Source organism: Tiliqua scincoides, chromosome 5 (genome assembly GCF_035046505.1).
Source record: "Tiliqua scincoides isolate rTilSci1 chromosome 5, rTilSci1.hap2, whole genome shotgun sequence".
NCBI classification, from domain to species: Eukaryota; Metazoa; Chordata; class Lepidosauria; order Squamata; family Scincidae; genus Tiliqua; species Tiliqua scincoides.
In genome coordinates, this window is record NC_089825.1 from 106,403,537 (window position 1) to 106,475,625 (window position 72,089).

Here is a 72,089-nt window from a genome sequence, read left to right on the forward strand (position 1 = left end):
GTTTGCCCCATTTATAACTGTATTTGTCAGCACCTACTAACAGAATTTGCATGCTTAAGACTTCAAACATGCACATAATGACCAACAAGTTAGTACTATTAACCTCAAGGTGACAGACTGAGGTTCATACATAGGTTTTGATCTTGTGCCACAGGATGCTTGTTAAGTGAACAGGGGCAATTTTTCCTCAGTACAAATTTTTGAGTGCCAAAAAGACAATTAACAAAGATACCAAAATTTTACTCTGTCATTTCAGATGCAGTTCATTGTATCAAGTGCCTGGAAGATCAATATCCAAACAAGAACCAAGATCAATGTGTTCCCAAGCAAATAAGTTTCCTCTCATACCAAGAATCTTTGGGGATGATTTTGGCTTTCCTAGCTATTTCTTTGGCTTTGATGACAGGGTTGGTGATACAAACTTTCCTGTTGAACTGGGAGACTCCCATTGTCAAAGCCAGCAATAAGAAGGCTCACCTGTAGCCTTCTCATCTCCATCCTGCTCTGCTACCTTTGTTCCCTCCTATTCATCGGCAACCCTGGGAAGCTGACCTGCCTTTTCCTCCAAGCACACTTCGGCACCATTTTCTCTGTAGCACTTTCTGGTGTGTTGGCAAAAACAATCCTTGTGATTGTGGCCTTCATGGCTACAAAACCAGGTCACAAGATGAGGAAATGGGTAGGGCAAAAACTGGCCAACTGCATTGTTTTGTCCTGCTCTCTCATTCAAGTGTGTGTTTGTATGGTTTGGTTGTCAACCTCTCCTCCTTTCCCAGAGGTTCACAGGTACTCCCAATCAGGAATCATCACTCTGGAATGTAATGAAGGTTCTACCACCATGTTCTACTTTGTCCTGGGCTACATGGGCTTCCTGGCCTTCATCAGCTTCACTGTTGCTTTCCTAGCCAGGAAATTGCCATGGACTTTCAATGAGGCCAAGTTCATCACCTTCAGCATGCTGGTCTTCTGCAGTGTTTGAATCTCCTTTATTCCAGGATATTTGAGCACCAAGGGGAAAAACATAGTTATTGTGGAAGTGCTTGCCATCTTGGCCTCCAACACTGGGCTGTTGGCTTGCATCTTTCTCCCCAAATGTTATGTTATTGTTTTAAGAGCTGAAGAGAGTCTGGTCCAACAAGAAGCTGACGGAACATACCAAGATTCAGGTCTACAGAGCTTGCGTCCTGAGTACACTTCTGTACTGCAGCGAGTCATGGACTCTTCGCTCACAACAGGAGAGGAAACTGAGCGCTTTCCACATGTGCTGCCTCCGACGCATCCTCGGCATCACCTGGCAGGACAAAGTTCCAAACAACACAGTCCTGGAACGTGCTGGAATCCCTAGCATGTATTCACTGCTGAAACAGAGATGCCTGCGTTGGCTCGGTCATGTTGTGAGAATGGATGATGGTCGGATCCCAAAGGATCTCCTCTATGGAGAACTCGTGCAAGGAAAGTGCCCTACAGGTAGACCACAGCTGCGATACAAGGACATCTGCAAGAGGGATCTGAAGGCCTTAGGGATGGACCTCAACAAGCGGGAAACCCTGGCCTCTGAGCGGCCCGCTTGGAGGCAGGCTGTGCAGCATGGCCTTTCCCAGTTTGAAGAGACACTTTGCCAACAGTCTGAGGCTAAGAGGCAAAGAAGGAAGGCCCATAGCCAGGGAGACAGACCAGGGACAGACTGCACTTGCTCCCGGTGTGGAAGGGATTGTCACTCCCGGATTGGCCTTTTCAGCCACACTAGACGCTGTGCCAGAACCACCTTTCAGAGTGCGATACCATAGTCTTTCGAGACTGAAGGTTGCCAATACTATATCTATATGTTGGTATACACATAGATGACTGAATGCTTTTCCTAATCCCAATTGAAGATTTGCTCAGTTTAGTGATTGGCATGCTCCTTTGTGGCTGATCTTGAAATAAGTCAATGAAGCAGTATATTGTCTCCCAAATTATCCAAAATAAACATTTTTATTCCCAAAGTCATTACAAAGGTTTCCTTGTGGTATTCCCATTGTTGAAATGTGGAGTGTGATGTGGCCAACGCCTTCCCTTTCCCAAAATGTAACCTGGCAGCAGGAACACGGGAAGACAAAACAAGCAGAAGCACCCTGTGAGCCATAGAAGTAAAGGGATAAATTCCATAAATGATGCACAATACGGGGTTTATTAGAAGAATGCAGCCTGATCTTACGAAGGCATTTGATTAGTTGTATCTTCCTCAGGAACTCTGCAATAAGCAGATCTTATTAAACCAAAAGCAATTATGCAAATTCTCCAGATAATTCTAAACAGCCTGATCCTTTAGGCTGGAGCCACCAGTGGAACATCTGTTCTGCTGGGGGCAACTACTGAAAAAGAACCTTAAACTGCTTTCCAAGAATGTGCTGAATAATGAAAGAATGTGCTGAATAATGAATAATGCTGCCTGGATGCTAGTGGGAAGGCTGGAGCTTTCCTTTGTGTGTTGCTGGCTTTCCTGCTGCCCACTAGGGCAGGTATGTCAGTGGGAGGGATGGGGGGAACAAAACCTGGTGAGGAGTTGGTGTAATGGGGGCAAAGAGGCTGTGGGAGAGGTGGATCTGGTGGTGATGGCGCTCACCTGGAAGTCAGGAAGCCTGGAGCTTTCCCAGGTCTATTGTCAGCTCACTTGCTGTCTGCCAGAGCAGGTAAGCCAGTGGGAGTGGGGGAAGGGTGGGGGTAGGTCTGAACTGGGATGAAACTGGGTGGGGAAGGGGCCTTAATTGGGTTGCAGAGGCTATTGGAAGGGGTGGATCTCTTGGCGATGGTGCTCGCCTGATCCGGTCTCCTTCTCCTTCTGCCTACCTGCCACCTTCTCTACTCAGACTTGCACTTGAGAAATCACTAGCACAGCTCTGATGAGACCAACTGCAAAGCAGGAGGCTTGCATAGGGGTAAGGTGAATTAAAACACCCTTCCCCTGCTGAAGCCGCCCGATCCACCTCCTCGCTCTCTTGGATACAACTTAGCCACTTTTGGCACGTCTGCACCCGTGTAGTGGGGAGTCTAGAATTGGGCTGTTAATGGCAAGAAGGTGGGGGAGCTTCTGCCAGTACTTAGGAAGAAGGGGGGTTCTGAAGCAGGCATGCTTCTTTTCATCTGAGTAGTTGGGATGCCTAGAGGCCTTTTACCTTCCCTGGCTTAAGGACCAAACCTGAGAAGAAGGTGACTGGGAGGCAAAATCCCCAGAAGGACCTGGGCCACAGGAAAAAAAAATGTATACAGTACAAAACAAATTTATTCAGGGTTGCATTTCCATTACAGTTTAAATCCATTTCCAAAGCACTTCTATTACCCCAATGCATTCTGGAGAATTTAGTTTGTTAAGGGTAGTTCTAACAGCGATTTTCAATCTTTTTCATCTCATGGCACACTGGAAAGGCACTAAAATTGTCAAGGCACACCGTGATTTTTTTTTTTTTTAAATACAATTGACAAGGCATGCTGCAATGTTGGTGGGGGACTCAGATCTCCCAATGGCCCTACAAATAAATGACCATTCTAATAAAATAATAACTTCTAATTCGTATACTCATTGTCGTCCAATGCAAATTTTCCCATGACTGCTTCTGTGATAAGCAGAGAATAGAGTTCATGAAGTCTTACAAACATGTTGTGTGTGTGTCTCTGTGTTTTTTCCCAATTGCTCCCAGACAGAAAAACTTTCTTCCCCTGGAGGTCCTTACCTACTCTGTAATAATCAAAATCACTACTAACTTTTTTTTCTTTTTGCAGTCAGTAAAAACATCCCAAAGGAAGTCACAGGTGGTTACATTTGGAAGGCGTTTGTCTGCAGAAGTCAGAATGTGCCACTTAGATTGTTCCCAAGAGAAATAGGACTTCTATAAGGCAATCTTTCTATCTTTAGTCCACCACAGCAGCAGAAGCCTTTTTGTGGCATCTTGGTCTATAAATTCAAATCCTGTGTGAGTCATTGGATAGGCGTGTGAAGTTCTAGCAAAGTGTGCATTTCCTTCTTAGAGCACTTAATGGCTGTTCTTCAGCTAAAAGTCACAGAACCTACTTAAGGAAATAGCTGTATAGATATAGTACATGGGCAATAAAACAGTGGTGAAGGAACAGCAGAAAACCCTGAAGGAGATTCCTAATGTGGGAGCCACAGAAAAAAAGGAGTGCTGTTGAGAATGGAGGCTGGCAGCTGTGGCCTGAGTGGAGGTGCCTTTGCACTCAGGTGTCTGTTATTGCTGTACCTGCTGCTCCAGTTCCCTGGGTTTGTCTGTGAAGGCATCAATAGCAGGTGTAGTTTTCAGAGAAGCAGCCGAGACAACGTGTTCAGGCCAGGGAAAGCTCTGATTGGTGGGATTCTCTCTCTAATCTATCATCAGCCATATCTGCCGACTCTTAGGATTCCTCCAAGTCGGAGTCGTGAAGCATATGTGTAAGTTCTGTGTAGTGTAGTGGTGATAGCAGCAGTGGCTGTGGTACAGATGATGCTCATTTATCATGTGTTCAGAATGGATGCAAACAGTTGCTTTCTCAATGGAGTGACCATGGCAGAACATTTTCAAAGTGTGGATCTGAAGCTTGTTCTATACGGAAATATGTTCATACTGTCTTTTCCCCCCAGTCGTTAAAGAAGGAAAGAGCTGGCACTTGTAAAAATACAGGGCCATGAGCTCTCACAACTGGAACAAACCCTTTGTTTATGAACTGATTGATTGATGAAATGGGTATAAAATGTTCTGGCAGGGAGGCGGTTTCTGGGCCGGAGACTCCCAGAAAGAAGTCACATATGCCTAAGTTTAGTAGTAGTAGTAATACAAGTAAAAGTGGTATTAATAAGGTTGTTGTCCATAGGGTTGTAAACAGCTGCTTTACCAGTGGAGAGAGAAGGGCAGAAGGTTTTCACATTGTGGAGTGTTGTACATTGAAATTTAATAATAAATAATAATAACAGCATTTATATACCTCTTTTCAACAAAAAAAAAAAAAACTTTCACAAAGTGGTTTACAGGAAAAAAAAAATCAAATAACTTAATGACTCCCTGTTTCAAAAGGATTCACTATCTAAAAAGATGCAGAAGAACCCCAATCACTAGAAAAGGCACTGCTGGGGTGAATAGGAAGTCTTATTCTTCCCCTTCTAAATATAAGATGAGTGTAACTTTAAAAAGTGACTGGCTGACCGGACATGCAATGGTGTTGAATTCAAAGAGGTTATTGCTGCCAGTTCTCTCAGCTTCCTAAATTAGGCTATTGAGACAACACATAAGACCCTATGGGGGTGGATTGGCAAGGTTCAAAAATCAGGAGATATGCAGGAAAATAGAGATGTGATCTATTTAGGGGTGTATGTGAAAGTATCCCCATATGCCAATACTTTTAAATTCCATCTTCATGTATCCTTTTGTTGGCAGATTTTGTTTAAAAAAACAACAACATGCAAAATAGAAACAAACAGTTCAGTCCTATCCCTTCCCCCATGCAGCTGCACCAAAAAAAGGATGTGCTGTATCCAGAGCCGCGGGACAGATCAGGAACTTTCAGAAAGGGAATCCCCTTACCCCTCCATAAGCTTCCCACTCTGCAATGGGTCTTCTTGGATCAGGAGCAATTTCTATGCTGTGCTACCTCTCTTTTTTATCTTTGCACCCCAGCTTGAAACCTTGAAAGCTTAAGCGGGCTGAATCCAGTACTACTCTGATGCCCTATCCATTCTAATGTGGGCAAGATGCTCTGTAGCTTTTGTGTCTGTGACTAATGACAGTTATTTCTGATCCGAAGTTTCTAACTCTCATGTCCATCTCATTGTAGGATAGTAGAAAAAAATTACCAACATGCCCTATCCTTGATTTTTGCCATTCATGAGATCAATAAGAATCCCAGTCTCTTGCCCAATATCACCCTGGGCTTTGACATCTATGACAACTTGTTTGATTTAATCTTCACATACGAGTCCATCCTGAGCCTCCTTTTCAAAAAGCAACGAGCCACATCCCAAGACTCCTTGTTGTTTATAACCAGTTACAAGTGTGGTAGAAGCAATGATGTGATCTCTGTCATTGCGGGGCACACTACAGACAATGCCATGCAGATGGCCGCCATCTTGAATCTCTACAGGATTCCACAGGTACTTTGGATTGATTTAGCTCCATTCTTTTCAGAATATACTTGCTATGCACAAGAGGCACAATATAAAGAAGGGACTTGGGTTCTCTAATGCAGCACTGAGTTTTCCTCACTGGCATAGAAAGAAAGAAAAATATGTATAACTTTGCTTGGTGTGGTGGCAACCCACATAGAAGTACTAACATTTCAGGTTAGTCAGCACTAGGGGCATTGTTTTTGATACCTGCTGAATCCAAGCATCAAAAACTCCACTTCAAAAGCTTGCAAATACAGTCAGAAACCAGTCCTGCTCAAACAGGACTGCATTTGACTCAATCACTTAAGTTGCATGCAATGCTGCCAGAACCCTAAACACTGAGGTTCAGGCAGGAGAAGAGTTAGAGGCAACTCTAACCAGCACTTAGGCTGGATCAACAGACCGTAAAGCATGTTCACACCACCTTGGAAGTTGGGTAGGCTGGTGAAAGGACACGTGCTGGCCACCCACAGCAGGATCTGGACCAGCATAGGGTGAGTTTGCAACTGGCTCCCTGGGCTGGCACAGGTGGTTGGGGAAGGTAGCGAGAGGACAGAACAGAGGCATTTGGGGGCAGGGAAAGGCAGAGAAGGGCAGACCAGTAGGTAGACTGGACCTGGAAGGGTGGTGGGACCGTCCTCGGCACCTGAGGCCGGATCCTGGGAACAGTGGATTCTTCTACCAACACCACAGCTTTCCCCCTGGTCCAAGGCTTGCAGACCCTTGATTGTTCATGAACACATCCTTGGTAAGTGCACATACCATCAAGCTGGTGGAAATGTGCACATCTCTAAAGGTAACACACTGAAACATGTGAGCGTATATGCCCTCCTAATTTTAAGAATACTCAGATTCTGCACATCCTTACACTGGAAGTTCATTGAAATAGGGTACAAGCCAAAGTGCAAAGGTGAGCAAGACACTTTTGCAGTGATACAGACAATGAGTTTGGATGATTTATATCTTTAATAGCTTTATCAGGACCATGTGAAAATATGAACCTAATTTATGCATTTAGAAAAAAATAAAACTCTTCATTAAAAAATGGATTGGATGAGGGACAAGCAGCTTAGTTATGGTTTTGTTTTTGCCGTCCTTTTGGGAGTGACTTGATTGTGATTAAATTGTCATTATTGTTCTTTCTTATTTGTAGTTAGCTTATTTGAGCTGCATTGCTAAGAAATGTAGAATGTAATTTTTATCTCAATGTCTGTTTTCTTTTTTTTCTTTTTTTCTTTTTTTTCTTTTTTTTTTGGAGGAGCAAACCCATCAATCAGATAGGACCAATTGCTTTCAGGGATCATTCATCATTCAAAACGGTTTTGATTCACTGTGTGCAAAAAAGTCTTCACTTGGCAGTGTTTAAGTGGTCTGAATGCCCAATCCTAACCCGCACTGATGCAGGGGGTCTATCATGACCATGCTGCATTGTAAGTGCCGATTGAGCAAACTGGAGGTTTCTTCAAGATAAGGGGACACAATCCCCCTACCCTGACCTAAAGCCTCAACCATCTCAATGGGGTAACTCAGATCTGCGCCTGCCAAATGGCCAGCACAAATCCAAGGATATAGTAGAAATGGAAAAGATCTAGAAGAGTGCAACCAAAATGATTACTGGGCTGGGGAACCTCCCTTTTGAGGAAAGGCTACAGCATTTGGGGCTCTTCAATCTAGAAAAGAGGCGCCTGAGGGAGGACATGATTGAGACATACAAAATCAAGCAGGGGGTAGATAGAGAGATGATCTTTTCCCTCTCACATAACACCAGAACCAGGGGACATCTGCTAAAACTGAGTGTTGGGAGAGTTAGGACAGATAAAAGAAAATATTTCTTTACCCAGCATGTAATTAGCCTGTGGAACTCTTTGCCACAGGAGGTAGTGATTGCATCTTGCCTAGATGCCTTTGAGAGGGGATTGGACAAATTTCTGGAGGAAAAGTCCATCACGGGTGTTGCTCTGCCATGCAGGCGCCCTCAGGAGCGAGGGGCTCCTCGGGAGTAAAGTGCTCCTTGGAAGTAGGGGAGAAAGATAAGTACTGTCTAGATTCAGTCCCCAGGCAAGTGGTCACTGTAGGTGAATGGCCTGAAGGCTCTCAAGATCTGAGGAGGATCACATGGCCAGAAGGGATAGAGCCAGTGGGGCTGGCTGCTGGATTCTTAAGGAGCCCAGAAGCCAGAGAGACAGGAGGCTCTTCCCAGGGCTCAGGCTCCTGGAGAGGAGGCATGTCCTTACCCCTCTCCTCAGAGGCTCTGGGCATTGGCCAGGGGAGGGCAGGAGCCTTCCTTCTGATCTTGGAGAGGAGGCACCATCTCACAGCAGGGAGGCTGGACCCGCCTGGGGAAACCCAGGGGTTGCCTCAGAAACCCTCTACCTAGCTGACTGGTGAAGAACAACTGGGCACTGGTGCCTCCAGACAACCATCCACCAGCAACAGGCTGCCACTGCAGACCTTGAACTACCTACAGCGCCCTGGTGGCAGCACAGGAGCTTGTGTTGAGATAGAGACTGGGAACTTTCAGTGCATGGATTTAAATAGAGGAGCCCAGCATGTGCCAAGGGTTAGGACTCTTAGGGTAAAAGGTGGCATGGACTCTGGGGGGGGGAGGGACTAAGCCTTACCCATTAGGCCCTGTGGCATCACAAGGGCCTGATGAAAGTCAAACACCTGTAGAGAACAAACAGTATCAGTCAAAGCAGCCAGCGCTCATTGTGGCCTATACCAAAATTAATTAATTAATTAATTAATTAATTAATTAATTAATTAATTAATTAATTAATTAATTAATTAATTAATTAACAGTGAGGTAAAAATGAGGTAAATCTACTGCTCGGTTCCCATTTAGATCACTTTTAGAGCCCCCGGGGGGGGGAGGAGAGCAGATCCTGCCATGGACATACAACGGGTTACAAGCCATGATAGGTGTTTGCAAGCTCCTGATTTTAGAAGTAGGCTACCTCAGAATGCCACCTGCAGGAGAGGACACCAGGATGCAGGTTGTGTGTTGCTGTCTTGTGTGCTTCCTGAAGCATTTGGTGGGCCACTGTGAGATACAGGAAGCGTTTGGCCTGATCCAGCAGGGCTCTTCTTATGAACGAGTTTGCCTGACTTCAGGTTCCCAGGACAGGGAGAGGGATAGGATTCAACTTCTGCCAGCACTGCTGATCCCCCCCCCATCCTGGGACCCTATATGCCCATACTCCATCCCCTCACCATTCTTGTCTGTGCCATTACACCCCCTCCCCCCACATTCCCCTACTCTTCCCTCTGCCACTGTGCTGCTCAAAGTAGTCCCTATCTACTCCGGCATGCATCTCCTCAGAATGTGGTGGCAGTAGAATGGCATAGGCCTTCCTGCCAGTGCTCCTAACTGCTAGGCTGCCACAAACATGCTTAACAGCACATTTGCGACAGTCTACAATGGCGCAGCTGTTGCTGCACCACATTAAAGAAAACTAGGATTTTGCTGTAGGTGACATGAGGGGATCTGTCAGGTTTTGTGGAGTAAGGACTTCCAGAGGCTTAGTTCCAAACCCAAAAAGAGTCACACATCCCCACCAAGCAGACTTCTGACAATACGGCAATGTGGAGCAAGGTTTCCAATGATGCACATCATGGCTGGTCAAGTTCATGCTGCAAGAGCTGCTTGTACCCAGGGGTAAGCCTGCATTGTGCACAGGAATCTAGTCAGATCTTTGCTAGTGAAAGCTCTTGTGCAGGTCTGTGTGGACTGGGTCCAGGAGGAGGTCTAGATTTTGGCTCTGCCCTGATGCCACTCCATTCCACCCTTCCCCACCTCTGTTACTACCACAGTCTGCCCTCTGCCCTTCCATTCCACCTCCCCTCCATCCCACCTGCCTCAGCATGTCCAGGAGTTTCCTCCAACATGCACGGGAAGGCTCTGGCCTTCCCACTTGTGTTCCTGCAGCGTACAACCCTGCAGACTGCCAAAGGGCATTTTATGACTGCCATAAGGCATTCACAGGCAGTGGAACGAGCGTTCTGCTGTCAGCTGGCCCCAATAGGATTGGCTCAATGGGATTGCTTTGGTCGCCCTCCAAAGAATGGGAATGACTGCGATTGAGAAATAAATGGCTAAATGAGACAGACCTCTTTTCACTTTAGAATGGGATATAGACCATCTTAGATACTTTCCATTGAACCTTTGATTCATGACTATTCTGCCATTAATCTCTAAGATCTCCACTTGACAAACTTATACTGGGAAAGCACCACTTTATTCGGAATATTTAAAATGTAATCAAAACACAAAAGCTGGTAAGTAGTCACATCGGTTTGCAAACATGTAATTTCTCCACATTCTAATCAGCTTCATTTCCCCCCTTAGTTCACTGACAATGCACATGAGGCCATGATCAGTGATAAAAAAATGTTCTCTTCTTCATACATCATGGCACCAAGGGAGACCATTCTGCATGTGGGAATTGTCCAGCTACTCCTGCACTTCAGGTGGATGTGGATTGGTCTCATAGTTGCAGACGATGATGATGGAGAAAGCTTTGTGAGGAACCTGACACCTCTGCTTGCCCATAATAGCATTTGTATTGCTCTCTTGATAAGGACTCAACTAAGGAAAAATCTGAAACACTCATATGACTTGGAAGACTTCCAAATCATGTCAGAACTTCTGTTAACTAAAGCCAATGTGATTGTGGTCAATGGAAACTCTCAGTCTCTTTATTCTTTACATCATGCCTTAGACCGACATGAATTTGTTTCCAAGAACAATATAGGGAAGGTTTGGATCACAACATCCAAGTGGGATTTCACCCTTCAAATTAGTTATGGTGGCTTCTGTGCAAAAACCTTCCATGGTGCTTTGTCTTTCTCAGTTCACACAAACTTGGTTCAAGGATTCCAGGAATTTCTCCAGAATGTGAAGTCTGATCAACCTCTGATGCATTTTCTCTGTGTGTTTTGGTACTTTACATTCCGTTGTGTACCTCCCACTTTAATGTATCAGAAACTCTCTTACCCAAAGTGCACAGGAGAGGAGAAGTTGGAAAATCTGCCTATCACAATGTTTGAGATGAATATGAGTGAAAAGAGTTACAGTATCTACAATGCTGTCTATGCTGTAGCGCATGCTCTACACTCCTCTTATTTGGCCAGTGAAAGGAGACCAGTGGCTAGAAGACACCTCAAGCATAGGAACATTCAGCCGTGGCAGGTATGGTGAACGCTTGAATGAATTCTTGGTGTGAGTGAAAGAAACCCTGAAGATTGTATGTACATAATGTTAGGGAACTCTCAGAAAGTTCTCTGGTTATACATTTTTTTTATTGAGATTATCACAATACATTATATCTTCAATAGATCCAAATCAACAATTTTCATTTCAGTCACTACCTTTATCCCATTTCCACTCCCCACCTCCCACCCCACCTCGGACTTCCCACAGCGTCTTTTACCATTTGCAAATTTAATTATTTATACCAAGCTAAATTATACCAAATTTATTTATTACCAAGCTAAACTCTTGTTCATTATATAGCTCTTATTATCATTCAAATAACCGTAATAGACCCCTAACCTCCCAATTTTTCTCCAAATAAACTTTAAAGTTATGCCATTCCGAGTAAAATTTCTCTGACATTTCCTCATTCAAACTTCTTGAGAGCTTATCCATTTCCATTATATACATCATCTTTTGTAACCATTCTTCTATATCGGGGACTTTATCTTGTTTCCAGTACTTTGCATATAACATCCTTGCTGCAGTCACCATATACCATAATATACCATAATAAGGCTCTGCCATTAATTACTATTTTCTCCAGATTTAAACCTAACAGAAACAATTCTGGACTTTTACAAACTGTATACCTTAGTACCTTCATTTCTGACCAGAAATGTTTTGCTTTTTTACACGTCCACCACATATGGTAGAATGACCCCTCGTGTTCAAGGCATTTCCAACATTTGTTTGATAACTTGTTATTCATATTCGCTAATTTTTTTGGAGTTAAGTACCATCTGTATATCATTTTGCAACAGTTTTCATTTATATTATTACATAGCGAAATCTTTAATGATTTCTTCCAAAGATGTTCCTAAGCTGTCATCATTATTTCTTTATTTCCATTCACTGCCCACTTCACCATTTGTACTTTTACAAGTTCATCTGCAGTGTACCACTCGTTTATCAACCTATAAATCTTTGAGATTTGCTTTTTTTTTCTCCCAATAACAACTCCTCCAGTTCAGAATTTTTTTGCCTAAAACCAACAATTCTCTTATCTGCATCAAATAGAGCTTTGATCTGTCTGTAACCAAATCAGTCATATTTATAAGTTAATTCATCTTCTTTCTTTAATTCTACCTTGTCTCCCTCCATGTCCAAAATATCTTTGTATTGTAGCCAATCTTCTCCTTGAGAGGTTGAAGTCGATTTAATAACTTCCACTGGGACAATCCATAACAGCTTTTTCTCTCCCAAACATTTTTTATACTTCTCCCAGACCATATAAATACTTCTTCTTATAAAATGGTGCATAAAATGTCCATCCATCTGTTTTTTTCCATACATCAAGTATGCATGCCACCCAAAAATCTTGTCATGTCCTTCTAGGCATAGACGTTTTCTATTTTTCAGATTAATCCATTCACTAAGCCATGACAAACATACTGCATCATGGTATAACCTCAGATTTGGCAGTTGAAATCCTCCTCTTTCCTTACCATCACACTGCACCTTCATCTTAATTCTAGGTTTTTCCCCGCCCAGACAAATTTCGAAAGTTTCTTCTGCCAGTGCTCAAACATTTTAAAATCTCTAACGATCGGTATTGTTTGTAAAAAAAAAAAAAAAAAAAAAAATTCTTGGTAACGCATTCATCTTGATTACAGAAATTCTGCCTAATAATGATAATTTCAGGTTGTTCCATCTTAACATATCCTTATCAATTTGTTTCCACAGTTTTTCATAATTATTTTTATACAGATCTATATTCTTTGTTGTTAACTCCACACCCAGGTATTTAGTTTTTTGAACTACTTCACATTCAGTCAGGCTTTCTATATCTTTTTGTTTGACCTTACTTATATTTTTACATAGAATCTTGGACTTTGATTTATTTACGTAGAAACCTGCTAAGTCTCCAAATTCTTTTATCTTTGCTAATAGATTTGACAATGATTCCATTGGGTTCTCTACAATAAAAAGCACATCATCTGCAAAAGCTCTATATTTATATGAAAAACCTCTACACTTTAACCCTAGAATTTCAAGATCCTCTTTGACCTGTACAAATAGAATTTCTAGAACCATTATAAACAACAATGGAGATAGAGGGCACCCTTGCCTTGTGCCTTTTTCAACTTTAAATTCTTCTGTATTATCCAAGTTTACAGTCAAAGAGGCTCTCTGGTTGCTATATATTGCCTTAATTGCCTTCGCAAAATTGTCACCCAAACCCATCTATTAATTTCAACAGAAAGTCCCAATTCAAATTATCGAAAGCTTTTTCAGCATCAACAGAAAAGAAAGCAACTTTCTCTGGGTGCTTATCGTAAAATTCTACTGCGTCTATTACCATTCGCAAATTATCTTTTATTTGCCTGTTTGGCAAAAAACCTGCTTGTTCTTCAGATATCCACTCATTTAGAATTCCCTTCAAACTCTCTGCCATTATCTTCACAAAAAATTTGTAGTCATTATTTAAAAGTGAAATAGACCTGTAATTCTTAACATTTGTTAAATCTTGTGCCTCTTTTGGTATCAAGGAAATACTTGCTTCTTTCCATGTTTCCGGGATTGTTCCCGTTTTTAAAATGTCATTTAGAAGACTCTCTAACATAACCATCAGGTCTAATTTTAAAGCTTTATAAAATTTTGCCGTTAGATCGTCTGGACCGGGAGATTTTCCAGACTTCGTATCATGTATGGCTTTCATTATTTCCATTTGTGAAATCTTATCATTTAATCTGTCTTTCATTTCTTCTTGAATCATTGGCACATTAAGCTTAGACAGATATGCCTCTATTGCCACCTTATCTATTTTTTGTTTCCCATATAATTTGGCATAGTACTTATGAAACTCTCTTTTTATTCCATGGTGATCTACTATATCCTTACCATCTTGACAGATCTTTGTGACAACTTTTTTTTTTCTTTTCTTCTTTTCAATTGCCATGCTAAATACTTGCCTGGTTTGTTTCCTCCTTCAAAAGATTTTTGTTGAAGCCTTTTCAAGTTCCATTCCAATTCTTTTAATGCTAGTGCGTTTAGTTGTTCTTGTAAAATCTTTAATTCTCTTATTATACATTTTTTCCCTGGCCTTCTCTTTAAATCATTTTCTTTTTGTTTAATTTTCTCCTGAATGTCTTTATACTTAGCTTCTTTTTTCTTTTTTTCCCCTTACTATTTAAACTTATCAGGCTTCCTCTTATCATAGCCTTATATGCATCCCAAACCTTGCTAATTTCTACACCATTGTCCATATTAACTTGAATGAAGGGTTTGGTCTCTGTCTGTAAATAATCAACATTTTTCTGCTTTCCCAATAAGTCTTCATTTATTCTCCATCTCTTCTTTCTAGCCTTTGTTACTGCCTTCCATATCATTGGATTGTGGTCAGAGTTCTGTCTAGGCAGTATATCTACACTCTTAGTTAGTTCTTTAGAAATCCAAATCATATCTATTCTCGAAAAGGATTCATGTCTTGCAGAATAAAATGTATAATCTTGCACTCCTTGATTTAATTTCCTCCACATATCTTCCAAGTTTTATTGCTTTATCAACTCAAAAAAAGATACTGGTAGTTTGCCTTCCTTTTGTTTACTTTTACTCTTCTTGTCCAGTTTTAAATCTACCACTCCATTTAAGTCTTCCATCAGTATTATTTGTTTGTAATGGATCTGTCCCAGTTCCAAAGTTAACACCTCAAAGAAGCCTTCTTTGGCTCCATTTGGTGCATATACTCCAACAGTGTCTTTTTGCAATTCAGCCTAACTTCTATTGCCAAGTATCTTCCTTCTGCATCATTAAAGATTAGTTTTGGTTCTAATTCTTTCTTTAAATACATCACTATTCCTCTTTCTTTTTATTTGTTGCCGAGATAAATTCTTCTCCCAGGTTCTTATTTTTCAAAAATTTATAATCCTTTTTACGAATATGTGTTTCTTGCAAGCAAACAATGTTTGCCTTTTGTTTTTGTATCCAATGAAAAATTAATTTTCCTCGCTGTGGTGAATTTAAACCATTCACATTCCAAGAAATTAATTTGTATTCCATAATTGATATTAAGTTAAACTTTTATTTCTTTTTTAGTCCAAATCTTCTTTATTATTTACCAAAAGATCTTCCATCTCCCTGGATGATTTAATTGTAATCCGTGCACCTTTAAAATAAAAACTTAAACCTTGTGGAATTTCCCATCTGTATCTCACACCTTTACCTCTCAACTTGTCTGTCAATTTTCTATATTTTTTCCTATCTTGCACAACTTTCCTTGGTAGGTCTTTTATAATCCCCATTTCTGCCCCTTCAACCTTCAAAGGTTCCCTATATTGCTTTCTCAGTATTTCTTCTTTAATTCTCTTTGTCAGTAATTGCACTATTATATCTCTAGGCAGATTTTTTTGACGGGCATTTATTGGGAGTTTATTCGATACACCATATCACATTGATACTCCAATTCCTCTGGCTGTAAGTCTATAAATTCTGCCAGGATTCTAATCACTTCTTTTCTATCTTCTTTTGTATCTTCTCTTAAGTTCTCTGGTACACCTCTCAATCTTAAATGTGTCTCCATAGCCTGACATTCCAATTTCAACATATAATCTTCAAATCTCTTGGTATCAGTAGTCACTGTCTCAATCTTTTCCTCCACTTCCTGTTTTCTTTTCCATATCTTGTACTTTTTGGTTTACTTTCTTCAGCTCAGCTTTAACTTGTATCACTTCGTTTTTAAGGTCTCCTATCAGCCCTTTCATTCCATCCATCATTTCCTCCATTTTTTCTGTTATTTTAAAACACATTTCTTTCATAGAGTCATTTAGTTTCTTCTCTAAGCTTTCCATTGCCATCCGCAGATCTTTATCTCCTTTTTTTGCCATTTTCGAGCCGCTCCATGTAAGTGCTCTTTGTCTCTCTCTGAGATCATATGACATGCAGCCAACGTTTCCCTATCCAAAACACCTTAACTCCAATCTTCTATAATGCTATATAGTCAATTTGTTATTGAAATCGAGTTTTCCCTTACTCAAAGACTTCCGGTTGAGTCATAGAGCTCTGAGCACGTCCTGGTGAGAGCGGGGCTAACGGGAACCTCTGTTTTTTTGGGTGGCAGGCAACAAAAAGCCCACCACCACCCTTCTCCAGGCAGGGGAAGGGCTAGGGACGCTAGAGACCCGAGGGGTGTGTGAGTTTGGCGATAAGGGAGCTCTGAATAGGGGTTTCTTTACCTGCTTTGAACTCCCTCCCGGTGAAGGTATTGCAAAAATCTCTGCAGAGGTTACCCGAGTCAAGGAATTTGACTCAAGAGCTTTGTTGACTCAGCCTCTTGAACTATAGTTGAACAATATTGGCAAAAAAGAAACAGTGTTTAAACCGGAACTTTAATAAGGATAAGGAGCTTCTGGGGCTGAGAAGATAAAAGTGGGACCTGAAGAGGAGGAAGAACAAAGAAATAAGAGTCAAGCTGGTTGGTCAGTAAAGGGTGTCAAAATATCGTGAGACTGTAGCTTGGAAGTGAGATTTCGCCATTGAGAGAAGGTCTTATGCTAATAGGAAGTGGAGGAGCAGATAATTCGAGCGGATTAAGATTGGGAGGAAATATCTGGGGACTTATTTCAAAAGAGGACAAGAGAAGACAGGTAGTGAAGGGGCAGTCATTTTGTGAAGTGGACCATAAAGAAGTTGCGCCCGCCATTTTGAGAAAGGGAAGTCTCAGGAAGCTCTCTGGAGGTGACTGAGTAGAGAATGAAATAAAAATGACTGCACAGCAATGCAGTTATGATGTATACTGATAAGCCAATAGGAAGATTAGGGAACTCCCCTCTTTCTCTTCAGTGTTCCTGTACCTTAGAGCTCTGCAACAGGATGTTTCATATGAGCAAAAAATTAAGTACACACAGTGCCTGAAGGGAAAGCATAAGCTTTGTAATTATGTACAGGAAGATAAACCCTTATCCAGTCTGAAATCTGAAATCCAGACATTTTTGTCCAATACATTATTTAAAAGTGCAGAAAGTGCAAAGTGTGGAGCTGAGCAGGCAGCACATGGCAGACTGCAGAACAATCACTGGTGTAGTGTGAACTGAGGAAGTGTGAGCATAGTGAGAATACAAGGAGCACTAGTGCAGTGTTTTCTGTGCTGAGCTTCTTCCCATTTACAGTGCAGGGACTGGCTGTAGGTTCTATTCCCTGCTCTGTGGTGTCTACCTGCACAAGACATGGTTGAAAGAATTCCAAAGAGGCCAGCAGACACCCATATGGGCAAAAGGAAGCATTTGCTTTCTCATTATATTTAGGCAATTATTCCAAAATCCAAAGAATTCCACAATCTGGACACCTTCCTGTCTCAAGCAATCCAGATAAGGGATAATCACCCACTATCTCACTGTCTTCATTCTAGCTCCTTTGCAGGTCACAATGGGCTGTCTCTAAATATAAATTACTTATGATCAAGTCTAGTGAAATTCATGGACTTAGAGCCCAATCCTAACAGCCCATATTGCTGGCTCTGAGCTCCAGCACTGGTGTCATAAATGTGCTGTAAAGCACTTGTACACCACTGCAAGAGGAGGGAGCGCTGGTGTGGGGCCAGTGTCAGTCCTTGCTATGCCCAGCACTGGAAGAAAACACCTGGAGGTAACTGAGAATGCTGGGCAGTGGTGCAGCCTTTTGGGGGAAAGGCCTTCCAGGGCATGGGGAGGGTGGGGCAGGGGAGGAACCAGCACAGGAGGAGGGATAGGACCAGTGGAGGCCTCTTCCATCAGACTCTAGCTTCAGTGTCAGGCTGCAAAACCCAACACAGAGTTTCTCAATTCTGCGCTGGCAAAATAGTTGATGGAGACCTGAGAAGCCCCATTGCATGGCCTGGGGTTTTCCTTGGGGAAGGGGACAAAATACCATGTGTAGTAGAATAGCGGAAGATCTGGTAAGGAGATAGAATGTGGTGTCTGCAGTGGCCCCTTTAGAGGCAATGAGGTACCCAAGGATATAAGGAGCACCTGAGGAAGGAAGGAGGAAGGCTTGAGGAAGGGGATGGGTGAATGGACTTAGGAGACTGCTGGAACAGACTGCTGGAGACACTGGAGTTTGGTGTGTGGCTGCTGTGCCCAAGACCTGCTGAGGACCAAGGGGCTGCTGTAGTGGTGGGAGGCTGCTGGCAGGATAGAGGACTTCTGCAGGTTGAACAGGCGAGCTACCCTGGAGGTGGGGTCCAGCAGGACTGCAGGGCAGAACCAGGGTCATTTTTGAGGAAAGAAGGGGAGCTAATTAGCTAAATGTGGGTATAATTCTCCAGGCAGAACTTGGATTGGGATTTGGCAGTACACCATGTTTGGGGCCTGCTGGCACTGTGATTACAGAGCTGTTGCTGGGTATCATAATAGCCCTGTAAAGCACTTTTTGATACCCAGTGAGTAAGCAGCACTGGCAGGAAGTCCTGCACTTTCCCGAGGGCACCGCATCCTGTCCAATGGCTGCCGGGGCAGGTAGGTCTTGTGCCAGGCAGCAGAAAGAGGAGGAATTGAGTTTGGTAGGTGAAGAGGGGGTGCTTTGGGATGGCAGAGGCAGAAAGGAGGTGGGACAATCTGGGATGGGAATGGCGGAATAAGCCTCTCCAACATCCTAACCCCTGACTGGGGTGTGCCAGCCTTAAATAGGGATACTCAGTTCAGCTCCAGCTAAATAGCTGGTGCAGATTCAAGTAGTCCCATTGAGCAAGCTGGGGATCAACATGCAGTAAGGGAACAAATGTTGCCTTACCCCGAGGAGACCTCCCGCATGCCTGAATCCAATGATGGATACACCATGAGCCCAGCAACCCCAGTGCACCAGCTTTGAATAGGATCTTGCTGTTCATTGTTTTCATGATTCAAATGGTACCTTGTGATGACTGGTTTGCAAATTTGCTGACTGGGAGGTGATGGCACCCTTGTTTCCCCTATTCTTTTGCACACCATGACTGACTTTAAAATGTGTGTCCATGAAAATATCATAGATTGAATAAACAGCAATAAGAAATTCCGTTTTGCTGACACTTGATTGTATCTGTCCAAACCTAGCTTAATTACTTTCTTGAAAACATCCACTTTAACAATGGTGCTGGCCACGAAGTTGTCTTTGAGAATGGGGAATTGCAGACCACGTATGACATCATCAACTGGGTCACTTTCCCGAATCAGTCCTTCCTTAGAGTCCAGGTCGGAGCAATGTCACCACATCAGGAGTTCACCATCAGAGATGATGCTATTGTGTGGAACAGCAGGTTCAAACAGGTGGGATTGAACCCTAAGGCATGAATTGGGGTCATGCCCACATCTTCTGATTTCCCCTTTTCCTATGTACTCTCAAAAAAACACAGTGGAAATGATTTGTGCTGCACACTGTGGGTGCATGCACAAATGGACATGAACAAATACACAGGGAGCCCATTTGAGCATTCATAAAGTGAAGACAAGGTAACAAGGTACATAAGGGATGTTGCTGAGCTGCTCATCATATCTTGGGAAACCATGTACTCTGCACTCAAGTACTTTGCTCTCCTTCACTAGGAGAGTTTGAGTTTCCTTTGGCTTTAGCAAGGCGTGAAGTCCATCAGAATTTCTCATATCCCCTGCGTATTGACCTGTTTAATTTAGCTAGTTCATTCTTAATAATCATATCCCGTGAATTGTTTTCTACTCTTAAGAAAGACCATTGCAGTTTAGCCATAGCTATGGTTTGCTAATGTTCAAAGAGCACTTGGGTTCCAGTAGGGAATACAGATACGGGAATGGTAAAAGAGTTATTGTGCATATACCCTAAATTGGGATTTAAAAACAAACAAACATGTAATTTAAATGCCATCATTCTCAGTTTTTAAAGATGATATGTTCTAATTTTATTTAGAAGCTAGTAAAAAAATTCTTGCAATGCATTTGGTTCACTTGTATGTTCTCTTCTGTTGGGTTTCTGTTTATTGCAATCCCTCCTCTCTAGGCTTGCAGAAGGAAGTAAACCTCCCAAACCTAGCTGTTGCAGCCAGGGTGGTGTAGTGGTTTTGGAGGTGGACTTAGACCTGGATGATCCAGGTTCAGATCCCCCTCTCAGCACAAGGCTTCCTGGGTGACCTTGGGCCAGTCACTTTCTCCCAGCCTCACCTAACTCATAGAGTTGATGTGAGGACAAGAAGGAAGGGAGGAGGAGCAGCTGTGTAAACCGCCTTGAGCTCTTTGAAGGAAGGGCGGTGTGAAAAATAAAACTTCAAAATGTGGGTCCTGTTTTGGGAGAGGCTGATTCTCTGAGCTTCTCTACACTATGTTTTCTGTTTAGATGCCCAATTCCACATGTGTTGAGAGTTGCCATCTTGGACACAGCAGGATAATTCAGGACGGGCAACCTGTTTGTTGCTACAGCTGTAGGCCCTGCTCAAAAGACATGATTTCAAACCAGACAGGTGAGCAACATGGCCCCTTCTTTTCCGAATATGCTTTCAAATACAGTATATGTTTAGTAGATCAGTTATAGATGCCAGGGATGGGAACTCAAGTCAGGTGACTCAAGTCCAAGTTGCAAAAACTTGTGTTTTGCCTGATGCGTATAATGTATTTGTCAGCACCTATTGAGAGAATCTGTATACTTCAGGCTGCACAGACGCACATTCTTACCAACAAGTCAGTACCATTAGACTCAAGGTGACTGACTGATGTCCACATGTAGGCTTCCACTGTTTGTCAGTGGGTGTTCGTTACCTGAACTGCAGCCATTTCTCCTCAGTATAAATATTTGAGTATCTAAACGGAAATTAGTGACCAGCCCACTCTGATCCTCTTCCCCTCCTTGCCAACACAGTGGCACCAACATGGTGACTGCTGCATGATATGGTGGGTAGGAGTTCTAGTGCTATGCTCTGCATAAGAGTGATCATTCCCTTACCAGGGTGTAAGCCTATGGTGTGTGTGTGTGGGGGGGGGGGGGTTCTATTCAACAGTGTGAGAATTTGGTCTAGGAAGGGGTTAAGTATCAGTGGCTGGCACTGGTGCCAAACCCACCACCTTTCCAGACACAATCCACTCATCGTCTATCACCTCCCACCCAGTATCCCCCTCCTCCTTCCACTCTCCCTCCACCATTTCCGCCCTCCTCCTAACTTACCTGCTCTGGTGTAAGGTAGGTTACATAACAATGCGGGCAGTGTGCTATGTGGTGCACTGTCAGAGCACATTTTACAACTGGCAGTGACTGCTTTGCAATAGTCAGCACCAGCAAAGTCCTCCCCCCAACATCATGCAGTAGGTAGAGGACTGGTCTAAAAGATGCTTTCATTTTATTCTGCCATTTCAGATGCATTCCATTGTATCAAGTGCCCAGATGATCAATATCCAAACAAGAATCAAGATGAATGCATCCCCAAGGAAACATGTTTCCTCTCACACCAGGAACCTGTGGGGATCCTTTTGGTTTCTCTGGCTATTCCTTTGGCTCTGATGACAGGACTTGTGATGCAAACTATCCTGAAGAACTGGGAGACTCCCATTGTCAAAGCCAACAACCGGAACCTCACCTGTATCCTTCTCACCTCCATCCTGCTCTGCTACCTGTCCTCCCTCCTATTCATTGGCAAACCTGGGGAGATGACCTGCCTTCTCCGCCAAGTAATCTTTGGCACCATTTTCTCTGTGGCAATTTCTTGTGTGTTAGCAAAAACAATCCTCGTGATTTTGGCCTTCATGGCTACAAAACCAGGCAACAGAATGAGAAAATGGCTAGGGCAAAAAGTGGCCAACTGCATTGTTTTGTCCTGCTCTCTCATTCAGGTGGGCATTTGCAGTGCATGGCTGTCAATCTCTCCTCCATTCCCAGATATAGACCTGCATTCCCAGGCTGGGTTCATCATTCTGGAATGTAATGAAGGTTCTGCCACCATGTTCTACTGTGTCCTGGGCTACATGGGCTTTCTGGCCCTCGTCAGCTTCACTGTTGCTTTCCTAGCCAGAAAATTGCCCGAAGCTTTCAATGAGGCCAAGTTCATCACCTTCAGCATGCTGGTCTTCTGCAGTGTTTGGATCTCCTTTATCCCAGGATATCTGAGCACCAAGGGGAAGAACATAGTTGTGGTGGAAGTGTTTGCCATCTTGACCTCCAACACAGGGCTGTTGGCTTGCATCTTTCTCCCCAAATGTTATGTTATTGTTTTACGAGCTGACCTGAACTCCAGGAAATTCCAAGTACAGAAAATGAAGAATTAACACTCATTTTAAAATGTTAGATTTGATTTGTTCAGATGCATGAAAGCCATTCCAAATTCCAACTGAAGATCTGCTCAGCATATTGCCCAGTCATTTTCCCCATTCCACTGAAGCATGAAGCTGTGCCATCGATGTGTGTGCTGACTGCTATTGTGCTTGTGAGTGATCAGAAGGTCTTTTCAAAGTAAGGGCTAATTTTTTTCCTTTACCTCTCCTTTGTTCCCCGACAACCTATCGGTCTTCTTACACCCACACGAGCTGTGTAGCTGGTTTATGTCCAAGGAGAGAAACAGGACGGCACATGCCAAAAAAATGGGGGAGGGGGAGATGATCTTGTGTGTATATTTGCTGCAAGGATCCACCTCTTTCAGTCCACTTCCTATCCCCCTGCCCTCATCCAGTCTGTCAAGAAACTCCCCCTGCATTCACCCTCTGGACATTTACATGGTCCATGCCAGCACAGCTCCTATGCTGCTGTTGCTTTCTGGGGGTGGCTCTGACTGACCCAGCAGCAAAGCCATCACAGTACCTTTTCCGACAGTGGAACAAACCCCTTCTGTTCTAAGCAGCTTATCAAGTTGGACCCTTGGTGACGAACAAGTTCCTTGCCAGCTCAGTTTGAAATAATCCATTAAGACAATGCATTTTTTGCCAGAATTATAAAAAAAGAAATCTTTTTTTAATCTCAAGGTCCTGACAAAGTTTCACCCTATTACACTGTGCTATAATTTGTGTGGGATATGGCCACCCATACTTTCCCAAAGTAACCTGGAGACAGCAATATTTATTTATTTTTTCATTTTTGTACCACGTTTCCTTCAAGGAGCTCAGGGTGGTTTACATAGTTTCTCCCCTCCTTTTGCCTTTAACAACCCTGTGAGGTAGGTGAGGCTGAGAGATAACAACTGGCCAAAGGTCACTCAGGAAGCTTCATGGCTGAACTTGAACATGAGAAGAAGGACAAGGGGAGAGCACCCAAAGAGCAGTAGAAGGAGAGGGGATACCTTTGGGCCTCCCTCCCCGTGCAACCTCGGATAGACTGGTGCCATCTGTTACTTGAATCTGTGCAAAAGGATGTGGCTAAGATGTTCTGCTTCTCTTGGTGGCTTAAGAGAACCTTCTTTTTAGTTCAGGATTCATTAATGAGAAGATGCACACTGTTGCTTGGCTGTTGGAGACTGTGCTCTCCAACTCAGCCTGCAAATTTCCAAGTGTAGCAATGCATTGAGCTTTTCTTTCAAGCAGCTCCTGGGCTCCTCCTGCTGGAGGTAACTAGCTGCTGCACCCAGCTTTGTCAAGCTCTCTGTGGCTACCCAGCCATGCCCAGAGGTATTCCGTGAGCCTTTGTTGTACTTTTCTCCACACATACCCCATTTTGTTTTATTCCTTTTTCTTTGGTTTTAATAAACCGGTTATAACTGGACTCCTTGACTGTCTGATTCCATGAGTTGTCATATTTGATCACTGGGCATCTACTCCACTTTGGTTTTTATAAGAACCTCAGAACTCTCCTGGGTTTTGCAGCCCCTCTCTGCCTACCAGTGGCAAAGAAAGCAATCTGCTGAATTCTGCCCACTAGGTATTGTTTCCCTTGGTCAGCTGCTGGATTCCTGGCAGAGGCCTTGCAGTTATGGAGGAACTGCCAAGTGTGGCATTAAAACCAAATTTGGCAATGGATTGCTGTGTCAGCCGAAATGAATTCTCAGAAGGGTCATTACTGAACTCCCCCCTTGGCATAATTTGGAATGGAATTCTGGTTCTAGATCCATCCCCTTCGTCAGGGGGTCATATTTTATAAGCGCATAGGATTTTACAGATTCTATACATCCCAGATATTAATGTAAACAAATGAGTTGTATTACATACTCTGCAATATATTGTCATACAAGCTGTTTGTGTAGAACACATTACCATACTTGACAACCATATTTAAATATGGAATTTAATAACTGATTTTTAAAGCGTATGAGAAAATTAAGCAGGAGATAGCGGAACAAAAATGAAAGGAACAGGAAAGAGAACTTCACCACATTTGGATGGGCTTGCCATTAGGTCTGCCCATTCCTAATTCCCTGATTAGCTGGTCCTGGTACACATCAAAATCCCATAGTGCTTTCAACAGGTTCTTCAAGGCCTGCACACACACTGAAGTTGTGTGGGATGATGGCACAATGACACTGAAATATCAGCACAATCCTGATCTCCTCTTACACAGGCACAGCGGTACAGAGTGTCATGGATATGCTGTAAAGCATGTTTGAGACTACTCCAGAGTAAGCAGCACTGGCGGAAAGGGCTGTGCTAGCCAGCTAGTCCTGCAACCAGATCTTTGGTCGCTGGTGAAGTGAGTATTCCACCAGCGGCACATGGGCACAGGGAGGGCAAAATGGAGGTGGGGAGGGTGTGTAACAGGAAAGGGAGAGGACTGAATGGGGGTGAGACAGTCTCAGGAGGGGGCAGGATTAGCAAAGATGGACTTCCAGCTGCTTGAATTTGTGCCAGTGATTTAGCTGGCACAGATCTAAGTAGTCCCATTGGGCAGGCTGGAACTTTACACAGTGTAAAGGGGAAAATATTCCATTCTGCCAAGTAGACCTTGGACTTTTGATAGGCCACTGTGAGATACAGGAAGCTGGACTAGATGGGCCAATGAACTGATCCAGTGGGGCTCTTCTTATGTTCCTACCTCCAGCCTTCTTCTAACTGGTACTGGATACAGAGCAGGCCATGCAAGCCCTGCTGCACTAGAGCAGGTTAAGATTATGTTGTTAAAGGTCCCAGAGGCTCCAGTGCATACACACCAAGTCTTAGGTTGCTCCACATTCCGCCTTTAACTTCATGCTGATGAATCACATGGGAGATTTCCACTGCTCCTTAGCTCTTCATTTTTCTCCCTTGGTCCCACTGCTGCTACCTGGGGGGCTCAGGAGACTTTGTCCTTGCAGCATGAAGAATAGCAGAAAAACGCAGAGTTCATGCACACTTTGAACATCTTATTGCTTCTGACAGCTGCTGCGTAGGGCTGTGTATTCTCCCAGCATTGTTCTCTAAAGAGCAAGATGTCGGTGGGTTATTTTCAGGCAGCAAAATATTATTCCATTTCATACATACAGGTAGCAAATTAAAATGTATTTCTGATAGCAGCAGTATTTTCTGATTAGAAAATAGAATGGTCTAATTGGAAAGTTGAGTGGGACATCTATGCACAAAACCCTATAGTTCAGTGAGAAAGCAGTGATATTGTCTAGTTGTTATGAATTGTAATCCATTTCCACTGCTTTCCTTTTGTACCAAGGTACAATAGTATCTTTAAATTTTATTGATTAATTTTATTATACCAGGTTGCCGTGGGGAAAAAAATCCTGCTGAACAAAATGTCGATATTTGTGGTCCCAGGCAGTGTCAGACCAGTGGAGGATTTTGTAGGCTTCTGCTTTCTGTCTTATTTATGATGCAATGTTTTGCCTTTTGTTTCATTTTCAAGACTTGGAGGCAAAGGCATAATTTGGTAGGAGGTTCTCCTCCAGAATCCTTATGGAAGTGAACAGATGACAAGTTCACTGGGAAGAGATACCCAGAATATTGCAATGAATATGTTACTTTTTGAAGCTGAAGCATATCTTTACAACATGCCAATATTTGTCATGCATCTGCATTGTGAATACTCTCTCTCTCTCTCTCTCTCTCTCTCTCTCTCTCTCTCTCTCTCTCTCTCTCTCTCATACTCACTAATGATGGTGATCCAAAGGCAAAGCATTTCATTTATCTCCAAAGAAAAACTCCAAATCGACCCTTTTTGTCTAGAAATTGCAAAGATGCTGGCATTTATTTTTTTTTAATGCACAGCATAACTACTAATTGGTGGCAGGGCTGGACATTGCCCTGCCCACTGCATCGGAGTAGATACATCATGGGGGTGATACTGGCCTCCCACACTGGGTGACACAAACCCTCGTGATGCCACTGGAAAGCACTGACTTAAGAAAAAGAATGCCATTCACATTAGGGTAAGGTAAATAGTGCAAACCGAATACACAGTTTGGATTCAAACGCCTGAACAAGCAAAGTAATAGCTCTCATCTGCTAGGGATGTGGCCAGATGCCTTCCATCACACACTGCTTGGAAATGTGTGCTAGAAAAGGGGGGAACCCGCTTAACAGTTCAAGGGTTCCCACCACTAGTGGTATGGAGTGGACTGGAATTCTAGGTGATGCCACACTAGAGTCCTTTCACATTTTTTCTCAACAATGGCTCACAGGTGAATGTAAAGAGAAATTTTACATACACTGTATTATATAGTGCAGCACTTTGACAACTAACAATGTTCTTCACTATGGTCTTTCTCCTTCTGAAATGGCTACTGACTCGCAAGTATGTTTCATTCAGGAAATATCCCAGACAATTTCAAATGACTGTTGATTGATCGTAGGTTCAGCTAGTTTTATTGCATCCTATAGATTCCTGCAAAGGAATTACTGGGACATTGTCACTCAAATAGCTTCTCTGTGTTATCCTACAGTAGTCTGTACAGGTATGGGAGTTTTTCTTATGAATTCTATTATCATTTTGTTCCCCCCCCTTTCTATTTTTAAACAATGAAGTAGACTCAGAACTGCAATGACAAAAAAATAGGACCTCATTGTGAAAAAACAGGATGCCAAAAAACACTGGAAGTCAACAGTTTGTATGCTCAGTATAGTGTTTGCTGTTTGCCTCTGGTAAGCACATTCCTCTTCATTTGCATCTCATCTCACATCCCTCTGTCTTCCAAAGATTCCCTGCTAATAAGATTTGCTTGCGACCTTTCTCCTGACCTTGCTCCTGTTCCTGGAACAGAAAGTTTCAGGCAAAGTGTGGCAGGTAGAGTGTAGAAGGTAAGCACATGGAGTGCTCTGTATGACTTTCCCTATTAGAATACACTTCTTTTCTGCAATTTCTTTATGTCAAGGTGTTGTTAGAGCCACAGCAGCAGGTCCAAGAAAAAGTTGCATTCCTGGAAGCTTTTGCAATCTGCAGAGCAACAGGGTAGAGACCACTGATGTGAATAGTCGCCCCCTTTACATTCCCCAAATAGTAAAAGAAGTCTGCCACAAGATCCAGGTGGTGACCCCAGCCCCAAATGAAGAATAATGGTTACAATTTTTTTTAAATGCAATAGAGTGTATGGCTGCAGCAGGTTCTATCTCTGGCTGTCCACATTTCAGTTTATCCCTGACTATCAGTGTGGACATTGTTTCTCATTTTGGAACTTCTATGAAACTCTTTATATACTTTGCTGAGGTGCATGCTCACTAGTCTTGCCAGTTACTCATATTTGTTTAATTGCATTTATATATATATGAGGTTGACTAATCTCCTCCTGCTTTTATTTTGCCAGACATATGCATGCATCTCTTGATGGCAGCAACATCAACCAATCACTTAAATGAGCCAATCTGAACATGCTGGTTTCACGTGACCTACTTGCGTACACCCTCTCAGCTTACAGTCCTTCACCCTCTGGCTTCCTCATCCAGAAAAAAGAATTACTACATTAATCTTTATCTTAAGTGTCTTTTTTTTCTCTCTCTCTCAGTCTCTCACCCATGCAAGAAATGGACAACCTCACATCTGTAACAGAATTTTTACTTATGGGCTTTTCTGATCTTCGTCAGCTTCAGGTTGCACACTTTGTGCTCTTCCTTGCCATTTACCTGGGAGCCTTGGCTGGCAATTTTCTCATTATCAGCACAGTGATCCAGAATCAGCATCTCCACAGCCCCATGTATTTCTTCCTGGTCAACCTCTCCTTTCTAGATGCTGGCTACATTTCAACCACGGTTCCGAAATCCATGGCCAACTCCGTGATGAATGAGAAACGGATTTCATACTCTGGGTGTGTCAGCCAGGTTTTCTTGGTGATACTGTTTGCAGGTACTGAACTGGCTCTGCTTACCGTCATGGCTTATGACCGCTATGTAGCCATTTGCAGTCCTCTGCGATATGGGCTGATCATGAACTGGAAGGCCTGTTTTCAAATGGCCACTGCCTCTTGGCTCAGCGGTGCAATCAATGCCGCACTGTGTACAGCAAATACGTTTTCCTTGCATTTCTGCTCATCGAGGTTTATCAATCAATTTTTCTGCGACATTCCTCAGTTAATAAGCATCTCTTGCTCAGATACACGACTCGTAATCTGGGAAGTTTTTGCATCTGCACTTCTTGCTTCTTTTGGCTTTGTGTCTGTGATTGTTTCATACGGGAACATCTTCTCTGCTGTGCTCAAGATTCAGTCAGTTCAGGCCAGGCACAAGACCTTCTCCACCTGCACCCCCCACTTGACAGTCTTTAGCTTATTTCTTAGCACAGCCCTATTTTCTTACTTCAGGCCCAAGTCTTGGTCCTCTCCAGCAGTGGATTTGCTGTCTGCTGTTTTGTATACAGTTTTACCACCCCTCATGAACCCTGTGATTTATTGCCTGAGAAACAGAGAGATCAAAGCCACACTGTCAAAAATCACCAGAAAGAGAGAGAGAGAGAGAGGCCGTACTATGACCTCCTAAACCACTTACCTCTCCAATGCCCCAATCTTCACCGCAGCCATTGGCACTGATGCAACCAGCAACAATGTGGGAGATAGGGTGTGCCTTGCACGTTTGCCACTGAGATCCTCCCCCTCCAGCCTGCTCTCCACCTTCTGCTCTGTCTGTGATCCATCCAGAAACTCCTCCTGCTCTCAACCTCCCTGTCTAGGAAATAGCTCCCATGACCATTTTCCAGGGCTGGCAGAGCCTCTGGTGCACTGCTGTGTGCATCTCCCTGCTCGCTGCTCACTGGGCAGCAACCCAACAGAGCATGAGGTCTGGCAGCACAGGACACTCATAGGATTGGGCAGAAAAGATCCCATAGGGATCTGTTGGAGACAAAGTTTATAAAGTGCTGGGTCATAGGTCTTGGCTATAGTTTTCCATGCTGCACTTTACTGTGGGTACTGGTATTTGATTAGTGGCTGGTGCCACATGAAGCACTCCTATTCCAAGAGCTACTGTGCCAGGCAGAAGCCGGGCATGGCAACCAACCACTGTTGTTCCTTTCCAGTTTTTCCCTGTTCTCACTCCCTTTCCTGAAGCACAACCAAGTGACTGCTGCTGTAGCTCCTGCTAAGAAGGAACCCTTCATGAGCGCAAGATCTCTGCACCTGTGCATGCTGGGCAGTTCAAGTTTGTTGACCACCTCACAACACACCTCTTCTCAAGAAAGGCAACTTCAGCTCCCTTGTTGTCTTCCTCTCTTTACAACTGACTATGGCTAAGGCCTTGCCTCTCTGTTTGCTTTTCAAGCCCTTTGCTCCATTTGTTCCCCACTTTTGGACCCAGTCTTATCCAACTGTCAGCACTGATGCAGCCACAATGCGGCCCCAAGATACAGGAGCAAACATTCCCTTACTCTGAGGAGGCCACAATGACTGCTGCCCACCACAGGGTGCAGTGTGTGCCCCATTGGCTCTCCTGCATCAGCGCTGGAAAGATGGATAGGATTAGGCCTTTTGCAGTCACGAAACTGCCTGGCATTCTAGCCCCACAATTCCTGCAATACTTCACACCAAATTCAGCATAAACCAACAGGTAACCTTGGTTGTTGGCAAAGATTAGCCATCAACCCACAAAGCCCCTTCTGCTCTCCTAGTGCATTTGCGCTCAGATTGATGGTCTCCTGTAATATTCCTCCACTGTACATGAGTGCTTTCTGTGTATGCATGTGAGTCTAAGCTTTTGACAACCCAGTCCTATCCTGGGCTGGCCCATAGCATAGCCTCTACTGCATGCTATGGGCTGGCTGGGGAGGATAGTGCAAAAGTTTTTACTTTCCTACTCCACCGTGCTATGTTCCCCAGTGGGCCAATTCGAATCTGCACCTGACATAAAACTGAGTGGATCCAAGGGTGTTTGCCAAGGCTGAGGACCAGACATAAGACGTTGTAACTTATTGTATTGCTCTTATAAGAACATAAGAACAGCCCCACTGGATCAGGCCATAGGCCCATCTAGTCCAGCTTCCTGTATCTCACAGCGGCCCACCAAATGCCCCAGGGAGCACACCAGATAACAAGGGACCTCATCCTGGTGCCCTCCCTTGCATCTGACATAGCCCATTTCTAAAATCAGGAGGTTGCACATACACATTATGGCTTGTACCCCATAATGGATCTTTCCTAGGCTGAGGACCAGACGTAAGACGTTGTAACTTATTGTATTGCTCTTGGTGTTGATGGTATATGAAGTTTGAGCTCTGTTCCTTTAAGTTCCAGAGCCATATCTCTGCTTGTTGCTCAAGGTCCAGTGGCATAGCTAGGGGGAGCGGGCCACACTGGGTGACGGGCAGGATGGTGGGGAGGTGATATAAAATTTTTTAAATCTTGGTATTTCCAAATAATACCATCATGTTACACGTCAATCGATGTGTAGTTTCATGCAGAATGCAACAAAACCAACCATGTTTAAATATCTCAACTCTATCAAAAGTTATATCCAAAAAACCATTGGGAGCAGGCCAATGGTGCATCACTGTACGCACTGCCCAGGACTTTGCTCTGCTCACTGCATGGGAGGAGGTCCATCATGGGGTGACACACTGGCCTCCCACACTGGGCGATGCAAACCCCAGTGACGTCACTGTCAAGGTCTCCTCTTTCATCTGAGGCCTTGTGTTGCAGCTCCAGTTCTGTCTGTGGACATTGAGAGACTTAGCTCTAAGCACCCTCTTATCTTCAGTCTCTCCTCACAACTCTAGCTGTCCCATTGATGCCTTGAGGGACTGGCAGATTCTTTCAGCACAGTCTTATGTTTATTCATAAACTGCAGGGTGGGCACCCAACCTCCGCTGCTTGGCAGTTGTGCAGACCACCAAGCAGCGGAGAGGTAAGTGGGGGCATGGGGGGAGGTGGGCAGGATGTGTTTCAGGGAGGGGGGAGGCAGAGAGAGGGCAGGGAGGAGGCGGGGAGAGGGTGGGGGGAGGTGTGCCATGGGAGGGAGTGGGGAGGGAGGGAGACGGGACTGGTGCAGCTTTGCTCCACTGGATCCAAAGCCTCTGAATAACCACCTGACATGGAGGCACTTGATTCACTGCCAACCTTTTGGTCTGTGGTGAATCGAGTAGCCCCACTGCAGGGCTACTATATTTACATGGGGGAAGGGGACAAAAGTCCTAACTGACATCTGCACTAGTGGAACACGTAGTCCACTGATGCATGCCCTTGCGAAAGTGCCAGAAAGCATTTTGGGACACTGCTTCTAGTGCTCTCTTGGTGACCATTTTGGGAGCAGTGCTGCAAGAGGCCATCCATCACTGGACCTGTTTACAGCCACCAGAGCAGGTAAGGCTGCGGAAGGGGCACAGAGGGGATGAAATGGAGTGGGGAGGTTGAAGAATGGGTCAAGGAGGGTCTGGAGGTGGATCTAGATTGGATTCTATCCTCTCCATTAGCAGCCTCTCACACCCCCCCCCCTTTTGCTTCTTGGTTTTGCACCAGCTACAGAGCTTGTGCAGGTCTGGGGAGACCCATTGCAGAATGGGAGGCGTACAGAGAAGTAAGCGTTTGATCTACTTCCCCACTGGATACAACACACTCTTTTTCAATGTGGCTGCATGTCACCAGAGGATCCCCATAAGTGGTACTTACCTGGGAGGTGGGACAGGAGCAAGCCCTGGGTCAGGGCAACACCCTGCAGGACATGGCGCTCACCCCTTGAGACAAGCAGAGGAGGTCGCCATGGGAAGGCAGCCAGCAGAGGCTGGGGAGGAAGTGAGGAGGAGGAAAGCTGAGGCAGGTGAGCAGGGAGGCAGGTACCTCTCCTGCAAGCAGCAGGAAGCCGCGCCAACCAGCCTGAGGTCAGGGCTGTGGCCACACTCCTCAGGTAGCTGGGCTGCCTTCACCTGAAGCAGAGCGGCCTGCTTATGATGGCGCTAGCTTTTATCCCAGGTCCAAGATCTCACAAGATCTTGGCCTGGGGGTGGAGCAGGAAGGGAAAGAGCCTGGCCACCTGGCTCCTGGGCTCATAAGACGCCTGGCTGCCAGAGAGAGCAGTCACTCTCCTCCAGGCTCCTTCCAGGGGGCAAGAGGTGGGCACTGGGGAACATGCCTGTGGATCACCTCTTCCACACCTCTGACCTGGTGGGGACCCAGGAAGCCCCAGGGATGGGTTGAGGGACCCAAGACTCAGGGGCCGTGACCGCTTTCTCAGGACCACCAGGACAACCCCATGAGGGGCCAAGGGCAACTAGCCCTTATCACCAGGAGGCAACAAGGCCACGGGGAGGCCTCCAGCTGATCCCCCCGAGGGAGGTGGGCAGATCCACCCTCTACTCACCCACAAATGAGCCTCAGAATTGTCTTCCTGGACCACAGAGCCTTCAGGGGCTTGGGAATCCCAAGCATCCCATTGAGGAACCCCACTCTCTATGACGCTGAACAGGTGGGGTTCATGTTAGAGACTGTATGTGCACTGGGGGCCTGCGAGCCTGTGACACTGTGAGTGTCAAGTATATACCTCGAATAAACCGCTGGTGTAGACCCTCCAGGAAGCCTCCCCTGTCCCAGGGACAGGGTCAGCTCAGTCAATCAGCTGTTCTTCTCACTGCCAGTGCCCCGTCAACACCCTCTGTGAAATTCTCTGTGCACTCTGTTGATTGGCATGCTCACCATTCTTGCCCATGATTCATATTCATTTTGTTATGTATGCAGGTTGACTATTCCCCTTCTTTGATTTTGCCACACATATAAATAATAATAATAATAACTTTATTTTTACCGCGCCTTTCTCCCTGAAGGGACTCAAGGTGGCTTAAAACAGGTTAAAACAGATTACAAACATAATTTAAAAACAGATAAAAGCATATTAACACATATCAAAACAATAGTCAGATAAAAAGTAGTTAGGTAGAATGAGCATAGAGCAGCAAATCATAAAAGAATCAGGACTGTAACCAAGTATTTAAAAATATTAAAAGATGTTGAAAAGATGTTAAAAAGGCTGAGAACTCAGAAGGCTTGTTTAAACAGAAGACCTCACCGAAAAGTCTCAAGAGAGGGAGCCATTCTCAAGTCAAGGGGAAGGGAGTTCCACAATGTTGGTGCCACTACTGAGAAGGCCCTATTTCTTGCCGCCGTCCCACGTACCTCCTTAGGCGGCGGCACTTGTAAAAAGGCCTTCTCTGATGACCTAAGAGAATGAGCTGGATTGTATGGGAGTATGCGATCTCTAAGATACCCTGGCCCAGAGCAGTATAGGGCTTGAAAGGTCAAAACCAGCACCTTGAATTGGGCCCGGAAATGAATGGGCAGCCAATGTAGCCCCTGGAGAAACGGACTGACAGAGTCAAATCGCCTACCTCCAGTAACCACACGGGCCGCTGCATTCTGCACTAATTGCAGTTTCTGAACCGTCTTCTGGGGCAGCCCCACATAAAGCGTGTTTCAATAATCTAACCTCGATGTCACTGTGGCATGGATCACCGTGGCCAGGTCTGCACGATCCAAGTACGGTCACAGCTGGTGCACCAGCCGAAGCTGAGCGAAGGCTCCCCTTGCCACAGCTGCCACCTGGGAATCCAGGAGCAGCTGCGAGTCCAGGTGGACCCCCAAGCTGCGGACCTGTTCCTTCAGGGGGAGTGCAACCCCATTCAGCGCAAGCCGATAGTCCAGCACCTGCATCGAAGATTTCTGAACCAGGAGAGCCTCTGTCTTATCTGGATTTAATTTCAGCTTGTTACCCCCATCCAGATCTTCACTGCTTCCAGACAGTGTTCCAGGCCCTCAACTGCCACCCTGGAGTCTGGAGGAAAGGAGAGATAGAGCTGGGTTTCATCAGCATATTGATGACACCCCACTCCAAAGCCCCGGATGACCTCTCCCAGCAGTTTCATGTAGATATTAAATAGTATGGGGGACAGAATTGAACCCTGTGGCACCCCACACCTCAAGGGCCAGGGTGTCAAACAGGCATCCCCCAGCACCACCATCTGGGACCGACCCTCCAAGTACTAGCGGAACCACCACAAGACAGTGCCTCCAACTCCCAACTCGACCAATCTGCCCAGAAGGATACCATGGTCAATGGTATAGAAAGCCGCTGAGAGGTCCAGCAGGACCAACAGGGACGCACTCCCCCTGTTCAGTCCCCGGCGTAGGTCATCCACCAAGGCGACCAAGGCAGTTTCCATCCTACAGCCCAGCCCTGAAACCAGATTGAAAAGGATCCAGATATTCCGCTTCATCCAAGACCCTCTGGAGTTGGGCCGCCACCACCCGCTCAATTACCTTGCCCAGAAACGGGATGTTGGAGACTGGCCAGTAGTTGTCTAACACAGTGGAATCCGGGGAGGTCTTCTTCAGGAGGGGGCGAACCACCGCCCGTTTCAAAGCGAGTGGCAACGTTCCCTCCATCAGGGAAGAATTGACCACCCTCCCTGTCCATTCAGCCAGTCCACCCTGGGCAGCTCTTATCAGCCAAGCTGGGCAAGGGTCAAACAGGCAGGCAGATGGCCTCACACTCCAAAGAAGTCTGTCCACATCCTCAGGCTGTATAAGCTGAAAAGAATCCCACAACACTGGACAAGCAGTTGCCGAGGGGACATCGTCAGATATTGTCAATGTGGCATCCAAGTTGTGACGAATATGATCAATTTTATCTGCAAAATGTTGTGCAAGCACGTCACAGCGGCTGACCGTGTATTCCTCCTGATCTACTGGAAGGGCCTGATGAAGGAGGCCCTGCACCACATGGAACAGCTCTGCGTTTTGTACACAGTTTTACCACTCTTCCTCAGCGCTGTTGTTAATTGCCTGAAAAACAGAGAGATCCAAGCAGCACTGTCAAAAATGATCAGACAGAGATTATACTGTGACCTCCTAAGCAACTTTCGGGAGACTTGTAGCCTAAGAGGTTTATAGGTGAATTAACTAATGACGGCATGAACCTGTTTCCTGGACAGTAACACATCATATTGAAACAAAGAGCCTGCATATAGTGTCCCCTCTCCCCCATTTCTTCTTCTATCCAATATGGACAATGAAGCCAAGAAAGGCTCTGTGGAAATAAGTTCACTAGCCTCACTCTGCAGCAATGATGGGCCTTCTGGCAGTTAGGCTACAATCCTACTCACTTTTTCCCAGCAGTTAACCCCATTAACACATTTCTGCCCAGCCCACAGGTGTACACATTTGATCCCAGTTGTGTATATAAGCAATGTTGGGCAGAAAAGGCTTAAACAGACTACTCTTCCTTCCGAGTAGATATATAGGCTTGTATATCAGTGCAACCTGTGAAACTTGCTCCTCTGAACAGAGCAAGTGGAGCCTTTTAAAAAAATTTTTTTATCTAATTTAACGCGTGGGTACAGGGAAAATCACAAATACATATATTCAGGGTAATACAAAGGGAAAAACACTAGGGAATCGCAGAACTTCTGTAAGGCTTCTGTAAGGGTAAGTCTTGCCTCACGAACCTTATAGAATTCTTTGAAAAGGTCAACAGGCATGTGGATGCGGGAGAACCTGTGGACATTATATATCTGGACTTTCAGAAGGCGTTTGACACGGTCCCTCACCAAAGGCTACTGAAAAAACTCCACAGTCAGGGAATTAGAGGACAGGTCCTCTCGTGGATTGAGAACTGGTTGGAGGCCAGGAAGCAGAGAGTGGGTGTCAATGGGCAATTTTCACAATGGAGAGAGGTGAAAAGCGATGTGCCCCAAGGATCTGTCCTGGGACCGGTGCTTTTCAACCTCTTCATAAATGACCTGGAGACAGGGTTGAGCAGTGAAGTGGCTAAGTTTGCAGACGACACCAAACTTTTCCGAGTGGTAAAGACCAGAAGTGATTGTGAGGAGCTCCAGAAGGATCTCTCCAGACTGGCAGAATGGGCAGCAAAATGTCAGATGCGCGTCAATGTCAGTAAGTGTAAAGTCATGCACATTGGGGCAAAAAATCAAAACTTTAGATATAGGCTGATGGGTTCTGAGCTGTCTGTGACAGATCAGGAGAGAGATCTTGGGGTGGTGGTGGACAGGTCGATGAAAGTGTCGACCCAATGTGCGGTGGCAGTGAAGAAGGCCAATTCTATGCTTGGGATCATTAGGAAGGGTATTGAGAACAAAACGGTTAGTATTATAATGCCGTTGTACAAATCGATGGTAAGGCCACACCTGGAGTATTGTGTCCAGTTCTGGTCGCCACATCTCAAAAAAGACATAGTGGAAATGGAAAAGGTGCAAAAGAGAGCGACTAAGATGATTACGGGGCTGGGGCACCTTCCTTATGAGGAAAGGCTACGGCGTTTGGGCCTCTTCAGCCTAGAAAAGAGACGCTTGAGGGGGGACATGATTGAGACATACAAAATTATGCAGGGGATGGACAGAGTGGATAGGGAGATGCTCTTTACACTCTCACATAATACCAGAACCAGGGGACATCCACTAAAATTGAGTGTTGGGCGGGTTAGGACAGACAAAAGAAAATATTTCTTTACTCAGCGCGTGGTCGGTCTGTGGAACTCCTTGCCACAGGATGTGGTGCTGGCGTCTAGCCTAGACGCCTTTAAAAGGCGATTGGACGAGTTTCTGGAGGAAAAATCCATTATGGGGTACAAGCCATGATGTGTATGCGCAACCTCCTGATTTTAGGAATGGGTTAAGTCAGAATGCCAGATGTAGGGGAGAGCACCAGGATGAGGTCTCTTGTTATCTGGTGTGCTCCCTGGGGCATTTGGTGGGCCGCTGTGAGATACAGGAAGCTGGACTAGATGGGCCTATGGCCTGATCCAGTGGGGCTGTTCTTATGTTCTTATGTTCTTATGTAACTGTAGCTAATACTATTTTGTTTCTATAATTATCGTCACTTCAGTAGTTCATAATCGTTTATCCAACCATACATATAACGGGTTCCACAATTTCTGTATTCTCTCCATCTCGCCATCCCTCAATCTTTCCGTCAACACATCCACGTCAAAGCCACCACATGTGATAAAAAGATCCTTTCACCTCTTTACATTTCGAACATTTGTAACATATACCGGGATACATTTTTGCCAACCTATCTGGAGATAGGTACCATCTATAAAAAATTTTATATATGTTTTCTTTCATTGTTGCTGCCTTAATTATCCTCATATTTCTTTTCCATAACTGATCCCAATTATTCAGTATTATGTTATGTCCAATATTCTTTGCCCATATAATCATCACCTCTTTCACCGATTCATCTTCCATTTCCATACTTAACAAATATTGATACATCCTCTTAATATAATGTTCCTCATTTGATAGAAATATTTTATCAAATTCCGTCTCCTCTAGATAGATTCCTTCTTTTTTATCTTTCATCCATCTTGTTTTAATTTGTAGCTCCGTCAACCAATCCAGTTTAATCCCTTTCTCCCACAATATTTCTTTTGAGTAAAGATCTGGTTTCTCATCTAATAATTCATCATATCTCTTATTCTGTGAACCTCGCAACCACATTGGCCTTGTACTAATTTCCAATGGTTTAACCCATCTTGGAATTTTCTCGTAAACTTTATACCTTATTTGTTCCCAGGCAAATAACAGTGCCCTTCTTATCAGATGTTGTTTAAAATAACTATGATAATGATAAAACGAAAATATTAGTGAAAAACATGAGAAAACAAGAGAAACAGCAAATATAGGAATTTGGTATTAATATTACAAACAAAGTTAAATATCTGGGTATCACTTTAACAGATAAATGTAGTGAATTGATGGAAAATAATTATCTAAAGTTAATGATGGAGATTAAGAAGGATTTAAAAAGATGGAATGGATTAAACTTATCACTGTTGGGGAGAATAGCAACAATTAAGTCAAATGTGCTGCCGAGAATATTGTTTTTATTTCAGACAATCCCAGTCCTATTAAAAAAGGCTTTTTTTCAGGATTTGAATAAAGTGATGGCTAATTTCATTTGGCAAGGGAAAAAAGCTAGATGAAATTATTACAAGATGTTAAAGAATGAGCTGGTTTTGGAATGCCAAATTGGGAAATTTATTATTACGCGGCAGCAATGAATTGGATAAAGGATTGGGCAGAAGCGGAAAAATCTAGAGAGTTAAAATTAGAATTACATTATCTGCAGATTGGTCCCCATGCTTTTATGATCTATGATAAAGTAAGTGGAGCCTTTTGAAGGCAATTAGAAATAATGTCACACATGGGAAACCAAACTTCCAAGTCATTTGCTCACCGGTGTCCCACACGACTTCACTTTCCCCATGACTGCTTCTCTGAAGAGTAGAATTCCTAAGACATCTCAAACATGTTTTTTCCAGTCACATCCAGACAGAAAAAACTTGGTCATTAGAGAGGTCTTTACTAATGCGTCATTATGAAAATGACAATAATTACAACGCAACGCAACATGCAGAAAGCACTTCCATGGAGAACTTAGAACATGCCAGTCTGCACTGAGAATTGCTCCAGAGAGGAATGCAGTAAAATCCATCATTTCCTGTACATAGTCCATAAATAAGGAGATGGTTCTAGTGGCATCTCTGTGCCACAAAACATTCTCGTTTTATGGGACCCGTTGCAGAGATTTGTAATATTCTAACCTATCTTCTGTTTATTTACTTTTTAAAATACTTATTAGTTGTTCTCCAGCTAAAGCTCCCAGAGCAACTTACATGAAAAAGAACAGAACATGCAATCTGAATAGATACATTGATTCAACGCATCAGCAACAGGGTGGAGGAACAGCATAAAAGCTTGAAGGTGACTGTGGGAGCTACTACAAAAGAGAATGCTGGGCGGAATGATGGCTTGCAGGTGGATTTTATTACCGCTCATGCTGCTGCAACTCCACTTGCTCATTTGCAAAGATGTTAATCACAGGTGTAATTATTACAGAAGCAACCAAGACAACTTGTTCAGGCCAGGAGATACGCTAGTGAGTGGACTTTTCTCTCTCATATATCCTGCTCTGTATGTGCCCAATTTTAGGTTTCCTCTGCAACAAGGACGTGGAGTGTATACATAAGTTCTTTTTTATGGTTTGTTACTACCAGTTGTAGTGGTCGAAGTAATGACAATGCTAATTTCTAGTTGTTCAAAATGATTGCAAGGAGCTGTTTCATTCGTGGAGCAACAATGGTAGAATGTTTTCATATTGTGGATAAGTTGAAATATATATTTTATAGTTGTTTTTCAAAGTTTAAAGTGATGGAACAGAAAAGAGATGGAACCTGCAAAATACTGGATCTTGAGCTGTCCCAACTGAAACCAAACTCTTATTACATGGACTAACATTGACTGAATATACATCTATAAAGAAAAGTGCAACTTTGGAGAAAAATGCAATGCTATTTTGTGATACAAGCCTATGTTGAAACAGATGAAATCTTTGGAGATAATTTCTCTAGTTTAAGAGATAAGGGACAATGGGCCCAATCCTATCCAACTTTCTAGCACCGGTGCTGCCTCAATGCAGTCCAATTTGTAAGGGAACAAATGTTTCCATACCTTGAGGAGGCCTCTGTGACTGCCTTCCCATCATAGGAAGCAGTATGTACCCTGTTGGCACAGCAGCTCTGATCTCAGAAGCTAAGCAGCATGAGTCCTGGTTAATACTTGGATGGGAGACTGCCCGGGAATACCAGGTGCTGTAGGCTTATACCATAGTCTTTCGAGACTGAAGGTTGCCAACTTCAGTTCTGCTGAACTGAAGGAGAACTGCTGAACTGGCACAGAACTGAGGAGACCTGTGTTGGGTTTCCCAGCCAGGGAGGGGGGTTTGGATGCTGTGGCTCCTCTCCACCACCTGCCCAATTCTGTCCCCTTCCTGCTGTCCTCCAGCCCTTAAAAGTCCTGACACTGGCCAGCGTCATTCTTACTGCCAGGAACTTTGCCAGTGCTTCACTGGCTCTCTGGCCCATAGGATTGGGCCCTAAGGCTCATGAAAGAAATGTGAAGGCATCCCTATATTCCACTACTTTTAAATTCCATCTGTATATACCCTTTCCAGAGCTTTTCAAGGGAGGGCACCAGGATGCAGGTCTCCTGTGATCTGGTGTGCTCCCTGGGGCATTTGGTGGGCCACTGTGAGATACAGGAAGCTGGACTAGATGGACCTATGGCCTGATCCAGTGGGGCTATTCTTATATTCTTATGCTCTTATGTTTAAAACACACACACACAAATACAAATAAAATAACATAAAAGCAAGCAAATTAAACAAGTGTTCTACATCAATGGCAACTTGTTTGATTCAACCCTCCCATCACATCCAAACTCTAATGTTCAAAGAATGAAGAAATGCTGATGAAACGATCAAGATGTTCAAATTGAAAAAAGGGTTGTTTGTTTGGGTTTGTGCTGAAAACATTCCTGTGGTTGGTTCTTCCATTGAACAAATTAATTCTATATGGATTTGGTCATATGTTTGACAATGCATTCGCTAGTAGAGGATAAATAAATGCTTCCATGAGTTTAGCACTCTTCTTCCCAAGGTGTATCCCACTGGCAGTGTGGCACTGCTTGGGGCAAGTGTTTGCAATATTGAGCACTGCTGCCTAAAATCCAGATCTGCTCTGATGTTAATTTCATTTTCAAAGTATGGTGTGTCTAGGGTGTTCTGCAGCTTTTGTATGGGTGACACTAAGGACAGCTTTCTGTGATCAGGCTCTGATCAGAAGTTTCTCTCATGTCAAACTCATTGCAGGGCAGCACTAAAAAATTACCAGCATGCCCTTTCCTTGACGCTTGCCATTCATGAGATCAATAAGAACCCCAAGCTCTTGCCAAACATCACGTTGGGCTTTGACATCCGTGACAACTTGTTTGATTCAATCTTCACCTATGAAGCCATCCTGGATGTCCTGTTCAAACAGCAGCAAACCACATCCCAAAACTCCTTGTTGTTTGTACCCAATTACAAGTGTGGTAGAGGCAATGATGTGATCTCTGTCATTGGGGGACACACTACAGAATATACCATGCAGATGACCATCATCTTAAGTCTCTACAGGATTCCACAAGTATGTCCTCATGTCCTGTGAATCCTCATGCTGTTACCTTTCCCTCCAATCTAATGTTCCTTAGCTGAATTCATCTGAAAATGAAGGCTGAAAATAGAGAAGTGGATTGTGTTCTCCAATGCAGATTTGAGTTTTCCACACAGGCAGGTAAAGAATTGTGTGTGTGTGTGCACACACCCCCGTTGACTAGCTTGGAGTGAGAAACTAATGTGGATGTCTTATTCTGAACCTTAGTGCAGAGACTATAGAGGTTCTCTGCATATTAGAGGTTCTCTGCATATAAATGGGCAGTTATTGCATGGATTGGACCATCAGGGCAACATAGATACTCTCCATTTGATGTCATTGCAGACTCCTTTAAAGTACTGATTTTCAGTTTGGAGTTCAGTTTGGAGTTTCAGGTTTGGAGCTCCTCGAGCCAATTCCACTTTTTTGTAGCCATGTGGTGGCAGCGATAAAGTACCTTACTCAGTCCTAATCAATTCTTGTTTGCTTTCCATTCACTTCCTGCCACACTTCAGGATTTTGAATTTTAAACCCTGGCTGTCTTGGGATCCAGCTACCTCAAGTACCAGATTCTGTTATATGCCAGCATTAATTCTGGAAAGGGGAAAGAAACCATTACTCCCCTCTGCACTTTGGTGTGTCTGTGCACCATTCTCAAAGTTGCATTGAAGCATCCTCTTCCTCAGGTCTCCAAATGGAGAGAAATGCCTTCAGAAAAATTCAGGGTGTTTCCGTATATCTGAATCAGAGGTGGTTCAACTGCAAGCCACTGGAAGTGAGCGTGCAGAATTTTTCCAGTGCTGTCCATGGTTCTTCTTGTCTTGAGGACCTCAAGGACCTCCCTACTGCATCTGTAAGGCACTCCCAAAGGGCCCAATCCTATCCAACTTTCCAGCACTGGTGCAACTGCAATGCAGACCCAAGATAATGGAACAAATGTTCCCTTACCTTGAGGAGGACTCTGTGACTACCTCCCCATCACAGGATGCAGCATACACCCCGTTGGCATGACTGCACCGGCACTGGAAAATTGGATATGATTGGGCCCTTAGTTCCTCAAGTAAAGAGGCTGTAAATGAGCCTGCAGCAACACAAAAGATAACACTTTGCCAAAAATGGTTCACCCACCATCACCTTTTGGAGGTAATTATAGATATTTTTGAGACATCTGAATTCAACTTTGTAATGAAAACTGGTCCCTGTCCCATCACAAAGGAGTAGTTGCTACTCTGATTTCAGAATTTTTGGGGGGTTGGAATGATGAAAATTGAAATATGTCACTGAATATAGCTGAATTTGACTCCTGTACCTCCCAGAGGTTTGTTTGCAAACCACTGTTTCATAGCTGATTACAAGTAATCAGTGATTGAAGGGCTGCAATCAAAGTGGATTACAAAGTGTAGTCACTTACCATACAAAGTATGCCAAAGTTTCGTTATTACTTAGAGTGGGGGGGGGGATACCCTGCAAACAACTCCAGAGCCTCAGTTTTTCTAAACACAGTGATCTTTGCCTCTTTCACGCATTAAATGGAGTGACCCTAATGCTCTGAAGAAAAGAAAAAAATCAGAAAAACAGTATTAGCCCTCTACATTCCCAAGAAAAATTTCAAAAACAAAAGCAAAAAAAAAATTGGTGGTGGTGGGTTCAACCCCCTACTTAGCACTGATTCGCAAATGTGCCCCTGGGAGGAAATGGGTATTGTTTGGTTGAATCATGCTAGTCATTTGCTGCTTTTGGTGCTATTTAATGAATTCATATTGTTATGATGTGATCCTCACTTTCCCATACTCTGGCCATGGGAAGTGCTGCTCGGTTTCCTAGAGCAGTGGAGAATTATAATCCTTATTTAATTCTTTGTTCAATTAATTAGAAACATACTCGTAGTTGAATGGAAGTAGAAGTAGAGCCAAACAGGTACTCGGAAAAGGCAAGTGAATCTTGGAAAGCAACTTGGGGAGTTTGTCCCCCACGACCCATGTCGTTCTCTGCTCCGGGTAGACCTGATGTTCGCTGTGATGCTGCAAAGCATTACTTTGAGCCACCAGAAGCTGCTTCCAGCTAACACTGGGCCCACAACCCACACCATTGGCCTCTGTGGGCTCCAGAATGCCTTGTAGTTGCAAACCAGAAGTCACAGATGCTTCTGCAAGGCATTGTGAGGCCTGCAGAGACCAACAGAATGGGTCGCTTTACAGTTCCTCTATTGGTACCTGTGCTGTGTCTGCAGGAACAGGAGTTTCTGTGCTGGCAGGTCTGTCTTTGCATTGGTGTACCTGGTGGTATGTTGGCATTTCTCCTGGCCAGGACTGGGCATTTCAATGCATGAGTCATTGTACAATGCAGAGGGATGACTGCAACTGAAGAATAAAAAAGGCTAGATCAGAAGAATCTCTCTTAGCTTTTGAATGGAATTAAATCTATGTAGATGGTTGTCACAGAGGTTCAAGACAAATTTACCATTTCCACATTTCCACTTGACAATCACATACATGAAAAAGAATATTATTCAGAATATTTAAAATACACTCCAAAGCAAAATCTGAACACTGGTTGTCAAGCATTTGTAGGCCGTTCCATGACTTTGTAAACATGAATTGTTTTCAAATTCTAATCAGCTTCATTTCTTCCACCAGCTCACGTACAACGCACATGAGGCCATGTTCAGTGATAAAAGAACATTCTCTTCTTCATACATCCTGGCACCAAGAGAAACCCTTCAGCATGTGGGGATTGTCCTGCTACTTCTGCATTTCAGGTGGACATGGATTGGCCTGGTCGTTGCAGATGATGATGATGGAGAAAGCTTCCTGAGGAACCTGACTCCTTTGCTTGCCCAGAATAGCATTTGTGTTGCTCTGTTGCGAAAGATTCAAGTCCAAAAAGAAATTGGATACGTACATGACTCAGAAGACATCCAAATCTTACAATCAGAACTCTTGTTAATTAAAAGCAATGTAATTGTGGTCAATGGAAACTTTAAGTCTGTTTTTTCACTTCTTTATGTCTTAGATCAATTTGAATTTTTTTTAGAGATCTCTATAGGAAAGGTTTGGATCACAACAACCAAGTGGGATTTCACTACTGCAGTTAGTACTGGTGGCTTCTGTGCAAAAATGTTTCATGGTGCTCTGTCTTTCTCAGTCCACACAAATGTGGTTCCAGGATTCAAGGAATTTATACAGAATGTGAACTATGATGAACCTCTGATGCATTTTCTCTGTTGGTTTTGGTACTTTGCATTCAACTGTGTACCTCTCTGTTTAATGCATGTAGCAGAACCGCATAAGCAGAAGTGCACAGGAGAGGAGAAGATGGAAAGCCTGGCCAGTTCGCAATTTGAGATGAATATGAATGATGAGAGTTACAGCATCTACAATGCTGTCTATGCCATAGCACATGCTCTACACTCCTCTCACTTGTCTAGTGAAAGGAGACCAGTGGCTAGAAGACACATCAAGCATACGGACATTCAACCATGGCAGGTACAGTGAACAAATGAATGCATTTTTGGTGGGAGTGAAAGTGGAAGTCTGCTTTGCTCCATGCAAGTGGATCAGGCCCAGGAAGGGACTTGGAATTTAGCTTGCTCTGCTGCTGCTGCCCCCTTCCCACACCTGATATCGGCTGCGATCCTAACCACACTTTCCTGAGAGTAAGTCCCATTGAACAAATTAGAACTTACTTCTGAGTAGACCTGGTAAGGATTGTGCCCATAATCTCCTGCCTCATCACTGCCCGATTCCACCCACCTGCTTTGGCAGGTGTCCTTCAGCCCACAGGCGCATGGGAGGCTTCTGTGGCCTTTCCACTGGCAGGCTCACTATGCTATTGGCAGATGCTACTTTATGGCTGTTGTAAAGCAGTCTCTGATGGTGTAACGTTAATTATGCTGGTGGGTGCAAGGATAAGACTGGACCATAAGTCTTTTGAAATTAATAGGACCTAAGTTAATTATTACTAAGTTGGTTTCATGATTCCAACTCAACTTATGGTCCAATCCTATTCTTATCTCCCCACTGAGAAAATGCATCCTGAATTGGGGGCAGTTGTGGAGGTCTCCTCATTCCTTTACCAGGGGATAAGCCTCCACGGCACAGGGAAGGGGGGTCTACTCAGACCTGCATTGGTTAAATAGCTGGCACAGGTCCACATGGACCTATACTGTGGGATTGGGTCTGCAAAGGGGGCTAGGATTGAGGGTGGCTGCCGCCACTGAACATACCTCTTTCCTGGAACTGAACTGCCCATCTCCCATACACCCCCAGCCCTGTTCTGCTCTCCCCCCACCAATTGCGTGCCTGCCATAGGCTGACATGGGGCAAATGCCCCGAGCACCAGCCTCTAGGGCTCTGCAGAAGCCTCTCTGAGACTCCTGACAGGGGCAGAAACCTCACAGAGGTTTCCCTGGCATGGGAGGAGGTCACGCGAGTCTCCGTGAGCCTCTGGTAAGTGGGGGGGGGCAAATTTCTGCCTGAGGGGGTGCCGACAGCCTGCAGGGGTGCACCGTTGCAGAACTTTACCCCAGGTGTGGGGCTGTGGAGGTCTGCGGCTGCCCCCCACCTCCTCTCCCACTGATTTACTGCTCTGGTGAGCAGCAAACTACATTGGTGGGAAGACACTGTCCTTCCCTTCAGCACTTGTGGCAGAGTGCTCAGTAGCACGCTGGAGCTCCTTTTACACTTGTGCTGACTGCTGTACAGTGGTCAGTGATGGTGGAGGACTTGTACCCATGATTGCTGGTAGGTATAGGTTTGGGCTCAGTCATGACAAAGTGGAGGGTGATGGAAATCTCCTATAACCTCGTACTTTGCACATTATGACTGACTGCAAAAGCATGTCTGTGAAATATCATAGATCGAATAAACAGCTATATGAGGTTCAACTTTGCTGATACCTGATTGTATCTATCCAACCCCAGCTTAATTATTTTCTTGAAAACATCCGCTTTAACAATGGTGCTGGACATGAAGTCATCTTTGCGAATGGGGAATTGCAGACGGAGTATGACATCATCAACTGGGTCACTTTCCCGAATCGGTCCTTCCTTAGAGTTCAGGTTGGAACAATGTCACCACATCAAGAGTTCACCATCAGAGAAGACGCCGTTGTGTGGAACAGCAGGTTCAAACAGGTGGGATGCGCCCACATCTTCCAATCCCCATTTTCATGCGTACTCTTCAAAAAACATCATTGAAACCCACACTCACACACAGAGGGAGTACTTTCAGGCCTGCAAAAAGTGGAACAAGTTATCAAGGTGCACAAGGAATGGTAGTGAGCCAGCCAGCCCTACCTTGGGCACCACTGAGCTGTATGTGTAAGTGCTTTGTTCTTCTTTACCCCAGCACCCCTCAAATAATGACAACAGACTATGCCTTAGATTTAAATGGGCCACTTTAATTAAATTAAACAACAATTCTGCAGGAGGGTTAACTGAGACGACAAAACCAAAACTATCCCGTTGGCATACTATATGAGGGAAATGGTCCTGTCTCTTTGCATCCCTGAATCTCATAGGGTATACACCAGACTCCAGACATCACTCAATGAGTTATTGAGCCAACCTTTCTACATTGCCCTCAAAGGGGCAAGGCAGCAGAACTACTAGTCCTACTAGACACACCTTGCTAGGCCTAGCCAGTTCAATCAGTAGGGCTTGCCAGTCAGCCTCCTCAAGCCAGTCAGGCATCAATGGAATGGTCCTGGCTTACCCCCTGAACTTTCTGCCTCTGATCGGACACCAAGAGACAGCTCTGCCTACCCTACTCTGCATGTCTGATGCCAACTGACTAAACCTTATTTTCACCCTAACAAAGAACTGCACCACTCCCATGCTAGTTTGGTGTAGGTGAAAAAAATCCAATGGCCAATAGTTATGGTAGCAAAAAATTCCTGCCCAACCCTTGACAAGTGGCCACCTAATCTCAGATTAGTGGGTGAGTGGGTTGGGTTACTGGCCAGGAATGGACTGAGCTCTTCCAAGCACAGAACTCTGTTTCCACCTCCCCCAGCTGAAAAAACCAATCAGCTGGCAGCCATAGCCTGCTGTCATGCCGGGGGTCTGGGCAATTCACCACTGGCACGCCACATGGCGCACTAACAGTCATTTCTTCAGCATATACCCACAGAGGATGTTGGTGCTGTGTAATTTGTACCAAAGCCTAAATAAACATAGACCTTAGTTACAAGATCAAGTCATAGTAGTGCTGTTGTTCCACATTTAGTAAAACCAGTACATGCATTGTCTCACTAAAATTCATCAATTTGCTTCATATCATATGGGATTAGTACTAAATATTTTCAGTCCCCTTGAATGGAACGATGGGATTGTCTCTACCTGCTCAGCAGTGCACATTAAGTTTTGGGGATTTCCTTGAATGTTGGATTTTGCTTTAGCTGGAAGGGAAGGGTATCAGAATTTCTTGTGTCTCCATTGCACATATTTAACTAGGTAATTCTTCATCATCTCAATCAGTAGTCATCAACCATTTTCATGTTATGACCCCAATGTAGAAAAAATAAAGTATGAGACTGGGGACCTCATTGTTGATCCTGCCTCCTCCCAGTACCCTATATGCCCACCCCACCCCATAATGCCCTCTCAGTACTGCACTCAAATATTCTTATTATAAAGAGCAGCAAACGTCATGAAGCCTGGCACTAGAGAAAGCTATTTTAGCACCCTTTCTAAGCATCTGAGCAGGACTGGGACACAGTCTCCTGGTACCTGAAGAGCACACCAGAATACGCCTCCCCTTTCACCTGGTGGTGCTCTAGTTCCAGGTGGCTTCACTTCCAGGTGAACTCACTTGGTCACTACAAACAAGGGAGTAAGAATACTTCCTCTCCAAGCTTGCAAATTTTGGGATGTGGACCTCCAAAACCTGGTCCACACAGCAGGGCTTGGAAGGTGGGTCAAAGTATGGTAGAGACTAATTCTCTGTGCATGTCTCCATTATTAGGTGCCCAATTCCACCTGTGTTGAGAGTTGCCATCTTGGACACAGCAGGATTATTCAGGAGGGGCAACCAGTTTGTTGCTACGACTGTAGGCCCTGCTCAAATGACATGATTTCAAACCAGACAGGTGAGCAACATGGCCCACTTTTTTCCCCTGAAAATGTTTTCAAAGATATGCTTACTATGACAGTTTTCAATAACAATACTAGAATGGTTGGCAACCTTCAGTCTCATAAGACTATGGTATAAGCCTACAGCCCCTGGTATTCCGAAGTGGTCTCCCATCCAAGTAGTAACCAGGCCTGACCCTGCTTAGCTTCCGAGATAAAATTGTGCAATTCCAGAAAGACAGTATGGCACAGCAAACAGGTCATGTGGTGGATTCCCTGTGTTTTGTTTTTTTCATTTTGAGTTCAACCAAGAAAATAGTCCAGCTAGCTCAGTGGTATGCACTTTCCAAGTGACAACACAACAGGTTCACAGGGCATATGGAGGTACCCAGGTGTGTGCAAATTATTGCATCACATGGACCAGTGACATCATGATTGCATGAATTTTGAAAGTCAAGTGCAAGGATGCTGGTGTGTGCTCCAGCTTGGCCACCTCATAGGAAGCATGTTTGTGTGGCCAAACCCTCACTGATTCCTGGGGATCAGACTGGTAGGATGGACTCTTCAAACTATGAACCAAGAACCAGATAGGGAACACACAGCCCAGTCCTCAGCTGCCCACTGCACCGGGACTGCCATGGTGCCAAAACAGCTGCTGCAGCATCCTGTGCACAACAGAGCCACTGTTGGCTCCTCTGGGCAATGGGACTTTCATCCCCTTGAGCAAGTAGACCTGCAATGCGTTCTTGGGCTACTTAAGCCTCGGGGCTTAAGGCAGCTATAGTTATCAGATCTTTCCATCACCCCTTAGCAACCCACCAAAAATCAGGTTGCGACCCACTAATGAGTCCCTACCCACAGTTTGGGAACCACTGCCCTGACTGGTTCATGCAAAGGTCAATCTGGGCTTGGCCTGGGGGAGGAATCAGTGCTGACCAGTTGCCTCATTGATAAGCTCAGTTGGTCTATGACTGATGGCAGCTTTCAGTCAGGATGTTACACCCATTATTACCCAAGTTGCTTTCCCCAACAGGCAGCCCAATCTTAAGCTGCCCCAGCGCCGAAAGGATCAGCAGCTCTGGCCTCCACTGCATTCTATGGGGCCAGGTCAGGCTCTGGAATCTCCTCATTGCTGACAGGAAGCTTCCTGTTAGTATTCTGTCTCCCTCCTCTAGCGTTCCAGCTGACTGCTTCTCCTGTTCCTCCTGAAGTGTTCTATTACAGGCTGCAAAGGATGAGACGTGTGCGCTTGGCGCCACAGTCAGGAAAGACAGTACAGTTACGGTAAAGGGCAGTACAGTAAGGAGAGCGCAGGGGCAGAGAACTGCAGATCAGTGAATCGGTGGATAGAGAAGCTACGGATACGAGGGATACTTGTATGTACTATGTATGCACCTATTGAGGGGATTTGTGTACTTAAGGTTGCAATAATACATACAGATCCCAATGGGTACATAACATTGAACTCAAGTGGTCAGAATTTGGAGGGTCTCTTTTGACTGGACTGGGGTCACATTCCCCTTGGCAGGAATATTTGAGTGCTTGATAAAAGGAAGTGCCTGCAAGTGTTTTCAGTTCATGACAAGACGACACTGTGACATGACATCATCTTTAAAATTAAAAACAGTACCATGTAAATTTAACAAACCTATTCCATTTGGATTCCAGATGCAGTTCATTGTGCCAAGTGCCCAGAAGATCAATATCCAAACGAGAACCAAGATCAGTGCATTCCCAAGGAAATAAGCTTCCTAACGTACCAAGAACCCCTGGGGATCCTTCTGGTATCCCTGGCTATTTCTTTGGCTCTGATGACAGGACTTGTGATGCAAACTTTCCTGAAGAACTGGGAGACTCCCATCGTCAAAGCCAATAACCGGAACCTGACCTGCATCCTCCTCACCTCCATCCTGCTCTGCTACTTTTCCTCCCTTCTATTCATTGGCAAACCAGGGAAAGTGACCTGCCTTCTCCGCCAAGCAACCTTTGGCACCATTTTCTCCATAGCGGTTTCTTGTGTGCTGGCAAAAACAATCCTCGTGATTCTGGCCTTCATGGCTACAAAACCAGGCAACAGGATGAGAAAATGGTTAGGGCAAAATCTGGCCAGCTCCATTGTTTTGTGCTGCTCTCTCATCCAAGTGAGCATTTGCACTGCATGGCTGTCAACCTCTCCACCGTTCCCTGATGTTGACCTGCACTCCCAGAAGGGACTCATCATTCTGGAATGCAATGAAGGTTCTGCCACCATGTTCTACTGTGTCCTGGGCTACATGGGCTTTCTGGCCCTCATCAGCTTCACTGTTGCTTTCCTAGCCAGGAAATTGCCAGACACTTTCAATGAGGCCAAGTTCATCACCTTCAGCATGCTGGTCTTCTGCAGTGTTTGGGTCTCCTTTATTCCAGGATATCTGAGCACCAAGGGGAAGAACATAGTTGTGGTGGAAGTGTTTGCCATCTTGGCCTCCAACACTGGGCTGTTGGCTTGTATCTTTCTCCCCAAATGTTATATTATGCTTTTAAGAGCTGACCTGAACTCTGGGAAGTTCCTTGGACATAATAGGAGTAATAAAAACATAGTTTAACATGTCAGCTGTTTTGTTTGTTTTGTCACTTTTGTATGTTCGTTTTGGCATACGTGTTTGAATAGCTTTCCAAAGCACAAATAAAGATTTGCTCGCCTTAGTCAATGGCAAGTCTCTTGCCAGTACAGCCTGAAATCCTTTACACCAATGTACTTTAAAAAAAAAAAAAAAAAACATGAGAAATTATTATTTTTTTCTTCCTGTCACTACAACATTGAAACTACCACAAGCTGAAACTTTTTAATGTGGAATGTGATATAACCACCCCCCTCCCTTTCCCTAAAGCAACATGGCAAGACAGGTGCAAGCACTGATAGAGCTGCAGAAGAAAAAGATATAAATTTCAATAAGGCACAGAATGATAAGGGGTTTATTACACGTTGAAATCTAGGTTTGCAAAAAGCAAAAGCAATTATCCATTCTTTCCAAACCATGAAAACAAACTATAGTACAATAAAATTATGAATGCAAACTCATTCTATTTAAAAAACAAAACAAAACAGTAGTATTCTGAAATATACTGTACAGAAATTTGCTGAAGACTACCACAAGCTGGTTCATGAAAGAAATGTTACACCCCGGTTCTAACGAAAACAACCGACGGGCACCCCAATCCTGAGCTGCCTGGGGCACCCAGGCTCAGTGGCACCGAGGAGGGCTGCTGCCGAACCCTGCGCCTCCCGCACTACCCTGGGAGGCGCCTCAGGAGAAGGGGGCGTTTGTCCCCTTTCCCTGAGTAAGGGAAGCAGCCCCACAATGGGGCTACTCACTTTACCGCTGACCAAAAGGTCGGCTATAAGGAAAAGGCACTCGTTTAGGGCACACAGCCCTACACAAGCGCCCTGGATCCTGCAAATCCTCCTCCCGCCTGCCCCCCTGGCACGCCTCCCACCCACCCCCTTGGCACGCCTGCCTCTGCCCTCTCTCCACCCCTTGCCAGCCTCCCCCCTCCCCAGAACGCCTCCTCCCACCCCGCTCCTGCTCCCGCCCCCGCCTCCCATTCTGCAGCCCGGCGGTCCGGGAGACCGCCAAGCCCCGGGAGCTGCGCAACCACCCAGCGCTAGCCCAGTACCGGCCAGTGCTGGGCTAGCACCGGCAGGAGCCCAGCGGTAAGCCCCACAAACATGACATGTTTGTGACTGTGGTCAGCAGCATGGAGCCGTGCCGCTGACCAAAGGATTGGGCTCTGATGCAGCTGTGTTAATGGAATATGCACTCCATCCTATGGGGAGGGCAGTTGCGAAAGTCATCTCATGTTACGGGAACTTTGCCTTTACCCTGGGAGAGAGTCTGCTGCCCGAAATAGGTTTACTTAATTGAGTTAATTCACCTTTCCATGATGCTCTGACTTGACAGAATGTGTTCAAGTAAACAGCTCTGATGAGTGCAAGAAGTCTTTTATGTTATTCCCAACTTTTGCAGCTTGGCCCAAAGGAGGTCCCTATTAAGGTGTTAGTATGAGTCAGTTCCAAATTCAATGTATCAGAGCTAAAACTAAAACTCCTATTGTGTGCATGTCATCAAGTTGGCCACTGGGTGTTTTTTTTTTGTTCTTTTTTTTTTTTTGGGGGGGGGGAGGTGTTACTGATTTGTTGGGTGTCCTGTACGGTTATATTAAAATAAAGTGAATGGGGCTGACATGATTTGTTACCACACAAGGTGACACCAATCCTATTGATGTTGTATGGAGGGGGTGTTAAAAAAATTTATGGGCCCCAGATGAACTAGCTACGCCACTGCACAGTAATGCATCAGAATTTTTTTTTTCTCTAGCTGCTTCTCTGAGGAACAGGGAATAGAGTTCCTGAAGCCTTTCAAAAAAGCTTTTTTTCCAATCCCATCCGGACAGAAAACCTTTGTCACCCTGGAGATGTTTCCCTAGTCTGTAATCATCCGAAAAACAATGATTGCTAATTTTCCTTCTTGCAGACAGTAAAACATATCCAGGAGAATAAAACTACCAGTGGTAACATACAGAAAGCATTTGAAGGCAGAAATCAGAATGTGCCACATCTGAGTCCAGATGCAGTTCATTGTGCCAAGTGCCCAGAAGATCAATATCCAAATGAGAACCAAGATCAGTGCATTCCCAAGGAAATAAGATTCCTCATGTACCAAGAACCCCTGGGGATCCTTCTGGTATCCCTGGCTATTTCTTTGGCTCTGATGACAGGACTTGTGATGCAAACTTTCCTGAAGAACTGGGAGACTCCCATTGTCAAAGCCAATAGCCGGAACCTGACCTGCATCCTTCTCACCTCCATCCTGCTCTGCTACTTTTCCTCCCTTCTATTCATTGGCAAACCAGGGAAAGTGACCTGCCTTCTCTGCCAAGCAACCTTTGGCACCATTTTCTCCATAGCGGTTTCTTGTGTGCTGGCAAAAACAATCCTCGTGATTCTGGCCTTCATGGCTATAAAACCAGGCAACAGAATGAGAAAATGGCTAGGGCTAAAAGTGACCTATTGCATTGTTCTTTTGTGCTCCCTGATACAAATGGGTATTTGCATTGCATGGCTGTCAACCTCTCCTCCCTTTCCTGATGCTGACATGTACTCCCAGTCAGGACTCATCATTCTGGAATGCAATGAAGGTTCTGCCACCATGTTCTACTGTGTCCTGGGCTACATGGGCTTTCTGGCCCTTGTCAGCTTCACTGTCGCTTTCCTAGCCAGGAAATTGCCAGACACTTTCAATGAGGCCAAGTTCATCACCTTCAGCATGCTGGTCTTCTGCAGTGTTTGGATCTCCTTTATTCCAGGATATCTGAGCACCAAGGGGAAAAACATAGTTGTGGTGGAAGTGTTTGCCATCTTGGCCTCCAACACTGGCCTCTTGGTTTGCATCTTTCTCCCCAAATGTTATATTATGCTTTTAAGAGCTGACCTGAACTGCACGAAGCGTCTAGGACATAATACCTGTAATAAAAACATAGTTTAACAAGTTATCTCTTTTCTTTGTTTTGCTGCTTTTATATGCTCCTGTTCACACAGATGATTGAATACCCTTCCAAAGCCCAATTAAAGATTTGCTCACTTTATTCAATGGCTATTCCCTTGCCAGTACAGCCCGAAATAATCCTTTTCAACAATGTATTTTTCCAAAATAATGAGAAATCAATCATTTTCTTCCTAAGGTGACTAGATCATTGGAGCAACCACAAACTGATACTTTGTATTGTGGAGTGTGAAGTAGCCACCCCCCACTTCCCTTTCCCTAAAAGCTGCATGGGAAGAAAAACGAGGGGGAAGCGCCAATAGAGTAGCAGAAGGAAAAGAGATAAATTTCTGTAAGGCACAGAATGATATGGGGCTATTACACAGTGAAATCTTGGTTTGCAATAAGCAGACCAACCAAAAGCAATTATCCATTCTTTTCAAACAATGAAATCATAAGAACATAAGAACAGCCCCGCTGGATCAGTCCATAGGTCCATCTAGTCCAGCTTCCTGTATCTCACAGTGACCCACCAAATGGCGCAGGGAGCACACAAGACAACAAGAGACCTGCATCTTGGTGCCTTCCCTTGCATCTGGCATTCTGATGTAGCCCATTTCTCTCCCAAGCATAGAATTGGCCTTCTTTACTGCCGCCACACATTGAGTTGACTCTTTCATCGACCTGTCCACCACCACCCCAAGATCTCTCTCCTGATCTGTCACAGACAGCTCAGAACCCATAAGTCTATATGTGAAGTTTTGATTTTTTGCCCCAATGTGCATGACTTTACACTTACTTACATTGAAACGCATCTGCCATTTTGCTGCCCATTCTGCCAGTTTGGAGAGATCCTTCTGGAGCTCCTCACAATCACTTCTGGTCTTCACCACTCGGAAAAGTTTGGTGTCGTCTGCAAACTTAGCCACCTCACTGCTCACCCCTGTCTCCAGGTCATTTATGAAGAGGTTGAAAAGCACCGGTCCCAGAACAGATCCTTGGGGCACACCACTTTTCACCTCTCTCCATTGTGAAAATTGCCCATTGACACCCACTCTCTGCTTCCTGGTCTTCAACCATGTCTCAATCCAGGGGAGGACCTGTCCTCTAATTCCCTGACTGTGGAGTTTTTTCAGTAGCCTTTGATGAGGGACAGTGTCGAATGCCTTCTGAAAGTCCAGATATATAATGTCCACGGGTTCTCCCGCATCCACATGCCTGTTGACCTTTTCAAAGAATTCTAAAAGGTTTGTGAGGCAAGACTTACCCTTACAGAAGCCATGCTGATTCTCCCTCAGCAAGGCCTGTTTGTCTATGTTTTTTGAGATTCTATCATTGATGAGGCATTCCACCATCTAACCCAGTATAGATGTTAGGCTGACCGGCCTGTACTTTCCTGGGTCCCCTCTCTTTCCCTTTTTAAAGATTGGTGTGACATTTGCTATCCTATCCTCTGGCACCGTGGCTGTTTTGAGGGACAAGTTGCATATCTTAGTCAAGAGATCAGCAACTTCATTCTTTAATTCCTTAATAACTCTTGGGTGGATGCCATCAGGGCCCGGTAACTTACTGATCTTTAATTTATCAATGAGGTCTGAAACATCTTCTCTTTTAACCTCTATCTGACTTAATTCCTTGGTCAGGAGGGGCCATCCGGGCAGCGGTATCTGCCCGAGGTCTTCTGCCGTGAAGACAGATGCAAAGAACTCATTTAATTTCTCTGCCATCTCTAAGTCTCCTTTTATCTCCCCTTTCCCTCCCTCACCATCCAGAGGGCCAACCGCTTTTCTGGCGGGTTTCCTGATTCTAACATATTTGAAGAAGCTTTTATTATTCCCCTTAATGTTGCTGGCCATGCGTTCCTCATAGTCTCTCTTGGCCTCCCATATCACCTTCTTACATTTCTTTTGCCACAGTTTATGTTCCTTTTTTTCCTCCTCATTAGGGCAAGACTTCCATTTATGGAAGGAAGCTTCCTTGCCCTTTACGGCCTCTCTAACTTGGCTGGTTAGCCATGCGGGCACCCTCCTGGACTTAGTCGAGCCCTTCTTCCTTTGTGGTATACACCTTCCTTTGCGGTATATAGAGGCTGGGCCTCTATTACTGTTGTTTAAAGCAGGCTCCATGTAGCGATTGGACTCTTTTTACCTTCCCTTTCAACTTCCTTCTAACCAGCCTCCTCATTTGAGGGAAGGCCGCTTGTCGGAAGTCAAGGGTTTTTGTGAGAGATTTGCCCCTATGTGCATGTCGAAATAGATCACAGCATGATCACCATTCCCCAATGGCTCAGTAACATTGACATCTCTAACCAGGTCCTGATTACCGCACAATATTAAATCCAGAGTCACCTGTCCTCTGGTGGGCTCCATGACTAGCTGCTCTAAGGCACAGTCATTTAACATGTCAACGAATCCCGTCTCCTTTTCGTGACCAGAACACAAATTGACCCACTCTATATGAGGATAATTGAAGTCCCCCATGATTACACCCCTGTCCCTCCTTGTCACCTCCCTGATCTGTTTCCGCATTTCAAGTTCCCCTTCCGGTTTCTGGTCTGGAGGACGATAGTACACCCCCAGTATTACATTGCTCTTCAGACCTGGTAATTTAACCCACAGAGATTCTATGGTGGAGTCGGACCAGCCTTCAATGTCTACTTTGCTGGATTCTATCCCTTCCTTAATGTAAATGGCCACCCCACCTCCAACACACCCCTCCCTGTCCCTCCTGTAGAGTTTATAGCCCGGGATTGCAGTATCCCACTGATTCTATGCATTCCACCAGGTTTCCGTTATGCCCACTATGTCAATGTTTTCCCTAGTCACCAGACATTCCAGTTTTCCCATCTTTACTTGGAGACTTCAGGCATTTGCCTAAAAGCATTTGTGCATGAAATGCCCCAGGATGGGCTGCTTATTAGCCCCTTTGTCCCCACATCCTCTCACTGCGCCGAACCATCTATCATATCCCATCACGCTACCATTCCCAATTTCTTCTCCTACTCTGCCTTTTCCTTGTTGTTCTCTAACCTCCCTATCCTTGTCCCATAGGGATGCCCCTCGGCTCCTGTCGGCCTTCCCCCAGGGATCAGTTTAAAAGCTGCTCTGCCAGCTTTTTAATGTTATATGCCATTAATCTGGTTCCATTCTGGTTCAAGTGGAGCCCGTCCCTCTTGTACAGGCCCCGCTTGTCCCAAAATGTTCCCCAGTGCCTAATGAATCTAAACCCATCCTCCCTACACCACCATCTCATCCATGTGCTTCTGGTTTGCTGGAAGCACAGTTTATAGCGCTGGGGAACCTCACAGAGGAGGAACCTGGCTTGGGAGGAGGTCGCATGAGGCTCCGTGAGCCTCTGGTCAGTGTGGGGGGGGGATTTCTGCATAGGGGGCAGCGATAGCCATGGGGGAGTGCCACCACAGAGTTTTGCCCCAGGCGCAGGGCTATGGAGATTTGCGGCTGCTGCAACCCTCTGTAATACAAGCTGATCATGAACAGGAATGCCTGCTTTCAAATGCCTTTTGGCTCTCTGGTGCAATCAATGCAGTGTTACATACAGCATTGACGTTTAACTTATGTTGGTGTTCATCCAATATTATCCAACAATTTTGTGACAAATCTCAGCTGTTAAGGATATTTTGCTCCGTTACACACAACTGCAACCTGGAATCTTCTGCATCTGCAATTTGACTGTCTTGACCTTATTTGGTATGATAACCATGTTTTATTACTTAGGCCCAAATCTTGGGCCTCTCCACTACAGCATTTTCTGTCTGCTCTTTTATGTATGGTTTTTACCACTGCACATGAATACCATGGTTTATTGCCTGAAAAACATATAGATCCAACTGACCCTGTCAAAAATGTCAAAGAAGGTGGAGAGCTTTTACATTTTGACCTCATAAACCATTTCTGGAAGAGCGAGCACTTTTCCCCAGATCTTTCTTATCATGCTATTCCAAGAGGTCTGGTTCACACACCTATCTGGTACCTTCTGATAAAACAATTCTTGCTTTCAGTGATGAACTGAAGCAAAACATTGCAAATATCTCTGTGAGTGGCCTTATAAATCTGCGGATTGGTGGTGTCATTAGTTCATCTGATAAGTTGAGCAACCCCATGAGCACTTTTATTCACCCTTTGACCTGGTCAGGTGGGTGGTGTCCAGCGAGTTGACACATACTATCTTTGACTCAAGAACTACTTCCAGTTCCACAGCCCTTACACTCAAGAACCACAAGCAACCCCCCAAAATGGCAATCCGGGTGGGAGTTCTCATTCTTCTTGTCCTTAGGAGTTGAACCTTTCCACTTCGGTGTGCTGGTAGCAGTGGTGAAGGCACTGAACATCTACATTAAATGGTGGTGGGTGGAGAAGGCTCAGATAAGCCCTACAATTACGAGGGCTTAATACCTCGTAAATACCTCTGATCTTAGCCATATACAGTAAGAACATTGAAATGAATGGAACTCAAAATTTCTCCAAGTTTGTAAGCAAATATCCTCCCTTCCTCTTTTTTTCTTTGTTCTGAAACAAATAAACACTCACATGCAAAATCCACAATGATGTTAATCTCCCTTTGCTCATTCCAGAGAGAAGTGTGCTGGTGTCTTTTTACATGTGGTGATACTGACAACTGACTCAGATAGAATGTCTGTCATGTCAGTGTAATTATAATGTAGTGAATAAACACTATCCACATGTCATATCCTTGATCTTTGTCATTAGTGTGATCAGTAAGGATTGCAGGCCCTTGCCAAATGTCCTCATAAAGTTCCACATCCATAACTATCTATTTGATTCAGCTATCACATCCGAGACCATCATGAACCTAGTGTTGAAACAGCAAAGCAATACTGATAGGACAGCCATTTTCAACCACTGTGTGCCGTGGCACACTGGTGTGCCACAAGTGGTCCACAGGTGTGCCACAGAAATTTGGTAGAAGGTCATTTATTAATAGGGCCAATGGGAGATGTGAGCCCCCACTGGCAGCATGGTGTGCCTTGTCAATTGTCAAAAACCTGGTGGTGTGCCTTGATGATTTTAGTGCCTTGTCAGTGTGCCATGAGATGGGAAAAGTTGACAATCACTGTGATAGGATCTGAATGAAATTATCAAGACATTCAAACAACAGAAGGGTTTATTGTTTCAATTTGTGTGTGATGAATACGTGCTTATGGTTTATTCTTCCATTTAGCATGTGGATCACATATGGATTCTGTTATATACTTGAGTTATATACTGAAGTAACTTGAGTTATAGCTCAAGTCATAGCTCAGCCCCATCCACTTGTAGAGAATAAATGCTTCCATGATTTTTCCCAGGTGTGTCTCACTAGTAATGTTGCAAGGTTTAAGGGAGGTGGTCACAATCCTGAACCCCCCTGCTTGGTAGCTTGTGAGCATGATTGGATTGAATCCAGTGTTGCCCTGATGCAAATCTCATTTTCTCAATCTAGCGTGGATTGCATGCTTTGTAACTTTATATGACGCTAATGACAATTATCTCTGCTCAGAAGTTTCTCACATCAAACTTATTGCAGAATAATACACAAAAACTATCAAGATGCTCTATCCTTGATTTTTGCCATTCATGAGGTCAATAAGAACCCCAGGCTCCTGACAAATATTACCTTGGGGTTCCACATCTATGACAACTTGTTTGATTCAATCTTCACACACAAGACCATCCTGGACCTCCTGTTCAAACAGCAAAGGACCACACCCCAAGACTCCTTGTTGTTTATACCCAATTACAAGTGTGGTAGAAGCAATGATGTGATGTCAGTCATTGGGGGGGACACTACAGACAATGCCATGCAGATGGGCTAACATTTTGAATATCTATGGAATTCCACAGGTAAATCTATTTCTACTTTCTGTCCTCTTGCTGTTATATTTCCTCTGATCTAATTTGCTGTTATTTAGTTTGATTCATTTCAGGACACACTTAACATACACAAAAAGCAGAAAATAAAGATGGGGTTGAGTTCTCTGATGCAGCATTGAGTCTTCCTCACTGACACATGAAGTTAAATTATGTTATGAACCAAAAATTTTTTTAGAAGGCGGACAAGGGGATCAATTATGGTTTTGGTTGACCTTCTGGGGATGTTTTGGTTCTAATTCTGTTGCAATTCTTGTTTTTGCTTTTTTTGTTGCTTGATGCTTTGAGTTTCTTTAGTAATGATGGATTGGCAAATTGGTGGTCAAGATATCAGTGGAGAAGGCTCTGCCAATTCTAGCCCACCACCTGCCCATGACATGCCCCTGAGGCCCCAATCCCCACCCCTGATCTGCCAACCCCCATCCTGTTCCACCCAACCTCACCCCCACTACTGGCTCCAGCGAGTGTGGCAGGGTCCAGTGAAGGGGCTGTGGCATCACCATATTTTGCAGTGGCATGCTCAAAATGACCATTTATTGAGCACAGTGCATGTCATCGACAACGGTTTTATGACATTGGAACACTGATGCAATCATAAATGCCTCTGTGCACTAGCCCAACCCTACTTAGGATTGAACTGAAATTCTAGCAAAAACAGTGGTGTAGCTAATGATCATGTAGCCCTGTGCCAAGCTCAAAATGATGCCCCAAAAGTGATGTCACAACAGGAAGTGACATCATGCCCAGGTTATTTAAAAAATGAAAATCTGGAAAAAAATCTTCCTCCTCCCCCAAGCAGCTAACCACCAACTTGCTCTACTGTATCCCCCCAGTCAGTGGCATAGCTAATAGCCCAATCCTTTCCAGTTTTCCAGTGCTAGTGCAGCCATGCCAATGGAGCGTGCACTGCATCCTGTGGTGGGGAGACAATGGCCTGCTTAAGGTATAGGAACATTTGTTTCCTTACCTCAGTGCTGTATTATGGCTGCACTAGTACTGGAAAGTTGCATAGGAGTGGGCCCACAGGCATTTTATCTGCTACCTGGGGTCAAAGAAGATTTTGTAGCTCCCCTCCCCAATGACAAAATCAAATTTAATTAATTAAGGGTGCAATGCTAACCCCTTATGTCAGTGCTTTCCAGCACTGGCATAGTGGTACCAATGGAATATGTGCTGCATCCTGCAGTTGGGTGTCACTCACGGAGGCCTCCTCAAAGTAAAGGAACGTTTGTTCTCTTACCTTGGAGCTTCATTGCCCTTATGTCATTGCTGGAAAGCACTGACATAAGGGCTTCGGATTGCGCTCTAAGTTAATAAATAAAAAGTGTGCCCCTTACTGGTTAGAGATGCTGTGCTGGTGTGCAGAGGGTTAGTCTCCTTGCACTAAATATGAGTACCACTTGAAAACATGCCTCTTAGCAGGGGTAACTGTATTATGATACATGGAAATGAGAGCTGACTCATATTTACACTTTATTGGTTCCATGCTGTATCATAATAGCATCTCATTGGCTCTCAGAGTAATCAGTCTCATAGGTCAGTTTGAAGTTAAGATAATCCACTTTTTGTTACATAAGGTAGTTGTGTTTTCCTTTTCTGGTTAATTGGCCATAACTTTTGAAAGAATACAGATATTCCGAAGCCGTTTGTTTCATTGCATTCTGCATTAAATTACATTTCCAATTATTTGTAACATGATGGTATTTTTCATGCATAGCAAAGTTTTATACAATTTTAGCCACTAGTGTCAAACTCAGCATGATGCTCCCCCCAAACTTTGTTGCTCCCCCCCAAAGCTTGTTGCCCGGTGCAGTTGCTACCCCTGCACCTCCTTAGCTATGCCACTGAGTGAAAATGTATTATTGACAATATATGAAATTTAATCAGAAAGCAAAAGTTGAGCACTTAGTGTTTGCTCAATGATTGTAGGCAGTTGCATCAGTGTGAAGACATGAAATTTCTTCACATTTTGATCAACCTCATTTCCTCCATTAGTTCACTCACAATGCACATGAGGCCATGTTCAGTGATAAAAGAACATTCTCTTATTCATTCATTATGGCACCAAGAGAAACCCTTCAGCATGTGGGCATGGTCCAGCTACTCCTGCATTTCAGGTGGACATGGATTGGCCACATTGTTGCAGATGATGATGATGATGGAGAAAGCTTCCTGAGGAACCTGACACCTCTACTTGCCCAGAATAGCATTTGTGTTGCTCTCTTGCTAAGGACTCAAGAAAAGAAAGAATTTAGCCTGAATTCTGCTGAAAACCTCCCAATCCTAAAATCAAAACTCTTATTAGCTACAGCCAATGTGATTGTGGTAAATGGAAATGCTCAGTCTCTATCTTCTTTACGTTATGTCATCTACCATCTAGAATTTTTTTCAAAGATCAATATAGGGAAGGTTTGGATCATAACATCCAAGTGGGATTTCACCCTTCAACTCGGTTATGCTGGCTTCTGTGCAAAAACCTTCCATGGTGCTTTGTCTTTCTCAATCCACACAAACTCAGTTCCTGGTTTTCAGGGATTTCTCCAGAACGTGAACTCTGATTATCCTCTGATGCATTTTCTCTGTCTGTTTTGGTATATTACATTCAATTGTGTACCTCCCAGTTTAAGGCATATGAGACTGCTTGAGCAAAAGTGCACAGGAGAGGAGAAGATGGAAAACCTTTCTGGTTCAAATTTTGAGATGAATATGAGTGAATATGAGTGACGAGAGTTACAGCATCTACAATGCTGTCTATGCCATAGACATAGCGCCATAGCGCATGCTCTACACACCTCTCATTTGTCCAGTGAAAGGAGACCAGTGCCTAGAAGACACATCAAGCATATGAACATTCAACCATGGCAGGTATGGTGAACATTTGAAAGAATTCTTGGTGTCAGTGAAAGAAACCTTGAAGACTGTATGTGCATAATGTTAAGGGACTATCAGGAAGCTCTCTGGAGATGGCTGAGTAGAGAATGAAATAAAAATTCACAAAGATGCAGTTATGACTTCACCATGCAGGGATGGACAGAGTGGATAGAGAGACACTCTTTTCCCTCTCATGTAACACCAGAACCAGGGGACATCCGCTAAAGTTGAGTGTTGGGAGAGTTAGGACAGCTAGAAGAAAATACTTCTTTATCCAAAGTGTAATCAGTCTTTGGAACTCTTTGCCACAGGAAGTAGTGATGGCATCTTGCCTGGATGTCTTTAAGAGGGGATTGGACAAATTTTTGGAGGAAAAATTCATTACAGGTTACAAGTCATAGTAGGTATGTGTCCCCTCTGCATGCTATGGGTGGGTTAGGAAAAAGCTTCTAATGCCACTGAGATCCATTACAGCCCACACTTTACATGCCCCAGCCTGCCCTGATCCTCCCCTTTGAACTGCCACCTCCACTTACCTACCTGTTCTGGTAAGGTTTCACACTGCACTGCACTTTCACAGTTGCTGCCATGCCTTCAGTGCAAAGCCCCGAAAAGACTGGGTTATGTTTATTTTTTTTCTTCATGACTCCCATGGTACTTAGTCATGACTAATTCGCAAACTTGCTGGCTGAATGGTGTTGAAAACTGCTTATACCCTATTCTTTTGCATTTCATGAATGACGGTAAAATAGATTCAATAAATTGGACTAAGAGATTCTACTTTGCTGATGCTTTATTGTATTTTGTCCAAATCTAGCTCAATTATTTTCTTGAAAACATCCGCTTTAACAACAGTGCTGGCCATGAAGTTTTCTTTGAGAATGGGGAATTGCAGAACATGTATGACATTATCAACTGGGTCGCTTTCCCAAATCAGACCTTCCTTAGAGTTAGGATTGGAACAATGTCACCAAGTAAAGAGTTGACCGTCAGTGAAGATGCCATTGTGTGGAATAACAGATTTAAACAGGTAGGGACACGAATGACACGAACTGGGAAAATGCCGTCATTTTCCAGTTCCCCCTTTTCATATGTACTCTTAGAAAACATCATGGACATAATTTCTATAGGGCATGCACACAAAACACAAAGACTTGTAATAAGCCAAGCTAGCCATTTCCTGGGCACCATCTCTCTCTGCACCCAAGCACCTTGCTCTCCTCTAGTTCTGCACCTATCCAGAGAGCATGTTTGTGCTGGGTAATTTGTATGACATGCTAAGCCAACAAAGACATTACAGCCCAATCCTAAGCCTCCCTAGCTCCCATGGATGCAGCAGCACCAAAATGGCGAACGCTGCATCCAGTGAAGTCAGGGAAGCACTACCAGGTCTCCTCAGTATAAATGAACTTATGTTCCATTACCTTGCACAAGATCCTGGTGGCCCCAATGGGTATCCTCTGTTGAGTGGGCTTGGATTTGAGGAGATCTGTGTCAGGTCTCCCAGACTGGGAGTTATGGAAGTTGCACCCATAACTCCAGCACCAAAGTGCCTTACAGCACTTTTTGGAACAGTTGGACCAGCAGCGCTGGCGGAGTGCCAGCGCTGGGCTTGATTGGATCAGGCCCTAAGTCACTAGATCACATTATAATAGTACTATTGTTCCCCATTAAGTAAAACCAATTCATGATTATGGCTCATTAAAATTCAGCACATTCTTTCATATTACCAAATGGGAATAACCCTGCGTATTTTCAGTTTTTTGAATGGGAAATGTGAGATTACATATTTTTTAAAAAAAATATTATTGAAAACCATTTGTTTCACTTTTATGTTTATTTTTGGTGGGTTACTGTTTACTACCGAAGGCTAAAGGTGAGCAGGAATCTGTCCTCTCCAACCTTGTTGAATTATGGTGGTGGACCTCCAACATCTAGTTCATGCAACAGAACTTCAAGATGTGGTTCAGAATCTGGTAAAGATTTATTTGTTGGTCATCTCTAAACTATTTTCTATGATTAGACGCCCAATTCTACATGTGTGGAAAGTTGCAATCCTGGATACAGCACAATAATTAGGGAGGGGAAACCAGTTTGTTGCTACACCTGTATGCCCTGCACAAAAGACATGATCTCGAACGAAACAGGTGAGTGACACTTTCTAATTTTACCTGAGAATGTTTATTTTATTTATTTTTCACATTTTTATACCACACTACCTCCAAGGAGCTCAGGGTGGTGTACATAGTTCCTCCCCAACTTTTGTCCTCACAACAAATTTGTGAGGTAGGTGAGGCTGAGAGAAAGTGACTGGCCCAGGGTCACCCAGGAAGCTTCATAGCTAAGTTGGATCTTCCAAGTCTAACTTCTCAACCACTTCACCATCAAAAATATGTTTACAAAACAGTTATAGATAATAGTAATAAAATAAACCATGTTTCTAAAATAATTTAGATAAAACAAGTGGCATAGCTAGGTCATTTGACACCAGGGTCCATAATTTTTTGACACCCCCCATACAACAAAATTATTTAGTTAATTAAGGGTGCAATCCTAATTCCTTATGTCAGTGCTTTCGGGCACTGGCATAGTAGTGCCAATGGAACATGTGCTGCATCCTGCAGTTGGGTGTCACTCACAGTGGCCTCTTCAAAGTAAGGGAATGTTTGTTCCCTGACCTCAGAGCTGCATTGCCCTTATGTCAGTGCTGGAAAGCACTGAAATTAGGGGTTAGGATTGCACCCTAATTTATATATTTTTCCACATTTTTATACCACCCTTCCTCTAAGGAGCTTACAGTGGTGTGCAAGGTTCCTTCCCTTCCTTTGCCCTCACAACAACCCTGTGAGGTAGGTGAGGCTGAGAGACAGTAATAGTCAGGACATGAAATGAATAAGTAGTAGTAGTTTATTTAACGGTCTCAGACCAGTATATAAGAACATAAGAACAGCCCCACTGGATCAGGCCATAGGCCCATCTAGTCCAGCTTCCTGTATCTCACAGCAGCCCACCAAATGCCCCAGGGAGCACACCAGGTAACAAGAGACCTGCATCCTGGTGCCCTCCCTTGCATCTGGCATTCTGACATAGATCATTTCTAAAATCAGGGTTGCGCATACACATCATGGCTTGTAACCCATAATGGATTTTTCCTCCAGAAACTTGTCCAATCTCGTTTTAAAGGCGTCCAGGCCAGATGCCATCACCACATCCTGTGGCAAGGAGTTCCACAGACCAACCACACACTGCATAAAGAAATATTTTCTTTTGTCTGTTCTAACTCTCCCAACACTCAATTTGAGTGGATGTCCCCTGGTTCTGGTGTTATGTGAGAGTGTAAAGAGCATCTCCCTATCCACTCTGTCCATCCCCTGCATAATTTTGTATGTCTCAATCATGTCCCCCCTCAGGCGTCTCTTTCCTAGACTGAAGAGGCCCAAACGCCTCTTCATATTATTCATATGAAATGAATAATAATAATGACCAGAAAATAATGCAGTGAATATTTCCCCACAAGCAAAGGAAGAACTTCAGTGCCCTTCCCTGCTATTGCTCCCTTGCACATACTACTCAGTGACATACTGCCCCTGTATCTGGAGGTTCAATGTAGACATAATGGTTGATAATGACTGATAGACTATAGTCTACCATGAATGTCAGAATCCACTAAAAGTCCTCTTCGGCCCGTCCTCTTCGGTCATCAGAGGGGGCCCTGTTGGTTGTGCCGCCATTAAGAGAGGTGAGGGGGTTGGCAACCAGAAATAGGGCCTTCTCGGTGATGGCGCCTGTATTGTGGAATTCCCTCCCCTTTGAGCTGAGAACAGCTCCTTCATTGTTAACCTTCCGGCGAGGCCTAAAGATGTTTTTATTCCAGCAAGCCTTTGATGCCTGATGGCTGCTTTTAATTGTTTTTACTGCTGATTTAATTGCTGCTGGTTGCTTTTTTATCTATTTTATTGCTGCTTTTATGTATTTTTTGATGTATTTTAATGTATTTTATTATTTTTAAATGTTGTTAACCGCCTTGGGTGCCCTCTGGGGAGAAAGGCGGATTACAAATCAAATCAAATCAATCAATCAATCAATCAATCAATCAATCAATCAAAATGTCATCTAAGCCAGTGACCAACAATCAGTGAAATCATTAGTGTTGGTGTCCCCTGGCCTGGTAACTCATGGTGTCACCCCATTTATTGTATTCATTTTTTTTTTTTTTTACTAAAAAAATAATACTGGGTGATAGTACAGGTCACCCAACCAATCAATAACCCCCTCACCCACCCCCCAAAAAGAGAGACCAACCTGATGAGGAAATGTGGGTGCTTAAGCAATGGCCTTAATATAAAAGGATGCAATTAAAAAAAAGGGGGCTTCTGGGGAAAAATTGAAGCACAAGAGCTGAAAGCCTCTTGCAGAAATTGGCAGGAATGACAAAAGTGCTGCTTCAGTTAGGAAAAGACATTGAAATTTGAGGAAGTATTAAAAAAAAAAGCCAATGCCTATGCACACCAAAAACAGTCCAAGTGGAATAGACCGCCTGACATGGAAGGGGCAGATCCAACCCTGTGCCACCCAAACAAGGTATGTTTACTTTGGTCTGCTTGGGTAGTGGGAGAGGGTGATGGGAGAATGTTCCAGGGTGGGGAGGGGTTTTTCTGTGTAGAGGGAGGGCGAAATGGGAGGTGAATTGGCCCCAGGAGGGGGTGGGATCAGTGGCAAACATCAGATCCTAAACCTGAATCCCAGGTCTCACAGTCTTACACAGTTGGCGCAGATCTGAGTGGCCCCATGGGGACTGACACAGGATAAGGGGCAAAATATCTCCTAACCCTGAGATGGCCTCCAGCTGCTTCCTAACCTGCACTGGATACAGCACAGGCCACAGTGGCCTGGCTGTATCAGCACCAGTTTGGATTGGGATGTTAACGTAGTTGTTTTTATGGTTTGAATCAATTGTGATTTAAAATCTATTTTAGCAGCTTCATTTTATTGTTCTTGAAATTGATTCTATGACATTTTTATTTCTTGTTGTGTCTAATGGTATATTTCCAGAACAGCCAATACTGAGCCAATTCAGCTAGAGTGACTGGTGATTGAGTCCACTGACAGTAATGGAGAAACCGAGTCATGATAAAGTCCCATCACTGTGGATTAGATATTATCATCACTAAATTTGACTTCAGTAAGGTGGATCTTGAGCAAGCTTGTTGTGTTCCCGGGTACAAGACTGGCTTGTATCATTTGGCCACACACACCCCCAATAAGTAAACACCTATTTAGGGAATGTGTGTACTTAAGGCTGCAACCATGGATGTATGTAAAAACAAACAAATACCATTAAACGCAAGGGGACTGACTTCTGAATAGAAATGCATAAGTTTCCACTGCACAATCATTTATGAGACTTAGGGCCCAGTTCTATCCAATTTTCCAGTGCCAATGTAGCTGCAATGCAGTCCCTACTAGGCCTGTGAAGGCCTCCATAACTACCCTCCCGCCACAGGATGCAGTGTATTGGCATGTCTACATCAGGGCTGTAAAGTTGGATAGGATTTGACCCTTAGGCTGGTAGATCTTATCTGCCAATGTAAAACCCAGGCAGCTGATGTGCTAATCTGTGGGCTGCTGCTGCTAACACAAATCCCAGGATGCCACTGGTGGATGACAGTGGCTACAGAATGTCTACTGGAGCAGGTCAGTGGCCAGAGTGGATCAGAGGAGGATTGGACCAGGTTGGGAGCTGTTTGAAGATAGGAGGTGAAAAGCGGTGTGCCCCAAGGATCTGTCCTGGGACAGGTGCTTTTCAACCTCTTCATAAACAACCTGGAGACAGGGTTGAGCAGTGAAGTGGCAAAGTTTGCAGACGACACCAAACTTTTCCAAGTGGTGAAAACCAAAAGTGATTGTGAGGAGCTCCAGAAGGATCTCTCCAGACTGGCAGAAGGGGCAGCAAAATGTCAGATGCGCTTCAATGTCAGTAAGTGTAAAGTCACGCACATTGGGGCAAAAAATCAAAACTTCACATATAGGCTGATGGGTTCTGAGCTGTCTGTGACAGATCAGGAGAGAGATCTTGGGGTGGTGGTGGACAGGTCGATGAAAGTGTCGACCCAATGTGCGGCGGCAGTGAAGAAGGCCAATTCTATGCTTGGGATCATTAGAAAAGGTATTGAGAACAAAACAGCTAATATTATAATGCCGTTGTACAAATCGATGGTAAGGCCACACCTGGAGTATTGTGTCTAGTTCCGGTCGCCGCATCTCAAAAAAGACATAGAGGAAATGGAAAAGGTGCAAAAGAGAGCGACTAAGATGATTACTGGGTTGGGGCACCTTCCTTATGAGGAAAGGCTACAGCGTTTGGGCCTCTTCAGCCTAGAAAAGAGACACCTGAGGGTGGACATGATTGAAACATACAAAATTATGCAGGGGATGGACAGAGTGGATAGAGAGATGCTCTTTACACTCTCAAATAACCCCAGAACCAGGGAACATTCACTAAAATTGAATGCTAGGAGAGTTAGAACAGACAAAAGAAAATATTTCTTTACTCAGTGTGTGGTAGGTCTGTGGAACTCCTTGCCACAGGATGTGGTGATGGCATCTGGCCTGGATGCCTTTAAAAGGGGATTGGACAATTTCTGGAGGAAAAATCCATTATGGGTTACAAGCCATGATGTGTATGTGCAGCCTCCTGATTTTAGAAATGAGCTATGTCAGAATGCCAGATGCAAGGGAGGGCACAAGGATGAGGTCTCTTGTTATTTGGTGTGCTCCCTGGGGCATTTGGTGGGCCACTGTGCAGGAAGCTGGACTAGATGGGCCTATGGCCTGATCCAGTGAGGCTGTTCTTATGTTCTTATGAGGGTGGTGAATCTCATTGGCAGAAATGTACGCCAGATCCCACACCCCTTTTCTGGTCCGGACTTGCCCACAGATTCTCCTCAGACATATGCAGGCCAATGAGCTGATGTAGATCTAAGGAGAATCACTGGGGACCAGGTGGCATATGGAGAGGTGAATAACAAATACCTTGCTTACTTTTCCTGGGCTGTCTGGTCCCTGGCCAACTCTTGGTATGTGGTGCTGGCTACATCAGCAGCACTGAACAGTCTGGGCCAGAGGGGGATAGAATTGGGCCAAAAGGTACTTAAGTTTCATTCCTACATTTCAGATGCAGTCCATTGTATCAAGTGCCCAGAAGACCAATATCCAAACAAGAAACAAGTGCAATGCATTCCCAAGGAAACAAGTTTCCTCTCATACCACGAATCTTTGGGAATCCTTTTGACTTTCCTGGCTATTTCTTTGGCTCTGATGACAGGACTTGTGATGCAAACTTTCCTGAAGAACTGGGAGACTCCAATTGTCAAAGCCAACAACCGGAACCTCACCTGTATCCTTCTCACCTCCATCCTGCTCTGCTACCTGTCCTCCCTCCTGTTCATTGGCAAACCTGGGAAGCTGACCTGCCTTCTCCGCCAAGCAACCTTCGGCACCATTTTCTCTGTGGCGGTTTCATGTGTGTTGGCAAAAACAATCCTAGTGATTGTTGCCTTCATGGCTACAAAACCAGGCAACAGGATGAGAAAATGGCTAGGGCTAAAAGTGGCCAACTCCATTGTTTTGTCCTGCTCCCTCATCCAAGTGGGCATTTGCACTGCATGGCTGTCAACCTCTCCTCCATTTCCTGATGCCAACCTGCACTCCCAGATGGAGTTCATTATTATGGAGTGCAATGAAGGTTCTACCACCATGTTCTATTGTGTCCTGGGCTACATGGGCTTCTTAGCCCCCTTCAGCTTCACCGTTGCTTTCCGGGCCAGAAAATTGCCAGACACTTTCAATGAAGCCAGGCTCATCACCTTCAGCATGCTGGTCTTCTGTAGTGTTTGGATCTCCTTTATTCCAGGATATTTGTGCACCAAAGGGAAAAACATAGTTATTGTGGAAGTGTTTGCCATCTTGGCCTCCAACACGGGGCTCTTGGCTTGCATTTTTCTCCCCAAATGTTATATTATTGTTTTACGAGCTGACCTGAACTCCAGGAAACTCCTAGCACAGAAAATGAACAATTAATATTCATTTCACCATAGTTTTTATTTGTTTGTTTAATAGTTTATATGTTTGTATCCAGACACATTAGTGAATGCCTTTCCAAGCCCAGCTGAAGATTTACTCAATGTAGTTTCTTGGCAGGAAGTGAAAACGCCCAATTCCAATCACTGTGATACAGTTGTGAATCTTCATATTGCATAGGCTGCCTTCACATGAGCCATTCGAAAAGTGTGTCACCACTGGCCTAGCCAATGGTGAATCACCCAATGCCTCATGCTGGAAGCACCATGCAACAGACTGGCTGATGGAGATGGATCACAGTGGAGATTGGGTTAGCCCAGTGGTGGGGTAGAAGTTGATCTCAGCAGCAGCAATATGGGATGGAAACTGAGGGAACTGCCAATTCTTTTCAGATGAAATTGTACTGGAACGCAGGACACACTGGGACACAATGCTTTCAACAGGTTTTGGAAGTCCTATGACTAAACTAAAGTTGTGTAGTTCCTGATAACACCATGACACTGAAATATGAAAGGTCCCTGGGGTTCATGTGCATGCATATTGAGCCTCAGGCTGTTTCATGCTCCATCTCAAACTTCATCCTGTGGAATCACATGGGAGACTTGCACTATATCATTGCTTTAATTTTCCTCTCTTGGTCCTGCTGCTGTGACATGGAGGACTCAGGAGGAAAGGGCTGGGGCAAAATAATAATAATAAAAAAACTGGCATGGAGCTAACAGCTGGCATTGTGCATCTCTTTATGCAGGTCCCATTATGTTTAATTATTAAGGCTGGGAGGGAGGTGGGAGGAGATCGTACAATGACAATATCCCTTAATGACAGGGTTCCTGGAACATATCCCAGTCACCAAGTGAAGCATGCCTATATTGGTAACACCCTGCTCCAGATCCCTAGATCAGGGGTGTCCAAACTTTTTGGCAGAAGGGCCACATCATCTCTCTGACATTGTATCCGGGGCTGGGGAAAAAAGAGTTAATTTACATTACAAATTTGAATAAATTTACATAAATGAATATATTAGAGATGGAACTTATGAATGAATGAATGTCTTGCAATAGCTCATGGCCTATAAA

At 44.4% G+C, this 72,089-nt stretch overlaps 3 protein-coding genes across 3 annotated transcripts; all 3 read left to right on the top strand.

Annotated features, from left to right (window-relative positions):
• The first annotated feature begins 21,619 nt into the window (after positions 1-21,619).
• Positions 21,620-22,552, top strand: LOC136652956 (vomeronasal type-2 receptor 26-like). The gene has a single exon (XM_066629878.1). It carries the CDS (start codon positions 21,620-21,622, stop codon positions 22,550-22,552), a length of 933 nt encoding a protein of 310 aa, XP_066485975.1.
• A 5,595-nt stretch (positions 22,553-28,147) lies between these two features.
• Positions 28,148-29,095, top strand: LOC136652958 (olfactory receptor 14A16-like). Its single transcript, XM_066629882.1, has one exon. The coding sequence runs from the start codon at positions 28,148-28,150 to the stop codon at positions 29,093-29,095; it is 948 nt and encodes a 315-aa protein (XP_066485979.1).
• Positions 29,096-32,301: 3,206 nt separating this feature from the next.
• On the top strand, positions 32,302-51,238 carry LOC136652959 (vomeronasal type-2 receptor 26-like). The gene is made up of 6 exons (XM_066629883.1): positions 32,302-32,420; positions 41,260-41,575; positions 44,218-45,066; positions 46,503-46,715; positions 48,547-48,670; positions 50,322-51,238. The coding sequence occupies exons 1-6, from the start codon at positions 32,302-32,304 to the stop codon at positions 51,236-51,238; spliced, it is 2,538 nt and encodes an 845-aa protein (XP_066485980.1).
• The last annotated feature ends 20,851 nt before the right edge of the window (positions 51,239-72,089 follow it).

What these genes read in the sequence shown, in the direction of transcription:
- LOC136652956 (XM_066629878.1), top strand. Translation starts at nt 21,620, where the DNA reads ATGCTTTCATTTTATTCTGCCATTTCAGATGCATTCCATTGTATCAAG.
- LOC136652958 (XM_066629882.1), top strand. Translation starts at nt 28,148, where the DNA reads ATGGACAACCTCACATCTGTAACAGAATTTTTACTTATGGGCTTTTCT.
- LOC136652959 (XM_066629883.1), top strand. Translation starts at nt 32,302, where the DNA reads ATGGGAAGGCAGCCAGCAGAGGCTGGGGAGGAAGTGAGGAGGAGGAAA. An exon ending in CGGACATTCAACCATGGCAG is followed by an intron (nt 45,067 to 46,502) that starts GTACAGTGAACA and finishes ATCCAACCCCAG; the next exon opens with CTTAATTATTTTCTTGAAAA. An exon ending in GGAACAGCAGGTTCAAACAG is followed by an intron (nt 46,716 to 48,546) that starts GTGGGATGCGCC and finishes CTCCATTATTAG; the next exon opens with GTGCCCAATTCCACCTGTGT.